General features: G+C 39.4%; 2 protein-coding genes across 2 annotated transcripts; both read right to left on the reverse strand.

The window, feature by feature from the left end:
- Nucleotides 1-4,044: 4,044 nt before the first annotated feature.
- Nucleotides 4,045-39,564, reverse strand: pex1 (peroxisomal biogenesis factor 1; the record flags this gene model as incomplete). The annotated part of the gene is made up of 28 exons (XM_080442503.1): nucleotides 4,045-4,133; nucleotides 5,171-5,287; nucleotides 13,224-13,547; nucleotides 14,882-14,908; nucleotides 16,163-16,233; nucleotides 19,617-19,762; nucleotides 20,723-20,902; nucleotides 22,235-22,411; nucleotides 23,742-23,845; nucleotides 24,241-24,383; nucleotides 24,517-24,581; nucleotides 25,175-25,309; nucleotides 26,726-26,895; nucleotides 28,819-29,017; nucleotides 30,362-30,516; nucleotides 30,611-30,781; nucleotides 30,918-31,014; nucleotides 31,138-31,270; nucleotides 31,626-31,714; nucleotides 33,686-34,020; nucleotides 34,347-34,467; nucleotides 35,051-35,170; nucleotides 35,873-36,717; nucleotides 36,982-37,096; nucleotides 37,186-37,269; nucleotides 38,389-38,538; nucleotides 38,982-39,070; nucleotides 39,495-39,564. 28 exons carry the CDS (start codon nucleotides 39,562-39,564, stop codon nucleotides 4,045-4,047), a joined length of 4,521 nt encoding a protein of 1,506 aa, XP_080298629.1.
- Nucleotides 39,565-41,946: 2,382 nt separating this feature from the next.
- On the reverse strand, nucleotides 41,947-50,380 carry LOC308096056 (uncharacterized protein). Its single transcript, XM_080443336.1, has 7 exons — nucleotides 50,352-50,380; nucleotides 48,243-48,920; nucleotides 48,074-48,139; nucleotides 47,921-47,995; nucleotides 47,741-47,800; nucleotides 46,358-46,435; nucleotides 41,947-43,255 (listed from the first exon to the last, which is right to left on the reverse strand). Exons 2-7 carry the CDS (start codon nucleotides 48,289-48,291, stop codon nucleotides 41,964-41,966), a joined length of 1,620 nt encoding a protein of 539 aa, XP_080299462.1. The 5' UTR covers nucleotides 48,292-48,920; nucleotides 50,352-50,380; the 3' UTR covers nucleotides 41,947-41,963.
- Nucleotides 50,381-67,500: the final 17,120 nt, after the last annotated feature.

The raw sequence follows: 67,500 nt of genomic DNA on the forward strand, positions 1-67,500 counted from the left end.
ACAGGCTGAGGTTGTCTGTTGAAGATAAAAGTGAACCAGTGAAAGCAGCCGATCTACAAGCTCAGAAACACGTTGCTATCTGAAAAGTTTTGAGATTGTAGATCGGCTATTTTCAGAATGAACTATGTCATACATTGAAAAGACATACTCTCAAATAAGCATTTCAGGTTATCTTTAACAATTGCACTTGCATTAATTGACACAATCATGTTGTGTGCAATGCAACTTAAATGAAGTCTGCATCAAGTGGGGCTTGAACTGGCAACCTTGAGGTTCTAAGGCACACACTTAAGCGAGAAGCCATTGGACCAACAGACCTGACCTGGTGAATGAGAGAGAGAGAGAGAGAGAGAGAGAGAGAGAGAGAGAGAGAGAGAGAGAGAGAGAGAGAGAGAGAGAGAGAGAGAGAGAGAGAGAGAGAGAGAGAGAGAGAGAGAGAGAGAGAGAGAGAGAGATGACATTTTACATCCTGCCAAGTGAAAAGCAACATGTGGTTTCACAGTGTCTGAATTAAATATTAGATTGTAATGTCTTAAAAAATTGCACATGCATTATTTGATGCAGTCATGTTTTGTGCGATGCAATTGAAAAGTGGAATGACCCACCTACAGACAGAGCCAGATAGACAGACAGAGTGAGAGAAACAGACAGCTCAACCTATTGCCATTGACAGGAATCAAACTCTCAACCTTCGGACTCACAGAATGAGACACTACAAGTAGTGCTATAGCTTCATCCAGGCTGAAGTTGTCTGTTGAAGATCATACACTTTTGCCTTCTGTCATGAACCAAGCCCCTGTTTCACTAACACTAAGATCACTCGTTCACAAACCATTTACCAATAGAGAAATTGTATGTCTCCTCGAAACCGAAACCAGTGAAAGCAGCCGATCTACAAGCTCACAAAACGTTGCTATCTGAAAAGTTGTGAGATTGTAGATCGGATATTTTCACAATGAAGTACGTCATACATTGAAAAAACATACTCTCAAATAAGCATTTCATGTTATCTTTACCGTTTGCATATGTATTCATTGATACAGTCATGTTTTTTGCAATTCAACTTAAATGAGTCTGCATCAAGTGAGGCTTGAACCGGCAACCTTGCGGTCGTGAGGCACTCGCTTAAGGGAGAAGCCATTGGACCAACAGACAAGAACCTGTGAAAAAGGAGATCACACAGATGATACAGTTTCACGCAAATAGCTGAAAAATCCTGGGTTTAAGTGTTTTTCAAACTGCTCAAAATTGCAGACAATCTAAGGGCGGAGCTTACTGGTTAACGTGATACATGTGTTCCTCATGAGTCAAGGCACATGTGTAAGCAGGTTTAATGGCTGTCGGCCAAACGAGGCATGACTTTTGCCTGTTTAAAGTTTGCATTTAAAAAAAATCGCTATAGCGCCCCCCTTTGACCAATTGGAGTAAGATTGGTTTCAGTGATATTTGGAATGACCCTCAACATTACCGCAAAGTTTCAAAGAAATGTGAGTCTGCATGTATGTGTTAGGGGCAGATGAATAATTGTCATAAAACTGCAATATTCATTGGCTCATTAAAGCTTCATTTTTTCACTTATGGAAAATCTTTTGCATCAGTTTTTCGGCATAGGTTCAAAGTTCATGTGTAAAACGTTTCGTGCAGATTACTAAAAAATCCCAGGAGGAGATAGGTTTTAACTGCTTTTCATATAATTCAAAATGGTGGGAGATCTAAAGGTCAGAGGTCAAAAGTCAGATCACGAAAGTTGTCAGTCATTAGGAGACGCATATGTGTATTTAAGTTTCATGGCTGTAGGTCAAACAGGGCATGAGTTGTACCTGCTCAAAGTTGGCATTTTCAATTGAGTGCTATAGCGCCACCTTTTGACGAAAGATTGTGAGAATTATTTCTTGATAGTTTTTCATGACCATCTACCATATGGCCAAGTTTCGTAAAAAGCGTATGCACGAAGGGGGAGAAGAAAAAAGAGGGGAACATTAAAACAGGTCCAGAGCTGAGAGCTCTGGCCCCGTAATGAAACACATTTTAACATCCTCAATCAATTGTATTTCGACTTCTATATATTTCACATGTATTCACTGTGATATTCCTGTCTTGATAGACATAGAAATCCTTTACAACTGCAGAGTTAAAATGTGCAGGCTCCACTTCACAAAACATAAAACAATGTTTGATGTTCTAATGTTTGTTTCCCAAAAGGCATGTTCACCAATAACATCTGACCACACTGGATGTTGTCCAATCAAAGTGAGACATTTTCACATCCCAGCAAGAGAGAACTGGCAGTTTAATACTAATCAATACCATTAAACAAGAGATCATTAAATTCACACAAAAAAAACAGATAAAGAGTAAAGAACGTGATCATAATTGTCCAATTGATTTAATAAATAATTAATATAAGTTATTTACAAGATTGTTTTTTTGTTTTGTTTTGTTTGTTCTGCTGTTTCTAAATCACTGGATAAAGAACATCATATAGATGTATAAAATATAAAAGTAATCAGTACTATCTCACCAAGACGATTTTTCTCAGTGGTGACATCATCCCTCTCCTTCTTCATCATCTCTACTTCCTGGGTCAGCTTGCGTTGCTCTGCTGCCATCTCTTTGGTCACGCACGCACGCACGCACGCACGCACGCACGCACGCGCACACACGCACACACGCACACACGCACACACGCACACACACACACACACACACACACACACACACACACACACACACACAAGTGCATGCAGTAAAATCCTCAGTGTTCATGTGTTCCAGTAATAGACGTGTGATGACTGTGATACGTAAGTGATTTTTAGACCTGTGTAGGCTATAGGTCTGCATAGGTCTGGTCTATTATATTGTTATAATATTAGAGTGGGCTTGAAATGTAGTGCATATTTAAAAGACAATGGTGTCCCCTCTGCATGTGGGAGAAGGTGTTTGGACGTGTGGAGCCCCGAGGGAAGACAGTGTCCAACGAAATCACAGGAAAAAGGTCAATTTGATCTAAAGTCTGCTTGTGTGGTAGGTCGACTTCATGCCGTCACGCGAGTGACAGATCAAAAGATTCAACCAAACGTGTGCAAAAGTCTAGTGGAATATTAATACAGGGTAAACAGAGAAGAAAGAAAAACTAAAATAAAGAGCAGAGAGAGATAAAGTAGTGCAAGAACCGAAAGCAGTTAAATAAAGCAGTTTTAAAAGAGATCAGGAGGAACATTTTTATGTTTTACCTTCTGGTCCAAAATAAATATAAATATCCAGGTTTGTTCCACTTTGAATGTACTTTTCGTCATTTTATATTAAGTTACAAAACTTTAGAATGCTGTCTTTTATATTATTTTATAAAGAAAAAAAAAGAATCTATATATATAGGTTATATTTGTGTCAAAACAGACCTCCAGGAGGCTATACATACGGGAGCGTTTCCATATACGTCATAGAATATCTATGGATAATTATTAGTTCGACATCAAACGGATAATGGTCCATGTCGTTATATCTGGAGTTAATAATGGATAAATGAACACTGAGGATTTTAGTGTGCAGCGTGCACAGAGGTACCGACAGACAGAGATATGAGGGCCGTCAGTCCATTTGGTCACAACTTAGCCAACACTTTAGGAATTAAAACATTTGTACATTTGTGACAAATGCACATTATATTTATTATATTTATCTGCTTGATCTATGGGTGTTATTATATACGAGTGATATGTAACATCTGATTTACTTATGCATGTAATTGTATCTGATCGATATGAAACATGTGGGAAACTATGAGTCATATGGACATTTCCAATTCACGTGAGGGTAATGGGTCAGTGGGTGATTGAATGAGCCACCCGACGTTTCAAGTAGAGGGTGCGGCACTGGGGGGAGGGGGGAACAAATACCGGTGTGAACTGGTGAATCGAGAGGAGATCTCCTGTGTGCCAGTGTTACTAGTTTAGGTTATAGTTTTTAACTAAACAGTAAGCTGCAGCCAAGAACAAAGAAATAGCGAGCCCAACGGAAGAGGAACGAGTCGTTGCTGCCGTGGGGTTACAATCGCACTGGATTTATGAACAAACCGCCGGTCACCGAGAGGATTCTGACGGAGCCGCGGGTGAGATAAGTCCATATTTCTGTTCCTGTGGATTACAAATAATGGGGTACCCCAAACTTTAAGTTATCTTCGGACCGCGTTGTGCGGAAGATCGTTATCGTTTCATTTGGATATAAGGACTAATAGACTTACTCGAGAGCGTGGGGAAAAGAGGCCGTTTGGACAGTAACGCGTGAACTGTTGTTATTGTTTGGAGCGTCGCTCTGCGGTGACGTTCACCCTTACGTCCGAGTAGTTGTTGTTGGTCATGTTTGAAAGAGATTGTGATGTGAAGGAGCTTGTGAAAGAAGTATTGTTTTGTTTATCTGTTTGGTTGTTTGTTTGTTATTTATTTAAGTTTGAAGTCTATTATTTATTTACCAGCTCTATATCATGTTAAGCTCTATATCAGTAGTTCACATGTTAAGCTCTATATCATGTTAAGCTCTATATCAGTAGTTCACATGTTGAGCTCTATATCATGTTAAGATCTATATCATTAGTTCACATGTTAAGCTCTATATCATGTTAAGCTCTATATCATGTTAATCTCTATATCAGTAGTTCACATGTTAAGCTCTATATCATTAGTTCACATTTTAAGCTCTACATCATGTTAAGCTATATATAATGTTAAGCTCTATATCATTAGTTCACATGTTAAGCTCTATATAATGTTAAGCTCTATATCATTAGTTCACATGTTAAGCTCTATATCATGTTAAGCTCTATATCAGTAGTTCACATGTTAAGCTCTATATAATGTTAAGCTCTATATCATTCGTTCACATGTTAAGCTCTATATCATGTTAAGCTCTAGATCATTAGTTCACATGTTAAGCTCTATATCATGTTAAGGTCTATACCATTAGTTCACATGTTGAGCTCTATATCATGTTAAGCTCTATATAATTAGTTCACATGTTAAGCTCTATATCATGTTAAGCTCTATATCAATAGTTCACATGTTAAGCTCTATATCATGTTTTGTGTCAGTAATGTATTACTTTTCTTCAGTTCTTTGTCTTCTTCTGTCAGTACTTCTATCCAATTCTTGGACTTTTTCTGTCAGTAATGTATTACCTTTCTTCAGTTCTTGGTATTTCTGGCAGGTCAGTAGGAACTGCTGATTGCGGGTCATATTCAGGAACAGTTGTCTCTGATCCTGGGTCATATCCTCGGCCAAATCCAGTTGTGCCGCTTTTGTAGAATATAAAGAACACACATAAGTTTAAAGGAACCACAGACATCTTAAGTGTGTGTGTGTGTGTGTGTGTGTGTGTGTGTGTGTGTGTGTGTGTGTTTGTATGCTTGTATAACTCAACTTGTGAGGGCCAAACGTCCCCACAAGTATAGTATAATTTGAGAAATAGACATTGTGAGGACCATTTTCTAGGAGAAATGGTTGTTTTATGGTTAGAAACTCTTTTTTAGAGTAGGCATACAATTAGGAAAAGATTATAGGTTTTGTTTAAGGTTAGGATTAGACATTTAGAGGTTAAGTTTAGGGGTTAAGATTTAAATGTAATCGCACGCCGGTGTCGTGCACTGAAAATAACCAATGTACAAGCTCACTAAGTGTCGCAGCACAACATGTCGTGAGCTTGTAGATTGGATATTTTCGGCTTTGCGGTTAAACATGTGTAAAATCACTGTCCTAAAACCTTTGTCCTCACAAGTATAGCAATACAAACGTGTATATGTGTGTGTGTGTGTGTGTGTGTGTGTGTGTGTGTGTGTGTGTGTGTGTGTGTGTGTGTGTGTGTGTGTGTGTGTGTGTGTGTGTGTGTGTGTGTGTGTGTAATTGTTTCATTGATAAATGTACAGTATAATAAAGTTGAATGTATAGTTTTCGTTAAGTCTATTGATATCCTACTTACCAAACACGTGAGCTGAATTCAGTCTTCTATTCTTCTGCTCTGCTCTCTCCTTGCTGAGATAAGTTTCAGCTTGCGCTTTAGCTTCAGCTTTATCTTCAGCTACATAAAGATAGTTAAACTGTGTTTTAATAACAACTCTTCATCATGTTATACTGACTGGATAATACATTTAACATTAAATTAACTTCAGTCTTGATTACATGTACATGAAGAAGAAAAGGCATGCAAGAATCTGAACACATCAGATAAAAACAGATTTTGTATACCTATTGTAAATATTATGATATTATAGTATTATATACAGTACATTATTATTATGTAAATATAAGCTGAATTACTGATTTGTGTGAATACTTAGGTCACTCTCCTCCCATGGGTCCTGGGCTGAGAGTTCAAGATAACTCAACTACATAAATAAATAAATACTGAAGTGCCACAATGTTAATTTACATCTAATTATAGGATGGGGAATGACTGATTTAAGCAGCCATACCTGCCTGAGTCAAACTAATTGGACTCAGAGCTATAGGTGTAACTAAGGATAAATCAGTCATCTCCACAAACATTCAGAGAGACACTGTCCAGACAGAAGTTATCATCTGCTCTCCCCTGTAACAGATGTTTAGTTTCCTTGTGGCTTTGTACCACAGTACAGTAAACACCAAAGACACAGCCAGCAGCATGTATCTCCGCGAAGGTATTCAACATATTGGAAGGGGTCCTTGGGGCCAAAAAGCACTGTTTATTCACACTGGGTGAGTGGGTGAGATAATTTTTTCTTGCAGAGACTTTCATTTTCTGTTAGATAACAACCGACTTAATAGAAGACTGTTGTGATATCTGATCACACCTGTGACCTTTGAACTCTCTCTTGCAGGACAATTTAACCAATCCAGATCCCATTGGCCTTGATTCTCAACGTTGTATCAGGTCAGATACATTTCTTCAAAACACTAATGTCACACCAGGTGTTTCAGCCTATGAGAGAAGTTTACATCTTCTATTAGAGGACAAATTATATCATACTATGGTTTCTGAAGCAATGCATGAAATGAACTGCTCTTATTACAAGGCTAGATAATGAATTCCCCCTCTCCAGATTTATATCTCTTAATTCTCAAGGTTATTTGATACACTGGCTGGTTGCATAACAATCAGAATCTATGTTATTAAAATGCAATCATACTCTATCTGAGTCAGTTATTCAGCTCATGCAAATAGTACAGTATGTTTCATCTAACTAACCTGACTATAACACCTACGTGGTTCCTTTCATCCAGATACAAATGTGTACTATTTCTGCAGAATAAAGACAGTTTTTAGAGAACCCAATTTCAGAAGCAGAACTTATGCAGAGCGGGTCAGATGGTCAATGGTGTGGCAAGTGGGGCGTGGCAACAGACTTTTTGAATTGTCAGGACCAGGGAAGGGTTCATATCTGGTGCAGTGGTGAGATGGGTTGGATTATGCTGAATATTGTCTATGGTTGTGTTGCAGGTGGATTCAATCATGGTCAATCAAATGATCACTTTTTATTACAGTGCATTGTGCATTTACACAGTGTCATGGAAGAAGAGGCCTAGACATTTCTCCCAAGAGCAAACTGATGTAACATAAAATTAGCTTGGGGTCAGTGATGTCTGGCGATGAGCCAAAGAGAGACTGTCATATGGTGTAATAATCTATCTAGTTGACCAATCAGTAAAACCTTTATGAAGGAGAAACCTATATGTATATATTTTGTATCAAAACTGCAAACATTAGTACAAGAGGTAATTTGGGAAGCTCATGACCTTAATAATAACTCTTGGGATTTGACAGAAAAGGTCATATTTGTATTCATATAAGCAAATGACCATCCTTGTAATAAAAAGTTAGGCTTGAAACATCAAGCAATGTAAAATACACAGTCATTCACTGTGAAGACTTATTAGATCCATTCAATTTGTGTTTTATGATTGTGAGAACGTGATATTAATCTGAAAACACATCAGAGAACATGAAGTAGAATATGTTTGATACTCACCACGACCTTCATATTCATAATGCATGAAAAGAAAAAGAAAAACATGTGTTTAGAAAACTGATATTTTATACATAAACAAGACCGAGTGTTTTCTTATAAATTGCTAAATAACCTGGAATCAGAATATTAGATATTTGGTATAGAGGGGAAAAGTGGTCCAAGTACAGAGTTAACTCAGGTCTGTTTCACTAAGTATAGAGGGTTTCATTGGTTAAGACTCCTTCAGTTTGTATTCTGCTATGGTGAAAACACATTGGAGGCCATGAAGTAGAATTGATTTAATACTCACTATATGTCCCTAGTTCACGTTCACATTCATCATTCATGTAAAGAGAAAACACACGGTTGGAATGGTTAGAAAACTGATACTTCACAAACAGAAAGATTACTAATAATTAGCAAATTGTTAAGAAACCTGAAATATGGAATGCAATAGAATGGGTTAAATTAATCGACTATCTCAATTATTTTACAAAGTAATAGCTTGCTTCATTAATCATAATGATTCAGCATTCCAATTACAACATTCTAATTTCATTTGTGAAGTGACTAAATGTCAGCTTAGAGATACAATTCTACACTATAGTATATATTAAGAGTGAAACATTTTCATCTGCTATGACAGATTGGTTTATAGTAAAATGATCAGTTTCATAGTAAAAAGAAAGTGTTCATTACTTGAATCAATCTATTATCTAATGTCAATATTATTTGCTATTCACGTCAACTGTTTCTGCAGTCCATGCCATTACTTATTAACCAGCCTTGTGGGCATCAACTTGTCATATTTTTAATGTTGCACAAAACGTTCACCTCCACACTACTCAGGAATCAAGTTTATCCTCCATAATAATCTTCTGATTCATTCATTTAATCTTCCTCAGTATGCCATCATTTATATCTGGTATTAACATGCATTCTGTATCTGTATATGTTAACCCTTTAAGACCGGGAACGCATCTCTGTCATTTTAAGATTGTTTTGCCTATTCAAAAATAGCAGATATACAAGCTCATAGTGCGGCACCGAGTGCCGCGCTATGAGCTTGTAGATCTGCTATTTTTGAAAAACGTTTGAACATTTGTGCAAATCTTTGAATATGTATTTTTTTTAAGCGAACATTTTTAACTCTGTTACAACTTCTGGGGGTCCCTGGAACAAAATATTTTGAGGTGGGGGTCCACGGCAAAATACATATCATTTTGGGTGGTCCTTGACATGAAAAGGTTGGGGAACCACTGATATTATAGCAAAATACGTTCAAAGACTTGAGATAAAAATGTTTGCTTTAAAAACATATATATTCAAAGATTTGCACACATTTTCCAAAAAAATGGCAGATCTACAAGCTCAAAGCGCAGCACTCGGTGCCGCGCTATGAACTTGTATATCTGCTATTTTTGAATAGCCAAAGAAATCTGAAAGTGACACGGATGCGTTCCCGGTCTTAATGGGTTACAGGAGAAAACATGTTAGTGCAATATGTAAACACATAGGATGGATCGTGATGGGTTAAACATGATTACATAATTATATATACATATCGTTGCTGTCGGGCAGAAACCTTGTATCTCCGTATTTTACCTTTTATGTTTGTTTGTTATTTCGCAACTGAATGCCTTACTGCATCATACTACAATGTCACACAACAATTGCAAAAATAGCCGATCTACAAGCTCACAACGAGTCGCACCGTGGCGCGTTGTGAGCTTGCAGATCGGCTATTCTTGCTAGTTTAAAAAATTGTGAAAGTGGTTACGTTTGGGGTTTTATAAATATTTGATGAAGAGTATTAACAATAGCTTGTGACTAAATAATAACTACATTAGATCCTTTAGAACACAGTCATGTTCTTTTTTTTTCCATTTCCTGAAAAGTAACAGTTTTGGACATACAAGGTTTCCACCTGACATCTACAATATCACCTTAATGATAATTAACGATGTGAGTTTGTACATCGTCTTTTTTTTATGAAAATATTTGGTATAGAGGGGAAAAGTGGTCCAAGTACAGAGTTAACTCAGGTCTGTTTCACTAAGTAGAGAGGGTTTCATTGGTTAAGACTCCTTCAGTTTGTATTCTGCTATGGTGAAAACTTGATGTTAATCTGAAAACATGTTGGAGGACATGAAGTAGAATTGATTTAATACTCACATCCAGCTAGTTCACGTTCACATTCATCATTCATGTAAAGAGAAAACACATGGTTGGAATGGTTAGAAAACTGATACTTCACAAACAGAAAGATTACTAATAATTAGCAAATTGTTAAGGAACCTGAAATATTCATTCATTTAATCTTCCTCAGTATGCCATCATTTATATCTGGTATTAACATGCATTCTGTATCTGTATATGTTAATCCTTTAAGACCGGGAACGCATCTCTGTCATTTTAAGATTGTTTTGGCTATTCAAAAATAGCAGATATACAAGCTCATAGTGCGGCACCGAGTGCCGCGCTATGAGCTTGTAGATCTGCTATTTTTGAAAAACGTTTGAACATTTGTGCAAATCTTTGAATATGTATCTTTTTTAAGCGAACATTTTTAACTCTGTTACAACTTCTGGGGGTCCCTGGAACAAAATATTTTGAGGTGGGGGTCCACGGCCAAATACATATCATTTTGGGTGGTCCTTGACATGAAAAAGTTGGGGAACCACTGATATTATAGCAAAATACGTTCAAAGATTTGAGATAAAAATGTTTGCTTTAAAAACATATATATTCAAAGATTTGCACACATTTAAAAAAAAAATGGCAGATCTACAAGCTCAAAGCGCAGCACTCGGTGCCGTGCTATGAACTTGTATATCTGCTATTTTTGAATAGCCAAAGAAATCTGAAAGTGACACGGATGCGTTCCCGGTCTTAATGGGTTACGGGAGAAAACATGTTAGTGCAATATGTAAACACATAGGATGGATCGTGATGGGTTAAACATGATTACATAATTATATATACATATCGTTGCTGTCGGGCAGAAACCTTGTATCTCCGTATTTTACCTTTTATGTTTGTTTGTTATTTCGCAACTGAATGCCTTACTGCATCATACTACAATGTCACACAACAATTGCAAAAATAGCCGATCTACAAGCTCACAACGTGTCGCACCGTGGCGCGTTGTGAGCTTGCAGATCGGCTATTCTTGCTATTTAAAAAATTGTGAAAGTGGTTAAGTTTGGGGTTTTATAAATATTTGATGAAGAGTATTAACAATAGCTTGTGACTAAATAATAACTAAATTAGATCCTTTAGAACACAGTCATGTTCTTTTTTTCCATTTCCTGAAAAGTAACAGTTTTGGACATACACGGTTTCCACCTGACATCTACAATATCACGGTTAATGATAATTAACGATGTGAGTTTGTACATCGGCTTTTTTTTATGAAGATATTTGGTAAAGAGGGGAAAAGTGGTCCAAGTACAGAGTTAACTCAGGTCTGTTTCACTAAGTATAGAGGGTTTCATTGCTTAAGACTCCTTCAGTTTGTATTCTGCTATGGTGAAAACTTGATGTCAATCTGAAAACACATTGGAGGCCATGAAGTAGAATTGATTTAATACTCACATCCCACTAGTTCACGTTCACATTCATCATTCATGTAAAGAGAAAACACATGGTTGGAATGGTTAGAAAACTGATACTTCACAAACAGAAAGATTACTAATAATTAGCAAATTGTTAAGGAACCTGAAATATGGAATGCAATAATAGAATGGGTTAAATTAATCGACTATCTCAATTATTTTACAAAGTAATATCTTGCTTCATTAATCATAATGATTCAGCATTCTAATTACAACATTCTAATTTCATTTGTGAAGTGACTAAATGTCAGAGATACAATTCTACACTATAGTATTGAATCAATCTATTGTCTGATGTCAAGATTATTTGCTATTCACGTCAACTGTTTCTGCAGTCCATGCCATTTATTATTAACCAGCCTTGTGGGCATCAACTTGTCATATTTTTAATGTTTGCACAAAACGTTCACCTCCACACTACTCAGGAATCAAGTTTATCCTCCATAATAATCTTCTGATTCATTCATTTAATCTTCCTCAGTATGCCATCATTTATATCTGGTATTAACATGCATTCTGTATCTGTATATGTTAACCCTTTAAGACCGGGAACGCATCTCTGTCATTTTAAGATTGTTTTGGCTATTCAAAAATAGCAGATATACAAGCTCATAGCGCGGCATTCAGTGCCACGCTATGAGCTTGTATATCTGCTATTTTTGAATAGCCAAAGAAATCTGAAAGTGACACGAATGCGTTCCCGGTCTTAATGGGTTAAGGGAGAGCACATGTTAGTGCAATATGTAAACACATAGAAACACATGAAAGTTACAGAGTGCAGCTTTAATGTATCCTTTAATATGATTGAATGACTTGTCATCATTTATGGGTCTATGTGCAATGACAATGGGTGATTTTTATTTTTATTCCCAGTGACACCTTTTAAATGCTTTTTTATGCTTATTTCATAATATATCTTTTATATTTGTCTTCTCTCAGTTTTTAACCAGTGCCCCCCCTCCCCCCCCCCTTTTTTGTGATGTGTTTTTAACTAACCTTGCCTCTATGAGCTATGGGATATCCGAATTTCCCCTCTGGGATTAATAAGGTATCTATTAATCTATCTATCAATGAAGTCATCAAATCAGAAAGACCAATAAGCTATCATAAAGTGACTATATGGAAAATAATGAAGACCTAGATTACAGTAAACACTTATAGCCATTATATGAAAGCACAGTGTAATTTATACATGGAGAGATAAACATGATTACATAATTATATATACATATCGTTGCTGTCGGGCAGAAACCTTGTATCTCCATATTTTAACTTTTATGTGTTTGTTATTTCGTAACTGAATGCCTTACTGCATCATACTACAATGTCACACAACAATTGGAAAAATAGCCGATCTACAAGCTCACAACGCGTCGCACAGTGATTGTGAGCTTGTAGATTGGCTATTCTTGCTAGTTTGAAACATTTGGAAAGTGGTTTGGGGTTTATAAATATTTGATGAAGTGTATTAACAATAGCTTGTGACTAAATAATAACTACATTAGATCCTTTAGAACACAGTCATGTTCTTTTTTTTTCATTTCCTGAAAAGTAACAGTTTTGGACATACAAGGTTTCCACCTGACAGCTAGAATATCACGGTTAATAATGCACAGTGACAGTAGGTCACTTACATGTTAATCCCACAGCAATCTCCTCCTCCTGTTCTCCATGTTTGACCTGACAGATGTAAACTCCATCATCTGTCCATCTGTAGCCTCTCAGTGTCAGAGACACATTGCCTTTCTGCAGATCCTGGATGTTCAGGGTCAATCTGCCCTTGTAGCCCCTCCCCTCTATCACCTGACCATTCTTATAAAGGTAAATACACTCTGACTCCTTAAACCACCTGATTGTCATGGAAGACGCGCTGGTCTCAGGAGAGAGCTGACAGGGGAGGGTGGGACTACCACCTATAGAACCCCAAACATAGCCTCTAGTGACGAGTTTAAAGTCACCTGGAGTGAAGAAAAGACACAGTTAGTGAAGAAAGAATTACTGTTCATTTAAACGTAACCATAATTAAGAAGACATGCAGTGATGTAACCAACACTTTACAATGACTCCTCCCCACACACACACACACACACACACACACACACACACACACACACACACACACACGCACACACACACATTAATCCACTAACCCAAAGCATATTTTTCATACAACAATATACAGTCATTGTGTTTATTTGTCTAATTGCCAAGCAGCATCTTAACCCATTAAGACCGGGAAGGGAACGCATCTGTGTCATTTTAAGATTTCTTTGGCTATTCAAAAATAGCAGATCTACAAGCTCATAGCGCGGCAACGGGTGCCACGCTATGAGCTTGTAGATCTGCTATTTTTGTTTAAAGAAATCTTGAAAATGTGTGCAAATCTTTGAATATACACATATATATTTTTTTTTACATATATAAACTCATAAAATGTTTTTAACTCATATCTTTGCTTCTGCGCGGTCCTTGGAACCAAATACATAATTTTGGGAGGTCCTTGACATGAAAAAAGTTTGAGAACCACCGATTTTAAAGCAACATACGTTTTTTTTTATTTTTTAAACTGTTAAGGTTTAGAAGACATTTTGTAGAATCCCCAGAAGCAAAGATTTGAATTACAAATGTTCACTTTAAAAATATAAATATTGAATGACCGACCACTTTTCAAAAAATTTGCAGATCTATAAGTTCATAGTCAGGGGTGCAATGCTCACAGGACGGCCTTGCACGCCTTGCATGAACCTATTTGACCAGGAGCACGTACAGGCACACGCATAGATTTAAAACGATTTTAAATTCACACCTCAACAAAGTTTTCAAAGGCTCCCCCGACTCACACCAGGTGAATTAACATAGGAATAAGTCTAGATGCATATCAATTGTCCATTGTGTGACCTGTAATGTAGGTGTTAAGCGACGTGCGCGTCACGTCATTAAAATACAGTGCAACCACGTTCCAATTCAGCATTGCATCACTGTTCTTAGTGAGCTGTGAGCTTGTATATCTGCTAGCGTTTTTTTTTTTTTTTAAATGACAGATTATTTCCCGGTCTTAAAGGGTTAATCCACTGACCAAAAACAGCGTGCTCACGTGAACCCCTTGCCCTGAATTTAAAAAAGTAAAGATTTAGTGATGTATATTTAAGCAAAGGTCTGGCTTGTCTGTCTGTGAATGATAATGTTTATGTATTATTGCTTGGCGTGTGAACCACATATCTCCCTACTCCTCATATCAGTATATGATGGTTCATCTATCAGGAAAAAAACAATAAACTGTGTTGTGACCTACCATGACCTCTGGCCGCTGCCATGTCTCCTGTATAGAAGAGAAATAACCAAATTACCACACCTAACATTCATCACATTTATCTGTAAATAGTTTGTGATTTGTGAGCTGCAATCTTCTTCATGAGAATGGATATTACTTTCTTTGCATTTGGTCAAAAGCAGTGGTGTAAAGTAACTAACTACATTTACTCAAGTACTGTACCTAAGTAAAATGTTGAGGTATTTTTTGAGTATTTCCAATTTCCAGTACTTTTACTTCTACTCCACAACATCTCAGGGGCAAATATTGTACTTTTACTCCACTACAATGACTTGAAAACTTTAGTTACTTTGCAGATTTAGATTATTATCACAAAACATACATTACTCACTTCAGCCCTATATATATATATTTTGGCCATTTGAAAATAGCCGATCTACAAGCTCACAATGCGACGCATTGTGAGCTTGTAGATCTGCCATTTTCAAAAGATTTTCGTACATTTTGAACTTAAAATGGGACATTATGCATAATGAGTACTTTTACTATTTTAAGTATATTTTCAAGCCAATACTATTGCACTTTTACTCAAGTAAATTTTGATAACCAGACTTTTTACTTGTAACAGAGTATTTCTACACTGCAATATTGACACTTTTACTTAAGTAAAAAATGTGAGTACTTTTTCCACCACTGGTCACAAGTAACCAACAGTTCATACCGACTGTTGTTTCCTGCTCACAAACCCTGAAACCTACAGTGGTTCTGCAGACAGATTTCTTCATCATTAAAGGTTGAAAAATGTAAAGAGAATCTCTTACCTTTCACTGCTTGGCATACGCTTTAGACTTGAAAAACTAATTCATACAAATCCTCACACATTACTGACTCCTATACAACTAACCAGCGTGAACACAAGTGAGAGTATTAATGTTAGATTCTCATCCCTAGTTAATCATTAACTTCCAAGTAGTCAAGTCATAAAGTGACTGAGGGTTTAAGTCCACTGCTCCATCGTTAGAGCAGTAAAAGGTGATAATTATGATTTATGTGGAGATTCCAGTTTCAACACAACAGACAAGAAATCATTCAATCATCCCCACACACAAGGAACATTCCTATTCGTGAATTAATCAACTGCAAATCAGCATAATGTGATTTACATGTTGTTATGTCCCTGTGGTCTAGCATACGTAGGACAAACTAAACGACCCCTCAAACAAACAATATCAGAGCATAAAACTACAGGAAATATGTATTATGCAATTGCAAAACATTATGCTGAAGCAAATCATGGTTCACCCTCTTCATTCAAATTCTGTTGGATTGAGAACATCTTGATGCCTATGAGAGGGGGGGATATTCTAAAGAAACTGTCCCAGAGAAAAATGCAGTGGATATACACACTCAACACTATATGACACCCGATTATAGCTTAAAAATGCTTCTTAAGAAAGACTATCTTTGATGTGTTACTTTATGTTACTCTATGATATGTGCCTCAAATTGCCTGTAATTGCCTTTGTTCTTGCATACAAGTGATTGGATCCTGGTGATTGACTTGAGATTTCAGCTGTAGGTGAACTCTGAGCTTGTGTATGAGGTGAGTTGAATCTATGTGATATGAATGCTCTGAGGAAGGCTCATAGCCAAAACTTGTACTTAACCTGAGTAGGCCTATGCCATTTTCTTTCTATACTAAATACTTGATCTCAGAGGCTAATATTGTACTTTTGGGTTTTGAACCAAGAGCCTTCAACTAATCTAGTTATACCTCTTGTGCCACAGAGGCATGAAAGACAAAAGTGAGAATGATAAACTTAACTTTATAGACTTTAGATGGAGATTGTAAATGGTCAAAGGGAGGTCTTGAACCAAGAATCCTCTGCCCCTGACATATCTCTTGTGTCACAGTGTCATGAAAGATATGAGTGAATACCACATTTTTACTGTAACTTCTTACATTTAAATGGAGAGTGAAGATGTTCCTAACAGTAGTGTTGAACTGCAGGCCGCCTGCATGTTCACGCCTGCAGCAGGCCTTGGCTTTATAAAGCCCTTGACACATCTCTTGTGCAACAGAATCATGCACGCCTGGTGCCAGTGAGCACCAGGCAAGACGTCTGGCGCTGATTAGCCTCAGACAGACACAGAGAAAACATTAACAATGTTTATAAAGCAGTGAATTTGTTTAATATTGACTCTTGGCACCAGGCTGGCAGAACAAGTGTGCCGTGCCAACACACCTCTGGATGAACATCCATCCATGCCTCCTGCAGAGCCCTGCGTAGAATAGATCGTCTCGCCAAATCATCAGAACATTCTGCTATCTTCGTTCTGAAAAACACCTTTCATATTTGACAACAAAAAAGATACCAATTTATTCATTATGATCTCATGACAAATTCTGTTGATTACCGTCAGTGATCAGTAGTTCTACAGTTTCAGTCTTGGCAACCCAGCCAGTTGCCAGGTTTCTATTGTACAGTCATGATGCTGTATTTGCATCCACCTGGTGCTCCAAGATTAAAATCCATCCATTCCAAAAAGTTTTGGGGAAAATGACAACTTAATTAACTGTAGAACGTTTAAGTTGCCTTTTTCTATATGGTCCCCTTTTCTGCAACCAGTATGTCTGCCACTGTAAATCTGAAGGGAAAACAAATCCTTTTACACTACTATGTTAAATAAACAGAGTAAAAAGCATACTTACTGTCATTGTCTCCGTCTCCATCAGTGTGTCCTTCTGTCTATGAGCAGCTAATCTCCGTCACCGTTGGCCCGGTCACTGCGAAACTGTGCACACACACTCCCTGGATGCCAATTCAGAACCTCTGCCCCAATTTTTCAGATTGGCCTGTTATAGCGCCACCAGGACGCCGATTTGTTCAAAACACATTTTTTTAAACTACTCCTAAAGATTTTGTCCAAACATCACACAAATCGGTACACAGAATCTCTATAGTCATGTGATCAACACAGATTTGTCCGATTTCCCATATTCCATCCTGATTGCCTAAGATTGGCTTCCAAAGTTTGCAGGACAGATCCGTTTTGAACAAAATGCCTCAAATCATGAACGCAGCGTGCAATTTCCGTGAAATTTTGCACGCACATTCCCACTAGGCCGAGGAAGAAATGCCACCATTTTCACATTGGCCTGATATAGCACCACCAGCAGGTCTAATTTAGCAAAACACATTTTTGGAACAAAATGCCTCAAATCATGAATGCAGTGTCCGATTGCCGTGAACGGCCTAAGAAGAAATGGCACCCTTTTCGAATTAGCCTTTTATAGTGCCACCAGGAGGCCACAATAACCTACCTGACCTGGCAGAGACCTGTGCTCTATGCAATATGTTTCTTTATCAGCTCCTGATTTCATAGATTAATACATTCAAGCTTATTTTGTCTGCATCCCATAGTAGTAGTTGCATTATAAAGAGAACAAATAATAAAACGGTTGTTGAATCTTCACCAAAAAGCATTCTAGAATTATACCAACAATTAGATTAGATTTTATTTTACATATATGTACATTTATTACATGATACATTCAAGTGTATTCTATTCATAATCATTTAAAAGACCAATAAGAAACATTAAAATATTAAACTCTTTGATTTACATTGTCCACAAATTAGCACATTAGATTCAAAGGTAACCGTTAAAGGGGCATGCTGTAGTTTTTTTGACCCAATGTTGAAAACAAACTACATCATCAGTCTAGGGCAGGGGTTCTCAACCTTTTCAGGCCGTGACCCCCCAAAATGATCATATTTGAACTGGGACCCCCCCCCCCACACACACACACACACACACATACACCCTGATAAGCATTTGGAATGTATGAGTTGAGGCATTACATTTTGTTTGACTCGGTTCAATATGTGATCTACAAGCTCACATATTTTTTTCTTCCCCTCTTTCTCATATTATTTGACAATTTGTTTAAGGTTTGACCATTTTCTATTGTATAGTTTGTTGATTACTTTTGAGACAGTAATGGCCTTTTTTCTTAGTTATTTTTTTGAGGTATTAAAAAGGTCTTAAAAGTCCTTACATTGTCATTTCACTGTCATCTGGGGACCCCCCCCCCCCCCCCCCCTCAAAATCATGCAGGGACCCCCCTGGGTGGGGGTCCCGACCCACAGGTTGAGAACCACTGTCCTAAGGAGTCATGCTCCTATAATGTGACAAGGCTAAGGTGTCATTAGGCTAGAGTGACACGCTGTCCGGGTTGAAAAGGGACTGAAGTCTGCACTTTGCTTTCTCCTGTAGCACCGAACGCTTCATACCTAGAGAAACATATAAAATAACATTAAACTAACTTTTACATCCTCCAATGCAGGACTTTGGGTCTATTTTTTATTTTTTTATTTTACTTTTCAATACACAGAAGTTTTTGGGGAAAATATATCATTTTATTTAAATCAATATTTTTTAATAATCAATTAGATTAACCTTTGCACCCGTGAACTGCAGTGTGTGTGTGTGTGTGTGTGTGTGTGTGTGTGTGTGTGTGTGTGTGTGTGTGTGTTGTGAGGACTTGTGAGGACCAAACCAAGCTAACAAGAGAAATTGTTGTTTTATGGTTGAAAAACGATTAGAATGTGTGTGTGTGTGATTCCTGTTTGTACACACAGTGGTATTGTTATTGTAGAATGTGTACATTCTCAGAGTTATGGGGGTTCTTGAAATACATGATAAATAAAGTTATAGAACCACAGTGTGTAGAACAGTGTATTGTACTCACAGGCTGTTGTATGAGCTCCAGTCAGCCTTGCTGAGAGAGGCTCTGGTGGTCAGTAGAGCTGAGGTCAGATGAGACTGACTGAGAAGCAGGCCTGATCCACTGGACACTGGAGTCACCTGCTCACTGGATCCACCTGCTTTCTGTCCCTAAAAACAAAAACAAACGTGGGGATTGGGGAAGCAGCATTTAGTTTATATGAACCACATATACTGGAACAAACTCTCAGAAAACTGCAGGTTCTGCTGCCACTCTTATTTCTGATAAAACACAACTAAAGACCTTTCTGTTTGCCTTTACCTTTCTTTCCGCCAGTGTTGATTTTAACAGCAAATTTTGATTTAGTTTCAGTCATAATCTTTTGAATAAAATTCCATTTAGTTTTAGTCATATTTTAGTCATCTTAAATGTTTTACTTTTTGTCTAGTTTTAGTCGACTAAATATCATATAATTATAGTCGACTAAATCTACCAGTTTATTGTCAACTGGGGGCATAGCTGAATGGTTAGAGAGCCCGTCTGGGGCCAGGTTCGCGATTCCAGGCCTGGGCCAGCAATGTGTCGAATATGACTGGTCGAAGTGTCCATTTCACGGGGAACATTCAATCGTAAATGTCAGTAACAGTTTCCCCTTTCTTTTCTTTTTTTTAAATGATGATGTTTCACTTGCTTTTGCCATTGTTTATATGATGACATCTGCATCTTCCAACCTGTAGAATAGTGACACGCCCACTTTGGTTACGAGTTCAGGGCAAGAAAAAACAAGACATTTTTGGTTCCAGCTCCAAACCAACATTTAGGGTTCTGAACAAATTGATTTTCAGTGGAAACACTCTGAACTGGTTCAAAATTAGGCGGGGGGAAAAAAACGGAACCGGTTCAACCCCGGTGGAAAAGTCCTCACTCCTGTATTGACAAACACTGCCTCCTCTGGGCTTTTTTCATGAGTATCCTCATGGCATCATTAAAAGCAACTTGCAAACTGTGCAGTAGAAGTATAAAGTACAAAAAAAACTGAAAATACTCAAGTAAAGCTCAGTACTTAAGCAAATAAACTTAGTTAATTTCCACCACAGCTCTCGGGCGGTGTTGTGCACGGTGTAACTCACATTGTCTCTCCTGTGGCTGCTCTTGATGGTTCTGATCTCCTGTAGGAGGCGCTCCATCTGCTCCTGGTTCAGCTCCTCAAAGCCCCTCTGGATGGAAGGCATGTAGGCCGGGGGGAGTCGTACCGACAACCCTGTGAGGTCCTGGCTCATGGAGTTTGGACCAGAGACGCACTGAGAGTTCTGGGGTTTTACAACAAAAGAAGTTGTCTTACAGTGCCATCTAGTGGCTTTCTGGTATACGTGTGGTGCCTCCATGTATTTTAAAGGAGATGACATTGATGATCAGTAATAGGCGCAGTGGTGGAAGAAATACTCAGTAGATTTTACTTGAGTAAAAGTATCAGTACCAATATAGATACGCTGTTAAAAGTAATACGCCTGCATTCAAAATCTTACTTGAGTAAAAGCGTAAAGGCATGGTCTGCTAAATGGCTAAATTGTGGTATTGGTATCAAAATATGCTTACAGCGCCAAAGAAAAAAAGTATTTATAAAACTTCATCGACAATAGTCAACTTAAATTTAGTTTGTGTTCACAAATGTCCTCTCACCTGTCCAGACGGCGAGGCGTTGTTGATCCCCATAAAAAAAAATCTGTGATTTTTAAAAAAAATTATATTTAATTATATGATATACTATATTTAATAAATACCCTTTGTTTTCCCGTTTTCAAAAACGTTTTTTCACAGAATCAAACGTTTTATGGTCATGATTCACCAGGACCCTGGATGGCTTGATTCTAGGCTTAAAATAATTGATATCAATATTTTTGGAAATCTCAATGGGATAAATGCATTGTCTATTTTGGAGTGGAAACAGAAAATGTCCGCCACTGCTATGCCCTCGCCTGTCACAATTATTCCATTATCACCTAATCGCAATTATTTGAGATAATCGCAATGAATTTGCATGATCGTCGTTAATCGTTTCCATGTTGAGAAAGGTTCATACATTTTGAAACATTTTCAAAAATAGTGTAAATATTATTTATTTACACTATTTTGTTACAAATCTTTAGTATAAAATATTAAACATGCTGTGTTTTCGCCACAATACAATATTCATTTTGACTATTGGTATCGTTCATCGTCAGTAATTTCTTTGTGCATTTGAGTTTTTTGTCATATCTGCCCCATGCAACTTGTGTTTAAAAGCCACACAATTAAATTGTTAATTGCAACTATTTGTATGACAATTAATCGTCAAGTACAATTCATAATGGTGACAGGCCTAAGCAGAGGTACTCAAAATATTTTTTTTATCCCAGCCATGATGATAAAATGATCATGAAAGCGACATCAGAAAGAGTTGGACATGGGATAGAAGACATAATGGTACAGTTTGTTTTTTCACAATAGACTTGTTAGTGGAGGTGGGAACACAAAATAAAATAAAGATATCTGGTGGTTCTCAAACTTTTTAATTTCAAGGACCACCATAACTCTGTGAGGGAATCGTTAAGGAACCGGAATGGTTAAAATCCATAAGGAACCCAACCCCCAGTAGTACTGACATGTGTGGTGCTGGCCGCCAGGCTGCCGTGTGCCGCCTCCAGCTGTCCGTTGTACAGCAGGGCTCTCAGGTCGGCTCCGGTGAAACGCTCCGTGGCGGCGGCCAGCTGCCCCAGGTCCACGTCATCGGCCAGGGGCAGGCCCGCGCTCAGAGCCCTGAGGATCTCCACACGATCCTCCTGAACCCGTCGCCAGAGGAAGAGACACACAGAGAGAGAGAGAAGGTTTTAAGGTGGTTATTTCGTCGACTAAATCTATGACGAAAAATGTTCGTCGACTACCTTTTTTGACTGACGAAAACTAGATAAAAACTAAATAAAAACTAAGCTACAATGACTAAAACTAAGACTAAATATATTGACAATTTCGTCAACAAATAAAAACGAGACTAAAATGTTAGTGAGGGACTAGTAGTGGAGAAGAGATCCAGTAGAACTAAAAGACAAGTAAATGTATGTTTGGTTGCGCTCGGGTGTTGTGCTCTGACAATAGCAGATCTACAAGCTGACAACGCGTCGCGCTGCGACATGTTGTGAGCTTGTAGTTCGGCTATTTTCAGCATGCAAACAAGTGTAAGATCAGCCATTACAACACCATCAAGGCACCGCCAACATACATTTTAGCCGACTAAATCAACTATGGATTTAGTCGACAATAATCTTATGATATTTAGTCGACTAAAACTAGACAAAAACTAAAACATTTCAGATGTCTAAAATATGACTAAAACTAAATCAAAATTTGCTGTCAAAATTAACACTGTTAGATCCACATCGAAGGCAGTTCATTACATTAACCACTGACTTGAACCCTAGCGTCCCTATTCTGTGGGCGAACAGTTGCCGATCTATAAGCTCACAATCTATAAACTTACAATCTACTATCTATAAGATCTATAGGCTCGCAACGCGTGTTAAGCGTCGCAAAGCGTCTTGTTGTGAACTTATTAGGCATGTAACGATTCACTCAACTCACGATATGATTCTAATCACGATACTAGGTTCACAATAAAAAATGTCATGATTTTTTCAACACAAAATACATTTCCAGACAAAATCTTTTTACATTTTTTTTTCTCTTACGCAAATCCAGTATTTTCTTCTCTTTAATTTTTTTTTACAATACTGTGTTTTCTCATATCCTATTTTAAATACAGTAGCAAATGACTTAAACTATTTTTTTATCAATTCTCATACAAAGATCCTGTATTTTCTTCTCTTTTTTTTACACGCCCTCTGCTGTTTTGCATCGCAAATCCGCAAGCTCAAAACCCGTCGCTTCGCGTCGCGTATCAAACTTCAAACAGATCTGCTACTTTAGTAGTATGATCAAGTAGGGTGTTATTTTACGAAAAAACACAGAAATTATCTGATCTGATGTCAGACAGACCAGGTCTGGGGGAGGGCAGTACTAAAGCAGTGATCAGTGAGTGTATAATGTTAAACAGACCAGGTCTGGGGGAGGGCAGTACTAAAGCAGTGATCAGTGAGTGTATAATGTTAAACAGACCAGGTCTGGGGGAGGGCAGTACAGGGACTTGTCCAGTCTACCAGGTCTCAGCAGGGCCGGGTCTATCAGGTCTGGTCGACTGCTGGCTGCGAGCACATACACACCTGATAGCAAACACACACAAAAATATTATCACACAAATTGGGTACTAACCACACCGGATAGATACTGTATGTAGATAATTATTTGGTTTGTTTTGTCTTCTTCCCTTTCTCTTATGGAAATCTTTTTTTTTTGTTATTTCTCTTATGGAAATAATGCATTAAAAAAGATGTACCCACCATTTTACACTTGTAAACCTGTGCTGTGACAATACAGTTGGTTGTGTACAGTTAGTACACTGTTTCCCAAATTGGGTCACAGACACAGTTTTATGGGTCGCAAGTAAATGTCCATTCTTTATACTTTCAGAGTTAAATGAACACTCAGGATGTTGCTAGCAGACCATGGTAAACAGTATGTGTTGCTACAGTGTGAAGTGAAGTGAAGTGTACAGTACCTTGCAGACCCTCCACCCCGTCCAGCTGTGTGAGGAGCTGGTTGACCACGCGGTCCGTCACCCCCGTGTTGTCATGACCCCTCCTGGGGGCCAGCGAGTCAAACTCATCAAAGAACAGGATGCAGGGCCTGGCTGCCTGGGCCCTGAGGGGGGGGGGGGGGACAACACCGTCACCACCACGTCACTGCTACCAGTTTACAGTTACAGGCACTAAATTAAAGCCTAGATTTAGAATAGAATGTAAAACATGTTAACTGAGCGGATTAGAGAACCGACCTTTGAAAGACGTCCCGGACTGCCTGTTCACTGGCTCCGATGTACTTGCTGAGAAGCTCAGGTCCCTGGAGGGGTAGAAAAAAAATCTGCTATTTTCTATAATACTAGCTTTTAGATCTGCTATTTTCTACTACTACTACTTTCTACTACCAAGTAGTCTGTGAGATTTTAAACAAAAGTTGTAAAAGTTGCTGTATAAAAGGCATTAAAACTATTATTTTGCATTGTACAGAGGTCTCCCTCCTCATTTGTTTTTTGCATTGGATTTCTGCCTCCTTGGGAACCCTAGTAATTTTTTGTGTGGCAAAAGAAATTTGTTAAAATTAATAAACTCTCACAGGTTTATCTACCAACATTAAACCAACTCATCGACTGGGGCAGCAGTGGCCCAAAGGTTAGAGGAGTGGTAAAATCTGGGTGGGGAAGTGAATGGCCACCACTCACCCCTCCCCCAACACTGCTGGTTTTAATGTGCGTGCGTGCGTGCGTGCGTGCGTGCGCGCGCGCGTGCATGCGTGCGCATGTGCGTGTGTGTGTGTGTGGGGAGTTGCTGAAAATGAGCGCTTTATTTACCCAGCTACTACCCTGGGTAAATAAAGAACAAAAAGAAATAAAATAAACTGTCACCAGAAGGTCCTGGTCAAGCCATATACTGTACCTTGATTGAGATGAAGTTCATGCCACTGTCTTTGGCCACGGCCCCTGCCAGCAGGGTCTTGCCCGTGCCAGGGGCTCCGTAGAGGAGCAGCCCTGAGCAATGGCGGATAGGCAGCTTGGAGAACAGGATGGGATACTGCAACGTACAGGAGACACATGCCATTTAAAGTGCACATAACCCAACATACAAAAATTATATCTTAAGGCACTATGTAACTTTCCATTGAACCCGGTGCTGAAATATGTGCTGAAATATTTACCATTGAGATAATTGAGCCTGCTTGCTCAAAATTCGTGTCAGATCCTGTGTCTAGGTGAGGCATGACCTTTGACACGATTTAAATGTATCAATAGAAGAGCAGGGAGATCAAATACAACCACCCCAATTGTATGTTATATTGTATTAACATACTCTACCATACAGATTGGATAATATTACATTTTATTCATTAAAATAGTGTTTCATAGTGCCGCTTTATTGTCATTTTAACTTACTTCAGCTACTGTAGATATATTTATTTTAGCCTTGTCAGGTGTTACATAATAGATCAAATAGATAGACAGACAGACGGATACTTTTCTTTCTTACAATAATCTATTTTAACCCATTAATACCTGGAACGCATCTGTGTCACTTTAGATTTCTTCGGCTATTCAAAAATAGCAGATATACAAGCTCATAGCGCGGCACCGAGTGCCGTGCTACGAGCTTGTAGATCTGCTATTTTTGAAAAATCATGAAAAAAAATATTTCGATTTTTTTTTCAAAAAACTGTTAGGATTTAGATTTTTTTTTAAATCGCCTCAGGTCTTAATGGGTTAACTCCTAGGAAGCCGCGAAATGAGCTTTCTAAAGTTTCACACAAAAAGAAGAAAAATCTGTTCCCAAAAAGTTTTTGTAAAGAAATATAAAACCTGGCCAAGAGGGCAGTGTGTTCTCATAAGCGTTTACTGAAATCAGACGTACGATTAAAGAAAATAGTTGATTTTTGCGAGTCATTTTCCCCTTTACATTGTACATTAAGGACACTTTTGATATCTTTGTATTTAACATTTTTATCCAACCCATTTAGACATTTTCAAGCTGGGAACACCTCTGTGTCATTTTATTTGTTGCTATATATCGTATAGCAACATTTTCTTGTTTTTATTTTCTTTTTTTTAAAGTTTGAATAAAAAACAGTTTTTCAGAACATTTGTCAGAATTTAGAGGCCGTTTTTAGAAACAGCCTCAGGTCTAAAATGGATTAAAGCAGTGATTCTCAATCCCTTTCATTTCTTTCAAAGACTCCCAGCGTGATATTAAATAATTATGGCATGGACCCCCATTTCTAATATGATTTTGAGTCTGGCCCCAATCTATACAGTAAAACCCTCAGTATCAATTTAACTCTGAGAGCTTACATAAGCTCTCAGAGTTACAGACACGTAAAAGGTACATTTGGTGCTATCAATCATTTAGCTGGGGACGCCCCTGGAACCTCTTCAAGGACCCCTGGTGGTTCCCCCACACACTCTATATCCCACATGGTTTGACCGTTGTGCAGCTGACCTTGGCAGGGAGCAGGATGGCGTCCATCAGCTGCCGTCGCACGTCTTTCAGCCCCCCCACCCTGTCCAGCCCCGCCCCGCTGGGGGGGGTGTGGAGGTCCATGGCCAACAGCGAGGGGGGCGTGAAGCCCTCCAGAGCCTGCTGGAAGTCCTCCTGAGACAGACACACACCTGAGGACGGACAGACACTGTATTAGTAGTCTCGCGTAGCCAGACAACTATTCCACAACCTCCGAACGCTATATAGAGTCTGGAACTACACCTCCTGAACGCTATATAGAGTCTGGAACTACACCTCCTGAACGCTATATAGAGTCTGGAACTACACCTCCTGAATGCTATATAGAGTCTGGAACTACACCTCCTGAACGCTATATAGAGTCTGGAACTACACCTCCTGAACGTTATATAGAGTCTGGAACTACACCTCCTGAACGCTATATAGAGTCTGGAACTACACCTCCTGAACGCTATATAGAGTCTGGAACTACACCTCCTGAACGCTATATAGAGTCTGGAACTACACCTCCTGAATGCTATATAGAGTCTGGAACTACACCTCCTGAACGCTATATAGAGTCTGGAACTACACCTCCTGAACGCTATATAGAGTCTGGAACTACACCTCCTGAATGCCGAAACTGGCACTTCAGTTCACAAAAATATATTTTAAAATATCTTTACATTTTATTTTTTAATTTCCAGTTCTGCTAAGCATCAAGCTGTATATACTTAGATGATTTTGATTTATATTAGGATAAATTGGCGCGACTGTAAAGACGAAACGGAAGTGGGGAGGAGGCTTAACATCCGCTTTATATTTTAATCATGATCAGAGGCAACAGTGTGGACTACTGTATTAGTGACGCTAGTGATATATACTGTAGATGATATGGCCCTTTAATAATAATAATAATAATAATAATAAACTTTATTTGTATAGCACCTTTCATGACATGAAATGCAGCTCAAAGTGCTTTACAGAGCAAGAATACAATTACAGTTAGAACCAATTTAACAATAAAGCAAACAAAAATAAAATAAAATAAAATAAAAGCAAAGGCTCGTTCTCAGTGTACAATTGCAGATAATAAAATTTTTTAACCACTTAAACCCTACAGTATTCAGTTTAGCCCCCCGGGGGGCCTTAACTGTACTACCAGAAGTAGTATGTGGATGTGACGTCCTCGCAAAACACGTCACATCCGTTCATCCTAGGGCATTCACAGAATAGTCGAATATTCGAATATTCGAATATCAAACCGACTATTCGACTATCAAACCACTATTCGACTATTCGAAAAAAAAAAGAAAAGAAAAAAAAAAGCATTTTTTTTTTTTTTTTTTTAGATTTTTTTTTTTTAGCTGTGAGCTCTGGTGTGACGTCAACTCGCATTCCTTGAGTCGAGTCATCAATGTAATTGAAAAAAAAAAAAAAAAAAAAAAAAAAAAATTTTTAATTTTTTATAATCAAACCGAATAATCGACTATTCGAATACTTTTGGGTCGAATAATTCGAATACCATAAATCACTATTCGTTAATGCCCTAGTTCATCCCAACGATGGGATTTTCAGAAAAACAGCTGTAACTCATTTTTTTTTTTTTGCATTGAAAACCACCCGTTTTCAACGGGGCGTAGCCCCAAAATGGCGGATCGCGGTTGGAATGTTGTCGTTCCTATGGATACACAGATATCTCCGCCAACCCACGGGGGGTTTTTTTTTTTTGGGACACAAATGTCACGTCCACAGCGTTTCAAATATGATCGGATTGAGGTAATTACGCTGGCAAGGGGATAGAAAACTATGTTTAATATCTTGGCAATCAATGTGTTAAAACCAAATCTCTCCCCCAAATAGCCGTGAAACCATGAAACGTCTGTCTTCTTGAACAGACCATATAGAAACGTTACCATGTTTGAATTACATCTCCTTACCAGAAGCTCAATCCTGGACAGCCTTAATTATTCAAGCCATATTTAATACTTTATTGTACGACAGTGTAATGCAAAAGTGATGATAGATACTGGATGTAATAATGCTCAAAATAGGGCCACCAGGCTGAAAGTGAACATTAAAATGTGTTAATGTACAGTAGTACGGTGGTTGGTTACCGTGTCCAGTGCGTACAACACTGGCGTGCACGCTCCTCTCTAGCAGCAGAGCCAGGTCACGGGGCACGTAACCCTCCGTCTCCTTGGAGACCATCCCCAGGTCCAGAGTGCGTAGGGTCTCCTCTGATAGGCCGGTCCTCCTGAGGATCAGACAGCGCAGGATCTCTGCTCTCTGCGTCTGAGGGAAGACGTACAGTATAACGCTGTTGTCGGGCAGAAACCTCTTATCTCCATATTTTAACTTTTTGTGTTTTTTCTAATTAACTAACTAGTTAGTTAGTTAATTAGTATTATATTTACAGTATATATCAACTGGTGTCTTTATTCATGCAATTCTCTTTAAATTGTGTGTAGGGCTGCTACTATCAATTATTCTCTCTCTCAATTATTGTATTGATCACTTTTCATAAAATGATCGAAAATCATATTTTGGTTTATTTTGTAGATATCAATGATTGACACGTACACATGTGTATGTTTTATAATAGAATACATTGACTAGTCTGACTAACAACTTAAGGCCAATTTTGTTCTTTGTTGCACAACAGTGTCGCATAGAAATTGCAGAAATCGTCAATATTATGGCCAGATTTGTTCCCTTTAGAATAAATCACTTTTATTACAAAAACATTTTAATAAATTACATCAGTTCAATAAACTGTAGTACCCCTAATTGTGTGTGTGTGTGTGTGTGTGTGTGTGTGTGTGTGTGTGTGTGTGTGTGTGTGTGTGTGTGTGTGTGTACATGTGTCACATGGAAATTGGCATTCCAGGGAAATTGAAAGAGGAGCGCTCGCTTTTAGGCGCGGGGCTTAGGCGCGAGAAGGGGCTTTTAGAGACAGGGTTTTTTACGCGAGGCTTGCAAGGAGGAGGAGGAGGCGCGAGGCGGGGCTTTGATACGAGGCGGCGCGAGGAGGAGGAGGAGGGGGAGGAGACGCGAAGCGGGGATTTGATAAGAGGCGGCGCGAGTAGGAGGAGGAGGAGGAGGCGCGAGGCGGGGCTTTGATGCGAGGCCGACCTGGCTTTTGTTGTTCCCCCCCTCATAGCAACCAGGAAGCTACGCTAGGGGAACGCTGAACACGCGTTCACACGCACACGTGATAATAGTTATTGTCCATGACGGAGGCGCGCCGACTCAGCAGAGCTTGAGGCCGAGGAGGCGCGCGGCGCGAGTGCCCGCGCCGACCGGCCGAAGGTCTGCTAGTCGAATCAGCGCCGTCCGAGTTGTGAACCGATAGGGGGAGAATAGATCTTTTCATGGGTTACAGTCTATGGTTACTATCCAGTGTCCACGACGACACACATGTGTGTGTGCGTGTGTGCGTGTGCATGTGTGCGCATGCACACACGCACACGCGTGCGCACACATGCACACGCACACACGCATGTGCATGCGTGTGCCTTGCATTCATTGCCCGCTAGTGTTGGTTATACAGAATTGCCTGGGTGGGTGGTAAAAACAAGCGCTCCTTTTTCAATTTCCCTGGAATGCCAATTTCCCTGTAACATATATACTGTGTACCTGGTCAGGGGGTTGTATGTGGAGGAAGCCCTGGATGAAGTGGGAGCCCTGCACCTGGGTCAGGGAGCGGTGCAGAGAGTGTTCACTGTGGCTGGAGAGGAGCAGACACACCAGGCTGGAGCGCTGCACCAACTCATCCACTATGTCCATGAGACCTGGACACACACACACGTTTGTATTACCGTAATACATTTGTGAGGACATCAACATTTTATTACGCTTGTAAAATGTATAAAAGTGTTGTTTTACTCTGTGCGATGTGTTTCCGTAGGAGCGCCTCGGGGCCGTGCTCGTGCTCCGGCGAGGTGGGCGCCCCCGTCACGTGATCCAGGTCGTCCAGTAGGACCACCGAGGGCTGCCTCCACACCGCCTGCTCAAAAACCTCCTCCAGAGTCTGCCTCACCGTCTCCGCCCTTTTCCCTGGAAAATAAATACCGTTTGATTGACATGAAAAATGAAAAACAATGTTCGCAATTATTTGTGCGACAATTAATCATCAACTTAAATGTTGTAATTGTGACAGCCATAGCGAGCGTGTGCGTGTGTATCCTCCTACCTTTGAGCTTTTTGCAGTCCACCACCTCCACATGTGCGTCCAGGTCTTCCCCAGCCCTCCTGCACAAGGCTTTAGCCAGAGCGCTCTTCCCACTGCCCTGTAGAAGAAGACAACCAACATAACACCATGTGTACCGTATGTTAGCCCAGTGCTAACCATGCCAGCTAAAGGACAATCTCTTGTCAATCTCTCGGGATGGGGGGGGGGGTTTAAAGGTTACCTTGGCTCCGGTGACGAGCAGCGCCCCGCCCCGGAGACCCCGCCCCGTGGACACCAGCTCTCGGGAGAGAGGACCGGCCTGGAGGCTGTAGTAGATGAACTCAAACCCAGTGGTGATCAGGTCCTTCATCCCACTGGGGTCGGAGACAATTTACAATTTAGCAGATGCTCCTATGCAAAGTGACTTACATTTTTGTATGGGGTAGGGTTGAATGTGTTTACAGAAATAAATATATAGATATATTATACCACATATATATAAGTATACCACATGGGAACTCATTTTTACAAATCAGATTTGAACCACATTCCTAGGTGGTTTTAAATGCAATTAAAGTCCAAATTAAATTTCCAAAGTCTCAGACTGTACACCTGACACTGATTTACACTTCCATATCATGTATTTCACAAACAAATGGGGCTGGCCTGCTGTCTGAAACAAAGCCACAGAGCTCGTACTGTAAAAGCAATAAATAGCACCAGACGTACCCGAGAGCACTCTGACAGGGAAGATCTGAATGGAATGCGTCGCCCGGGGATTTCACTGCTGGTGGTGTGTTGACCGGCTGTCTGTCTACCTGGATGTGACCAATAACACAACTGTGTTATTTCAGAACAGACTTAAACAAAATTCACTTTCACCTATTGCCTTTAAAATGTCTATCCAGAGGTTCTCAAACTATGGGTCGGGACCCCAAGTGGGTTTGAGGGAAGGTGACGGTGGGGTCGCACATTGACAACTGAAAAAAGACAAAATGTATCCTTCCTATCAAGTCTGTTTTTATTGATTTGAATACACTCTTTTATTTAAATGAAGGTTCTGGCAGAAACACTTGTATGTAGCTTTTAAACTATGTTGATGAGACACAAAGCATGAATCACAACATAGTGAATGTATTTTCTAATAAATATTCAATGTATCGGTTTACCAGTGTTTATTTTGTTGACTAAAAGACTAAAATACAAAGATTTTGATATTTAGTCGACTGAGACTAAACCATTTCAGATGACTAAAACAGGACTAAATGGTGTGTTATTCAAAAGACTAAATCAGAATTTGCTGTCAAAATGAACATTGCGGTATACTTTATTTAAAGGAGCTACACCATGAATTAAAAAAAAATATTTGATATTTAATATCATATGGTGTATGTCCCTCAAACCTTTTTCAAAAGGTTTGAGCCTAAATCATCACTCAGATATACTCATCCCAAGTCAATTGTCTCTGGCTTATACAGCGCTTTCAGCTGCAATACCAAAACGTCCTCTTGGGCAGGGGGGGGCTACTGAGCAATTCTGTCTGTTAATACAAAAAAAAAATTAAAATAAATATTAAAAAAAATTAAGAAAAATTTTTATGCAGAAGAATTCTGCATAAAAAGAAGCATCTAAGAAAAATACAAAATCGAAAAAAAAACACTTTGAACATTTTTGAACAATTCCACCAAGTGTTTGAGGTGCCTGTTTCACCCACTTCCGGGGGGCGGAGCCAAAATCCGAGCCAGAAGTATTTGTTTGTAGACCCCCACTTAGGGGGGGTAGAAAAAGTTTCGGAGCGATTCGGGCACTTTTCATTTAACATTGGGTTTGCCATCAATAATGTTTGTGACATCATAAACATTTCCATTCTGAGATCGCCTGTTCAGACACGCCCATTCTGGAAATCCATGAAATGAGAAGGAATGACTGAATTAAAAAAAAAAACATTTTTTTGGGTACAAGAGACACTGGGGACCCCAAAAAATACAAAAAAACAAGAAAAAAGTGATTTTCATGGTGTAGACCCTTTAAGCTTTATTTCAACTTTCAAAAAAGCAAGGTGTAATGCACACCGGATCAGCTCAGAGACGGGTGCGTAGGCAGGGATCAGACGTATAGAATACAATAAAATGACCTGCACACCGTCTACACACTAAGCACAATAAGGACAACTTTATTTAGGCAAGCTAGACCTTCTTCAGGCATCTGGTGTCTTTGAGATGCCTGAAGAAGGTCTATTGACCGAAACGTTGCCTAAATAAAGTTGTCCTTATCGTGCAAGTGTACAGTAGACGGTGTGCGGATCATTTTATTGTATTCTAACTTTGAAACTGAAAAATGTACCCCCATAAAATGGGATCCTCCTGGTATAAAAAAAAGGTTTTGAGAACCCCTGGACTATACTGTACGTACAGCAGTGTTGACAGCAAATTTAGATTTAGTTTCAGTCACAGTCTTTTGAATAAAATTCCATTTAGTTTTAGTTATATTTTAGTCATCTGAAATGTTTTAATTTTTGTCTAGTTTAATAGCCGATCTACTGTACAAGCTCGCAGCGCGGCGCGTTGTGAGCTTGTAGATCTGCTATTTTCAGAGCGCAACATATATTTAGTCAATATATTAAGTATTTAGTTTTTATTTAGTTTTCGTCAATGAAAAAAAGGAAGTCGACGAACATTTTTCGTCATAGTTTTAGTCAACAAAATCAACACTGAAGTACAGTAATGTGAATGCTGAAGAAACGGTGACAAAGATTATAAATGTGACTAATCTGACAGCATGAACAGTACCTGTATGGCTGCCTTGCGTAGGACAGTAGGAGGTAATAGAAACAGTATGAACAGTACCTGTATGGCTGCCTTGCGTAGGACAGTAGGAGCTAATAGAAACAGTATGAACAGTACCTGTATGGCTGCCTTGCGTAGCACAGTAGGAGCTAACAGAAACAGTATGAACAGTACCTGTATGGCTGCCTTGCGTAGGACAGTAGGAGCTAATAGAAACAGTATGAACAGTACCTGTATGGCTGCCTTGCGTAGGACAGTAGGAGCGAGCAGAAACAGCTGGTCGGGTGGATCGCTCTCTGGCTCTGGCTTAAGCACAGTCAACGCAAGCTCCAGCTTAGCTAAAAAATAGTCACAAGAATTTTTTTAAGATATATTTGTGGGGCTTTTCTGCCTTTATTGATAGTACAAAGTAGAGAGTGACAGGAAACCGAGAGAGAGAAACACGCAGAAAAGGACGTTGGGCTCAGGACGTCAAACCTGCGACTTGCTGTCAGGCTGCATTAGAGCCAATATGTGGTATGCGCCCTAACCACTAGGCCAGCGGCGCCCCTGTTCACGATTTACTGTATGTACCACTATGTGGTATGTACAGTAAATGTCATGGTTGTTGATTTTCCAAACTCCAGGAGTAGTAACTTATCAGTATGATGAATTATCCACTCACCTTCATTTCCGTGTAGAGGGATGACGCTGCAGCGTGTGGTCAGACAGGCCAGCGGTTGGTGGCTCTGTGTGTGCAGCCAATCCAAGAAGGCGGTCTGGATGTCCTCGTCACTCTCGTCTGGCTGTGACTACAACAACAAGACATGGTGACAAAAGCTCTCAAAGCATCCGATGGCAATGAGCTTTTATCTGCTGCTGCCCAGCTTGGCAAACAATTTTACACTATACACACCAAGTAGATGAAATGACTGAGTGAGCCATCATTGGAACTGCACACTCACGACTGAAAATGTTTGACCTAACGTGCCACACACTAGCCCTATTTCCTAAATAATATGTAAAATTATGTTTTAGTAATATTGCTCCTTGCTGTCAACCCGGTGAATAAATCACAGATTGAGGCTTTAACATTTGCTTTAATATGAAATATCAGACACTATTATTAAGATTTTATGGAAGATGCTTCTCAACATACAGCTAGTTTGACTACTTCAAATGCTCCAATCTTAATGATAACCGAAAATAGCCTATCTACAAGCTCTCAATGCGTCGCAGACGCATTGAGAGCTTGCAGATCGGCTATTTTTGCTGCGCAACATCCATAGAAGACATGCTGCTGGCTTCTAAGGAATCCAAATGACTGAAATCAGTCGTGGCGACTGAGAACTTTAATCCATGTTTGTCATGAGAGGATCTGGAACTCACCGCTGGCTTTAAGGGCTGTAGGCGAATACTCAAGGCCACTTTACAGGTGGTCTCAACGGGCTTGATCCTCACCGTGGAGTGGGAGCTGATGTTCAGTTGTGTCGTCAAGTGCTCCGGCATCTAAAAAAACATGTTTCTTGTAAGATTGAACTACTGGGAAAGAGCCACGTTACCCCACTTTCAATATGCCGGACGCTATTTTGGTCATGTTATTATTATTGTAGGCGATGACTTTCCAAAAATGACTTTCAAAAATAGCAAAAAATAGCAGATCTACAAGCTCTCAACACGCCACACCACGACACACACGTTGTGTCCTTGTAAATTGGATATTTTCACTATTTATCACATGACAAATTATATATGGCTTAAGTGGTTACAGTCAGCATATTCATAGTTCACATGCAAGTATGCCTTCCGTCACCTGCATAGGCCTGTCACAATTATTACATACTCACAATTATTTTTTGAATAATCCTCATAATCATTTTCATGTTAAAATAATGTTCATATATTTTCCAAAACATCAAAGAAATAGTGGAAATAGCAGAGCTTGTAGATCGGCTATTTCCACTATTAATGTTTATTTTTAAGTATAAAGTAATTAAATATGTGTTATTTGTCATATCTGCCATGTGAAACTTTTGTTTATGAAGGCTAAAAGCCAAACAGAAATGTTTATTTGTATTCATAATGTTCCAATAATGTTCAACAACAGAAACACAATTAAATGGTTAATCGTAATTATTTGAGTGACAATTAATCATCAAGTAAAATGTCAGTCGGGACAGCCCTACTACACCTGCGGTTTGCCACACTCACCCACACTCTTCCACAGTGGATCTCCCCCATGTCAGGGTATCTCTGCAGGCCTCCTCCTAGCTGCTCCATGTGGTGACACACCACCCGGACCACCACGGTCTCCTCCTCATCCTCCTCCTTCTCCTCCTCCTCTCCCACCCTACCTGCACCTGCGGGATCCTTGGAGGAGGCACTCGCAACAACCTTCTTTTTCTCCGTGATCCGCTTAACCCTCTCCCTCCCTTCTTTGGGAGAGAGGACCCTGGAGAGCAGGCCGTAGGTCACCACCGCGGAGGAGCGGCGGCCTCCTCCTCCGGGCGTCCCGTCCTCCGTGCCCCGCCACCAGGGGAACAGATGAACCACCCCGGCCGCCGCCGCGCCGCCGCCGTGGGGGCTTATGGTGCAGACGTAGCCGGGAGGGGCGCGGCACACCCTGTACATGGAGTCACTGACGAGGGCCGGGATGGCAGGGACGGGGGGAGGAAGGTCCCTGACGGGGTAGCTGCCCGTTAGCATGTAACGCATCAGGCTCTGTAGGTCAGCTATGCCGCCCACTGCCCACTGGTGGTTAGGAGGGGTAGAGGACGAGGCACTAATGGAAGAGTTAGAACTGTGTCCCTGATGATGATCGCTGGTTTGGAATGACGTCGCCGTCGACGGGCCGGAGGGGAAGTCGAGGTTGGACCGGCGTCCGTGAGGAGGAGGAGGAGGAGGAGGAGGAGGAGGAGGAGGAGGAGGCTGCTGGCCCCCCTGAGCGGCTGGGAGAGGAGGGGGGCCACTCCCCCCTCCCGCGCGGATCTTTGGAGAGACCATGAGCTCTGTGAACTGCTCCAGGTGGCCGTAGGGTACGGATGGCGAGAGAGATGCTACAGGGGGTGTTAGGAGAGAAAAAGAGTATATTTATGTGCCATGCATGAATGTCGTTCCGACTGTATCGTCACTGACGGGCAGAAACCTCTTATATCCATATTTTAACTTTGTGTTTTTTCGTAAATGATCGCCCTACTTGATCATACTGCAGCATCATGCAAAAGCTTCGAAAGTAGCAGATCTACAGTACAAACTCGAAACGCGGCGCGAAGCAACGTGTTTTGAACTGTATGCTGGTCCACCCACAAAGTAATACTGACCTATCCTGATGTAGATGACAGTGCGATGGTCCACCCATACGGGGAACACAGCGTCCTGGAACACCACTCTGATCTGGTCCAACAGCTGCTGCTCCAGAGCTGCACTGTGGAGCTCCTGGGTTACAAATGTACATTAGGGCTGGGCATTTGGGCAATATATCAATATTATATCAATATTATATTTTCATGGATTAAACTGCTTACCAAGATCTCCCAGTCATCAGAAGACACAGGCTCCACGAACACCTGATGCACCGATGAGACTTGATGACATGGCCTCAGGAAGCCCTGGAGGTAATCATCAGAATTATCACCAAATTCAATACAGACAACCGTCTCCTCCTGGTCAAATTATTATAATAAATTTGTGTTTCTCAACGGGGAGGGCCGGTACTGCCCCCTAGAACAGTGGTTCTCAAACTTTGTCATGTCAAGGACCCCCAAATTGACATTTATTAGCCCGCGGCCCCCCATTTGAAAAGATAAGCCAGGGACCCCCATAAGAGAAGATTCTTACGGCTCTAGCTGTAAATGTTTTTATTTCAAGGACCCCCAGTTTGACATGCATTAGGCTACGGACCCCTATTTAATGGCATTTCTATCCCTGGGACCCCATTTTATATTGTACAATCAATGTTAATTTAACTCTGAGAGTGTACAAATGGTTCCATTTGTACACTCTCAGAGTTACAGACCCATAAGGGTCCACTTGGTTCCTATCCATCATTTAGCTGGGGACCCCCTGGAACCCCCTCAAGTACCCCTGGGGGTCCCCGGACCCCACTTTGAGAAACAATGCCCTAGAACACCGGGAGGTGCTGGAAGCTATATTCCTGAAAGGCGGGCACTGAGGTGCTGTTGGGGGGGCTTAAGGGACCTTGATATTGGGGGGTGCTGGCCCAAATAGTTTGAGAACCACTGAACTAAACTAATGTTTAGAACATGTCCTACGTAAAGTGTGACCTGCCTGTACATATACTGTACATGATTACAGCTGTGCTTCACGCATTAAAACCACTTTAGCCCTATTTTCAGATTTTCACGCCACTTCAGAATGACTCAGACATAACCACAAACAAACCTGATACGCCCATATATAGGCAGGACCACGACCACGTCAGTATGACTCAGAGACATAACCATAAACCTTTATCTTCCTCCTGGGAAGTCATTTAATCACATTCGAACAGTCCTGTTTAATGTCAAATCTGTTATTTGGCATTCAGCGAGATGTTGTCTGAATCATATAAGCAATACAATAATAAACAAACATACATTTCCAGAGCAGGAGCTTACATTTTAACTGTGTGTGTGTGGGGGGGGGCAGTAAGGGACCCGCTGGCCTGAAAGAAGGTTAAGTGAGAAGAACCACTGAATTAAATGAATTTAAATACTTGACCACCCAACCTGCTCTCCATCTTTCAGCCCCAGCTTCTGTCCCAGGTGGCGACACAGTGCCACCTTGTGGTCCTCACCACAGGAGGAGGAGTTTCCACTTCGAGTCCAACCGAGGAAGACAGGAGAGCCATGGTCCCAGGACAACTCCACAGCCTGCTTCTGTTCATTTCAATGAGCTCTTTAGTTTAGATCATTGTACTTTAAAATAACTTCATATACGTTGTATAGGTAGATATGTATGGTGGCCATGTCTTGAGTACTGTACAAAAACAACAGTATAAGAAGTATTGTCACACACTGTCATTTATATGAATGTATTTTCCAAACGGTGGCGACCACCACCACACCAAATGAAACTTTTCACAAATTAATCACCATACGTACGTAGCCCTGGTCCAGAGCGTTAGAGAGAACTCACTAACGCTCTGGACCAGGGCTACGATCGCCCCCCCCTGATCGTCCCCCTGATGATCGCACCGAGTGCCGCGCTATGAGCTTGTAGATCTGCTATTTAACAAATTTGAGACAGCGGCCCATAAAAAAGAAAAAACATCATTTTGGGGGTCCTTGACATGAAAGAGTTTGAGAACCACTGGTGTTACAGTACCTTGCAGACCCTCCACCCCGTCCAGCTGTGTGAGGAGCTGGTTGACCACGCGGTCCGTCACCCGGCCCCGTGTTGTGGGGGGCACTAAAATAAAGCCTTGTTTGATTGAATACTTTATTATTCAGAAATGTAAACAGCACGTGGTACAGTCAGACATTAAAGCTAAAAGGATATGTCCTGGGGACTTGCTTCCATTGTGGTCCTATGTATTCAATTCATCAACATAGCCTAGCATCCAAAATTAGCACAATAATACATGTCATCAACAAATACAAAAGAGATGGAAAATGTCATTTACCTCCCCTTATGGTCTCCTGATAGATGTTTTTTCCAGGCCAGTTTATGAAAGAAACCAGTGTTACACATCCTTTAATGGATGGTGTTTCAGGACATTCCACATGTTGGTGGCAGAGCAGTGGAATGAGAACTTTGCCATGTTTGTTCTAAGTGTGGGTGCTACCAGATCATGGTGGTTCCCTCTAGTGGTGTGGCTGTGGGAGTCACTAACTTTGGAGAAGTGTAACTTCAACAGGTATGAGGGTATTGATGGAAATGTCTCTTTGTCTATCTGAACCCATTAAGACCGGGAACACATCTGTGTAACCATTTAAACCATTATTTTATACTTTGGCTATTAAAAAGATTTTTCAAAAATAGCAGATCTACAAGCTCATAGCGCGGCACCGAGTGCCGCGCTATGAGCTTGTAGATCTGCTATTTTTGAAAAATCTTGAACATTTGTGCAAATCTTTGAATATATATATTTCTAAAACGATTTTTAAAAACTGAAATCTTTGCTTCTGGAGATCCCTGGCACAAAACATTTTCATATGGGGGTCTGCGGACAAATACATATAATTTTGGGGGTCTTTCACGAGAAAAAGTTTGAGCACCACTGATATAGCAACATATGTTTTTCAGAAAACTGTTAAGCTCCTTACACACCGGGGCGATTTTTTCATGCAAATAATACTTATTTTTTTGTACTTTACCTTGTAAGGACCTGAACGGGGGTGAAACCTTTCAAAAATATTCCAAGGGCTCTGAGCTCATATGAGCGTCATGCCATACATACATGGTTTATACAGTAGCTTAAATTCTTAATACATATTGGCTATTACAGTGTAAAGTATGCCGTTTGTTAACATAAATAATGATTATTAATATATTAAAGCTTGTAACTTTCCTCTTCTACCCCGGATTTGAACCCGGTTTCCTGCGCAAGTGCTCATATTTTTTACCATTGAGCTAATAGAGCCTGCCTGTTTGACACAATCTAAATGCCTCAATAGAAGAGCAGGGAGATCAATTGTATAAGTTATATTGTATTAACATACTCTACCATACAGATTGGACAAAATTACATTTTATTCATTAAAATAAGTTTAATTTCATTTAGTCCCCACTCCTTTGGGGTATCAAGTGAGACAGCCTCTCTACCCACTCAGCTATGGCCACGTCATACATTTATACATTAATACATTGGTTCCCAAACTGGGGGGTCGCCAGATGATTTGGGGGGGTCCCCAGATGATTAGCTTAATGTGCAACGTTGTCTTCTCACTCAGCAGTAAACAATGCTTGCAAAATGTGTAATCTCCGCACATTTCTACAAGCAACGCCTCCCATTGCAAGGTGTTGTGAGCTTGTACTTCGGCTATTTTCACAATATTTATCTGTGGAACCGAGTCAAAATGGTATATGCCTCAACTCCTATAATTCCAAGTGCTTGTCAGGGTGGGGGGTACCCAGTTCAAGTATGATTATTTTGGGGGGTCACGGCCTGAAAAGTTTGGGAAACCCTTGCATTAATATATACATTCAGTTGTGAGTTTTATAGATGGCTTTCCAAGATTCTCAAGTGGGCCTCTCTGTTACAGGAGGTACAGTAAGCAGCCACAGGCATTAATCACATCCAACATTTAACCACGGTTGTTGTAATTACTTAGATAAAATGTAATGTCATCATTACCAATACATCCATACATCACCAATTAATATATTCATTAATATACTGTACATCGATCACCAATTAATATACCAATGAATATACAGACTATCAACAGTGATTATGAAAATGAATATTATGTACAGTATCAACAGGCCTTCTGGGTAATATATGTACAGTCTATTAAAAAAGCAATGAATATATGACTGAACATAAAGTAACTAGTTAGGAAAGAGGGTTTAATATGAAAGATAAAGTTTAATCATCATCACCATAACATGAATTAGAAGAAAAAGCAAAAACTATTTACAAGCAATATTTACAGACCGTTTGTTTAAACTGAATGAATAGACGTTCTTCCTTAATTAGACATTTAGCAACGAAAGATAAAGCAGGTGAGGTGAGCTTTCATAAGAGAGAGAACCCTAAAATTAACTACCGGGATTAACGGCACTATATTAAAAGGTGTGATGTGATCAAATATTACAGGTATTTAAGATTCAGAAACGTTGCACATAAGTTATATAAACTCAAGTAACAAGTAGATATCGTATCTACTCATACCACCAGTTAATTTCCAAACATATTGGTAAGCTAACAATGGCTCTCAATGTCTGTTACCATGACAGTAGGTGGACCATAATGTTTTAGTTAAAAGACAATACAGTTTCACATTAAACAAATATTTTTTGCTCTTCCAAACTGACATAGGCTGAACATAGGCTGAACGCTTCAGAGCCTTCGGCTCTGAAGCGTTCGTATCTCGGGCGCGCTTCCTTGTTCCGCAGGGCTAGCCTATCACTTCCTTCCGCTTCAGCAGGGGGCGTTCGGTAGGCCAATCAGAGGCAGGTGGGGCGGGTCTTCTCTCGCGCAGCAACTAGTCAGTTAAACGCGATGTGATTGGTCAGTAGTGAAACAGCCCTGCGGAAGAGCCTTGTATTGAGATACCAGTCGCTCCAATGAACTGCAGAGGCCAATGAGGTATCTAGGTTTCTATATCTATGGGCTGAACCTTCATTCTACTCTCCTTTATTCCCCCTCAAGGTACTCCCTTTCACTTCCTGATGGCAGTTTTCCCAGTACCTTCAAACGTTTGTCCAGAGAGTCTTGATACAACTCCTCCAGCACTGAATTACGGCTGTGGCTCTCCTTCAATGTTTGTCTCAGTGTTGTCATCTCTCTGTTCTTCTCCCCCAGCTGTCTGTTAAACTCTCTCTGCATCTTTGTGTTTGAGATCATGATGTTCCTCTGGATCTCAGGCAGGAGAACCTTCATCAGGTTTCTCTCTGCTTCCACTCTGGCCTCTGCTTCGTAGGTCTCTCTCATCTCCTCTATGTCCTGTGTGTGTCTCTCTTCCCTCTCTCTCCTCTCATTCTCTCTCTTTGCTCTAAACCTATCGAGCTTTCTCTCCATCTCCTCTCTTTTCTCAGACTCCCTTCTCAGCTCTCCTTCCAGCTCTCTTTTCTTCTCTTCATCCCTCTCCTCCCTCATTTGTCTCTCTAGTTCACTCGTTCGATGGTCGATCTTCCTGATGTCTCCCTCGTGCTCTTGGATGGATCCCTCTATCTTCCTCAGAGAGTCCTTCAGCTCATTCTCAAATCTCTCCCTCATCTCCTGCTCCTCCATGTGTCTCCTCTCCTCCAAGTCCCTCTGAATCTTTCTCTCCATCTCTCTGACCTGGGCCTCTGCCTCCTGGTAGGTCTGAGTGCTGTAGAAGCTCTCTGTGTTTTGTGCCACCATGCTCTCTATCTTCTCCAGCAGCTGTGAAACCTGACCAGCATTGCTGCTGTCTGTAATGTTGAGGACGTGGCATCTGTTCCCACATTTCTCTACAAGCTGCTGATGTTCCTGACTGCCTGCTTGGAGAAACTCCTCAACACTCTGCTTTTTCATACTGTCAGTGTGGATAATGATGACACTGCTGTGTTCCCAGCAGCTCTCTCCAAATGCCTCCTGCATCTTCTCCATCATCCCTCTCACCTCTCCTTCAGAGGGCTCTGCTGGTATGACCAGGAGGAAGGCATGGGGACCCGGGGCAGACAGACGTACACACTGTCCCACATCCTGCCTTGTGTCCTCCAGTGAGCGTCCAGAGAAGTCTGGAGCGTCCACCAGCACCAACCGTCTCCCACAGACGTCACCCTCTCTCCTCCTACTCCTCTGGCTCAGTTCAGAGGAGCTGACCTCAGCACCAAACGCCTCCCTGCCCAGGATGGTGTTTCCTACTGCGTTCCTCACAGCTACAGTCCTCCCCAGTAGCACCAGTCTCAGCTCAGATGCAGTGGGAGACACTGGTGAGTCCAAAATGCTGTCTAATGCCACTGAAAGACAACACAATGGAAACAATTATAAAACTTCATCAGATAGTACACAGTATTCAGTAACTATATGCTATGACTATATGATATCACAGACGATTGTTGTTACGCTCAACCATTAAAACCCCTTCCGGCAAAAGGGCCTCTCTGTGTGGAGTTTGCATGTTCTCCCTGTGTCTCCTAGGGTGATACCCTCACAAAAAACATGCAGTAATCCTGGTCACTATACTGCCTCCCCCTGGCCAGCCGGTGCGCCTGATGGAGGGGAAAGGAACTGGTTGGAATAACATGTTCCTTCCACGCGCTACGTCCAACCAGGGAAACTCTCCCCTGTCAGGTGATAAGAAGGTCAGTTGGCTCTCATGCATTGAAGGAGGCATGAGCTCGGCCCTGGCCTCCCTAGGTTGGCAGAGGGAAGGTAATGCCCAGGATTACATAGACAATTGGCACTGGGTGTGAAAATGGGGTTACAAAATCGTGGGATAAAAAGAATTAAAAACCTTCCTGTGTGGTGTAAAGACATGACTGGTGACCATGTGTATCGGTCGGAGGAGACACCATGGTAGTTTATTCTACACCCCTAGACCAATAGAGCGGGATTTACCAGCAATATGGAAAACAATGTGACTTGGCAATGACAAAATTTGAAGAGATAAGGAAGACAATTCAATAAGACACCTAAATATGGTTGTGAACACATTGGCCCCGATTCATAAAGGGATTTACGACCATATTTTGTACGTACTGGCATTTAGGACAAAGCCTACACCTGCAGTCGGATTCATAAAAGTTTTTTGGTCTGTGTTTTGTGCGTCAGGTGCGCACGTTCTCAGGTCAGCCCCGAGGCTGTCTTACCAGGGCTGAAATGTGCGTATGTCTTTAGAATGCTTTATTCTTCATGCCAAAATCAATTACAACAGTGGCAAACCTCAAATAAAATATATATGTGCCCAACATTTGTCAACACATAATATATATAAAACTAAAAATAAATGTCAAACGATGTATTGCTTGTAGCCTATGCATAATATAGACATGATGTAGATTCCACCGCTTTTTATTTATTTTCTAGGCTATGAGTCGCATTTAGAGCTGAATTATAGGTCCCTCAGTGTGTTTGCCAGCGGGCCATCTCAGCCAAAGTGTCACGTAATAATGAAAATAGGCTATATGATGCCTTAATGAAACTGCGGAGGGACTGACTTGCATCAGTGTCCGTGCCGCGGTATTAATTTGTAAAGCCTACTGTAGGCTACTGTATATTGATCACATGAACGCCACACACAACAGCCTAATAAATATTACCATCTGATGAGGAAACTAAAGTGGATGAAAGCTGTGTCCAGAAGATCCATTCCCCATTCCGACGTAGGACAGTGATATCCAAAATTAACTAATTTAATCAATAAGCTCTGGTCCATAATCGGATAGAAGCGTTCCACTTGCATGCCCTGGATTTATTTTCAACATCATCTTTTTACCTCGGTAAAGGTGCGCTATGTTCATTAGAAAAGGCTCGCTTATATAATATCCTTTCCACGTTTTATTAGCCTTTTATTTGGTAATGGGGTTAAACCTTGTAAACTTCTTTATTCTCATTACACATGAAAGCATTTATTACGTGATCCGCTTCCAGACAGAACAGTACGTTGTCAAGGCGATGCGACACCGCATCTGTTATCTTTGGACGAGGCGGAGTTGAACTTCAAACTTTCATCAGCGTTGCCAGATGTTGTGAGAGAAATAAGCAACCAGGTCTAGGAAAACAAGCCCAAAAGAAGCAACTGGCACTTAGGCCATTATAAGCACTTTAATTAAACCGTTGTGAGCTTGTAGATCTGCTATATTAAAAAGACATCTTGTAATAAAATGTGCAATATTTGGAAGATTTTTTAAACATTCTAACAACACAAATCTGCCTCCAGCTGGCACAAAACATTTTCAGATGGGGCTTATCGGGATAAATTAGCCTACATATTAACTTGGGGGTCCATGTCATAAAAATATTTGAGAACCACCGTGTTACGAACATTCAGGGCATACTCACCCATACTCGCCTATCCCCATAAATGGAGACAAAGTCTGACAGTATAGAATAGCTAGAAAAGGAGATTCCTAAAGCATACCTAGCTCTGACATCAGAACACTCCTTCTAGAAACCCCATATACGGAGATAACCGGAACCATCCAGGACTGACATCGTAGTCCCCGGTTTGGGCATGACAGACATAGCCAGCTCCATATGTGGGAATGCCTGACACCACCTGACATCACCGCCGTGATGTCAGGAGCCACCCTCAGTGGTATAAAACAAGCCGTATGTCAGAGTTGAACTAATCTCATCATCGGCATTAGACCCAGTCTTAACCCTTCCAGAGTGAACAACATAGACCCAATCAGGAATAGCTCATCAGACAATCCAGTGTCCTCGGCGACGCTCGAAGATCATCTTAACTCTCTCCAGAGTAGCAGGAGATTAGCTGGCCTTACAACCCAGTTAATCACGGATGGCATATTCAGGACGACTAGCTGGCCTTACAACCCAGCTAGGCCTTCACAGTGGCTCTTGAGTCCGGTTCTAAACAATCAGCCGATTATAAGTGTTTCACACGGTTAAAATAATTGAACAATTGTGAAGCAAGCCCAAATAACCAACTACACTTTAGAAACAAGCCCAAAAAACCGCAGTCCCCACAGCTACCAATATTTACAAGCAACTTTACAGAAAAATAAGCCCAAATTCGCTTATAATGAGCGGACATGGCAACGCTGTTTAGCACGGTTCAGCACGGTGACGTTGAAGTTGGATGCTGTTGGATGCAGCCTTCCAGAGTAATCATCACACCTGGTCATACGCACTGGTCGTACGCACGTCTCTGTGATATACGAACCCCTTTGGGAATTGCACGTCCGTTTGTGACTACCATAATACGACCTCCTTTACGAACTTTATTTACCCCATATTTACGACCCTCGTTATGAATCGGGGCCATTGTTATTCAGAATCACATTAAAAAGATGTGATTGTACCATTTAACAATGTTCACAGCAATGCACACACATGTTCCCCTGCCGGAAAGTCTATGAAAAACATCATAGACTCACTATTTGGAGGGAGCACTTCCTTGCTTTCTCTCTTCCTCATTGGTAGAGTAGAGTCTTCAGCTGTGGTCTCTCCACCCACTGCAAAGCAACACACACATCAATCAAACTGTCCAGTTAGACTGGAAACTGAGGAGAGGGAAAGAGAGTTAACTACAGTATACAATGTAGCCAATATATCTACAGTATACAATGTAGCCAATTATAAAGACAAAGAAAATGTTATTTACTGAATAATGTGCTGCATACAGTATACAGTGCCAAAGTGCTCACGTCAATCCCATCCCCCCTGGGTTACAGTAGTGTTTTTTCCATTCAAAATCCCATAGACGTTTTTTTAAATCACGTCATATAGGAACTGTCCCCCCCCCTCAGTGAATTGTCTCTGTGTCATTTATTATAGTTACTCATATTTGAAACAGGCTTTCCTTTGAGAAAATGTAATTAATTCTCCGCTGGTACCTGGAAGTAGCATTAAAAACCACATTAGGATATCACATGAGTCAATGTCCTCACTGAAGCAGGTCACGCTCCGCTCTGACATTCCTGAGATTCCTTAGATTTCGTGTCATTTGTTTGTGTGTTTTATTTAGTTTGTTTGATTTAACAACTGAGACCTGACAACGTTATTCTCCTACAGAAACACGACATGATGCTGATTATGTGCGCTTCTGTCGACTGCATGTTCAGAATCAAATTTACTGTCTGTGGTTTGTAAAGGAGTGGGGGACATTTGTTTTGGCATAAGCTCCATCATTTTGTTGTTTTACGAAAAGGAATGATAAGAAAAAGGAGGGGTCAGGGGCGGGGGGAGCAGGAATATAATGGGAGATGTAGTCGTTCATGTTTAAAGGAGAATACCGGACAAATTAAGTGTTGCCTTTGATGTCTCGTTACTTACCGACCGACGTGAAAAGTGGCGTTCTTTTTTTCCATAGATTCCCGTGTCGTCATTTTTTAAACCCCCTCCGTTGTCAGAATGGGAGCGATGCTTGTTTCTTTCCAGAACCTGGCAACTCGTGTTGCCAGATTCTGGAAACAAGCAACCAGTGTTAACTCGTTCGCCATTAACGGTGGCCTCGCAGGACATTTCAACGCACGTTTGACTATCATGAGACTCCACAAAGACGAGCAGAAGAGAGAAAAACAACTTTGCCTCGGTTACAATAGACGAATCTCCCTGACCCACGCGCTCCCATTCTGACAACGGAGGGGGTTTAAAAAATTACGACACGGGAATCTATGGAACAAAAGAACGCCACTTTTCACGTCGGTCGGTAAGTAACGAGACATCAAAGGCAACACTTAATTTGTCCGGTATTCTCCTTTAAGCTTTAATTGTAGGCAACATCATGATCACAAATTGAAAGAGTAACATGGACTCACTGTTTGGAGGAAAACTCATGCTCTTTGTCCTCCTCAGTGGAAGAGTGTTCTCTCCATCCTCTGCAACACAACATAAACAGTGATTTTATTGACAATAGAAAAAAGAAAGGTGTTACTGGGCCATTAAATGCCTCGGAAAGAACTGTACTTTACAGTACTTTTGGACTTTTGATTACTAACTTTTTGGAGGAATGTTGATGCTCCATCTCCTGATTATTGGTAGCTTGTGGCCTGCTGTAGAGGTAAACCCACTCTCTATAAGACAAGACAACTATTTATCAATTTACTAATGTCTCCAACACACATTAAGGAAATATAAATCAGATTACTGACCAGTCTTTTGGTCTGATTCAGTCCTCAGTTTCTCTAATTCAGTCTTCAGATCACATATCTGCTGAGCTGTAATGACAGGTTGAAGATATACAGTATTTATTATGTTTTGATGAACCACTGAAAAAATATTCTAGAGAGATGATTTTTTTTTTTATAATCCCATTCTGACCGAGCTGTTTGTTTTCAGCGATGACATCATCCCATTCCTTTTTCTTCATCTTCAGCTCTTCATGTTTCTGATTCAGTTGTTGGTCTTTTTCTGTCAGTAGTTTATTGCTTTCGTTAAGTTCTTCGTCTTTTTCTGTCAGTAGTTTAATGCTTTTCTCCAGTTCTTGGTCTTTTTCTGTCAGTAGTTTATTACTTTCCTCTAGTTGGTCGTATTTTTCTGTCAATAGTTTATTACTCTCCTCTAGTTGGTCGTATCTTTCTGTCAGTCGTTTATTTCTTTCCTCCAGTTGTTTGTCTTTTTCTGTCAGTAGTTTATTACTTTTATCTAATTCTTGTTCTTTTTCTGTCAGCAGTTGTTTACAGTCCTCCAGTTGTTTGTCTTTATCCGCTAGTAGTTTACTACTTTTCTTCAGTTGACTGTCCTTTTCTGTCAGTAGTTTATCCCTTTTATCTAATTCTTGGTCTTTTTCTGTGAGTAGTTTATTACTTCTATCCAATTCTTGGACTTTTTGTGTCAGTAATGTATTATTTTTCTTCAGCTCTTGGTCTTCTTCTGTCAGTAGTTTATTACTTCTATCCAATTCTTGGACTTTTTGTGTCAGTAATGTATTACTTTTCTTCAGCTCTTGGTCTTCTTCTGTCAGTAGTTTATTACTTCTATCCAATTCTTGGACTTTTTCTGTCAGTACTTTATTACTTTCCTTCAGTACTGTGTCTTCTTTTGTCAGTAGTTTATTACTTCTATCCAATTCTTGGACGTTTTGTGTCAGTAATGTATTACTCCCCTTCAGTTTTTTGTCTTCTTCTGTCAGTAGTTTATTACTTCTATCCAATTCTTGGACTTCTTCTGTCAGTAGTTTATTACTTCTATCCAATTCTTGGACTTTTTGTGTCAGTAATGTATTACTTTCCTTCAGTTTTTTGTCTTCTTCTGTCAGTAGTTTATTACTTCTATCCAATTCTTGGACTTCTTCTGTCAGTAGTTTATTACTTCTATCCAATTCTTGGACATTTTGTGTCAGTAATGCATTATTTTTCTTCAGCTCTTGGTCTTCTTCTGTCAGTACTTTATTACTTCTATCCAATTCTTGGACATTTTGTGTCAGTAATGCATTATTTTTCTTCAGCTCTTGGTCTTCTTCTGTCAGTACTTTATTACTTCTATCCAATTCTTGGACATTTTGTGTCAGTAATGTATTACTTTTCTTCAGCTCTTGGTCTTCTTTTGTCAGTAGTTTATTACTTCTATCCAATTCTTGGACTTCTTCTGTCAGTAATGTATTACTTTTCTTCAGTTCTTGGTATTTCTGGCAGGTCAGTAGGACCCGCTGCTCGTGGGTCATATTCAGGAACAGTTGTCTCTGATCCTGGGTCATATCCTCGGCCAAATCCAGTTGTGTCGCTTTTGTAGAACATAAAGAACACACATAAGTTTAAAGGAACCACAGACATCTTCAATGTGTGTGTGTGTGTGTGTGTGTGTGTGTGTGTGTGTGTGTGTGTGTGTGTGTGTGTGTGTGTGTGTGTGTGTGTGTGTGTGTGTGTGTGTGTGTGTATTACTCGACTTGTGAGGGCCAGACATCCCCACAAGTATAGTATAATTTGAGAAATAGACATTGTGAGGACCGTTTTCCAGGAGAAATGGTTGTTTTATGGTTACAAAATATTTTTTAGAGTAGGCATACAATTAGGAAAAGATTATAGGTTTTGTTTAAGGTTAGGATTAGACATTTAGAGGTTAAGTTTAGGGGTTAGGATTTAAATGTAATCGCACGCCGGTGTCGTGCACTGAAAATAACCAATGTACAAGCTCACTAAGTGTCGCAGCACAACGCGTAGATTGGATATTTTCGGCTTTGTGGTTAAACATGTGTAAAATCACTGTCCTAAAACCTTTATTGTCCTCACAAGTATAGCAATACAAACGTGTGTGTGTGTGTGTGTGTCTCTGTGTGCGTGTCTCTGTGTGTGTCGCTGTGTCTGTGTGTCTGTGTCTGTGTGTGTGTGTGTGTGTGTGTGTGTGTGTGTATATAATTGTTTCATTGATAAATGTACAGTATAATAAAGTTGAATGTATAGTTTTCGTTAAGTCTATTGTTATCCTACTTACCAAACACATGAGCTGAATTCAGTCTTCTATTCTTCTGCTCTGCTGTCTCCTTGCTGAGATAAGCTCCAGCTTCAGCTTTAACTTTAGCTACAGCTTTAACTACACAAAGAGAGTTCAACTGTGTTTTAATAACAACTCTTCATCATGTTATACTGACTGGATAATAAATAAATTTAACATTAAATCAACTTCAGTCTTGAATACATGTACATGAAGGAGAAAAGGCATGCAAGAATCTGAACACATCAGATAAAAACAGACTTTGTATACCTATTGTAAATATTATTATATTATGGTATTATATACATTATTATTATGTAAATATAAGCTGAATTACTGATTTGTGTGAACAATTATGTCACTCTCCTCCCATGGGTCCTAGGCTGAGAGTTCAACATAACTCAACTAAATAAATAAATACAGAAGTGCCACAATGTTAATTTACATCTAATTGTAGGATGGGGAATGACTGATTTAAGCAGTCATACCTGCCTGAGTCAAACTAATTGGACTCAGAGCTATAGGTGTCACTAAGGATAAATCAGTCATCTCCACCAACAGAGAGAGACACTGTCCAGACAGAAGTTACCATCTGCTCTCCCCTGTAACAGATGTTTAGTTTCCTTGTGGTTTTGTACTACAGTACAGTAAACACCAAAGGCACAGCCAGCAGCATGTATCTCTGCGAAGGTATTCAAAATATTGGAAGGGGTCCTTGGGGCCTAAAAGCACAGTTTATTCACACTGGGTGAGTGGGAGTGATTCTTTTTGCCAGACCCAAGGGGTCGGGCTTACATGAGTCTTTGTACCTGTTTCGTCCATACATGGGCAGGGGCCATTTGTCCTCCGGCCCCAGCCAAAAAAAAGTCTGTTTCGTCACAAACTATTCATGACATCATTATTATTTCAGTTATAAAGTGGTTTGTAGGTGTGTTACATACTAGGACTTCATTCTGGGTCTGGCAGAACCAGGTCTCCTGGTCTTGTTTTCTTGCACAGACTTTTATTTTCTGTTAGATAACAACTAACTTCATAGAAGACTGTTGTGATATCTGATCACGCCTGTGACCTTTGAACTCTCTCTTGCAGGACAATTTAACCAATCCAGATCCCATTGGCCTTTTGATTCACTCCTACTCTCAGACGATGACTTTGTCAACGTTGTATCAGGTCAGATACATTTCTTCATAACACTAATGTCACACCAGGTGTTTCAGCCTATGAGAGATGTTTACATCTTCTATTAGAGGACAAATTATATCATACTATGGTTTCTGAAGCAATGCATTAAATGAACTGCTCTTATTACAAGGCTAGATAATGAATTCCTCCTCTCCAGATGTATATCTCTTCATTCTCAAGCTTATTTGATACACTGGTTGGTTGCATAACAATCAGAATCTATGTTATTAAAATTCAATCATACTCTGAGTCTGAGTCAGTTATTCAGCTCATGCAAATAGTACATTATGTCTCATCTAACCTGCCTATAACACCTACCTGATTCCTTTCATCCAGATACAAATGTCTACTATTTCTGCAGACTAAAGACAATTTTTAGAGAACCCAATTTCAGAAGCAGTTCAAGCAGAACTTACTATAGACATTAGTACAATGCAGAGCGGGTCAGATGGTCAATGGCTTGGCTAGTGGGGCGTGGCAACAGACTTTTTGAATGGTCAGGACCAGGGAAGGGTGCATATCTGGTACAGTGGTGAGATGGGTTGGATTACGCTGAATATTGTCTATGGGTGTGTTGCAGGTGGATTCAATCATGGTCAATCAAATGATCACTTTTTATTACAGTGCATTGTGCATTTACACAGTGTTATGGAAGAAGAGGCCCAGCCATTTCTCCCAAGAGCAAACTGATGTAACATAAAATTAGTTTGGGGTTAGTGATGTCTGGCGATGAGCCAAAGCGAAACTGTCAGTTTGTGTAATAATCTATCTAGTTGACCAATCAGTAAGACTTTTATGAAGGAGAAACCTATATGGATATATGCCTTCAATATTCTGTGTGAGTCATGATGATGTAGTTTCACTGGGCAAATCTTTTACCTTATTGACACCAAAATTGCTGGATGCTGCTGATTTGCAAACCACACCCCCTACTGCACCTCTCCTCCCACACCAGTGTACAGTGAATCCCCAAAACATCAAATACAGGCAGTGGGTAAGAACTCTGAGCCACTGCAAAATGAGAAATGGTCTATCTATTCATCCGAAGTCAGTGCAACTGTTGACAGTGCTCCTGCTCCAAAATAAAGCCCTTAAACCCACCCTTACTCTATTGGAGTCATTTTTTTCTGCACCAGCTTCTCTTACTTTGAATTCTTGCCTACCTATTTCTTCAAAATCCACACTCTCTGTGGTTCCTGTTGTTCAGGCCACCTTTAGAATTTATACACAACTTAGTAGACATTTCTGTATCAGACAATTCCACTGTAAATCACCCTTCATAATAAATCCTTTGTTTCCTCTCTTACAACATGATGGGGTGTTTGATGTCAGTCAATCTGATATTGAGAACCTGTTTCCACTGAGTAGCCACATTATTTATTGCCTCACTCATGCCACTATTCTCTGCCGGCCTCCTCCCCTCTTGGACCAGGCACCATGCAGACTGCCCCCTCAGAACTCTGACCCACGCTCCCCCTTTGACTATGTCTCTGCCTGGTCCCTTTGCCCCCGGTTGCTTCTCCCCCCAGCCTTTGTTCAATAAAACCCGTAAACCTGTTTAAATAAATAATAATGTGAAAAGGTCTTGTAGGTTTTGTATTCAAACTAAAAACATTAGTAGGCTACAAGAGGTGATTTGGGAATCTTATGACCTTAAATGTTTTAGACCTGAAACAATATAAGATACAATGGCTGTTTAGAAACAAATATATTTTGTACATAGAGATGACAGATTATTATTATTAATTTAATTGTTAACTACTTAAACTCTATGGTTGGTTAAAACTGCAAACATTAGTACAAGAGGTGATTTGGGAAGCTCATGACCTTAATAATAACTTATATTTGTATTCATAAGAACATTACACCATCCTTGTAATAAAATGTTAGACTTGAAACGTCAAGCAATGTAAAATACAATGGTCATTCACTGTGAAGACTTATTAGATCCATTTAATTTGTATTCTGTTATCGTGAGAACGTGATATTAATATGAAAACACATCAGAGAACATGAAGTAGAATATGTTTGATACTCACCCCAATCTTCATATTCATAATGCATAAAAAGAAAAAGAAAAACATATTTGTTTAGAAAACTGATATTTTATACATACAGATGACCAAGTGTTTTCTAATAAGTTGTTAAATAACCTGGAATAAGAAATGTAATTATTAAATAAATGAGTCTGTGAGGTTGTACATCAGCTATTTGTAATTAAGTTATTTGTTAAAGAGGGGAAAAGTGATCCAAGTACAGAGTTAACTCAGGTCTGTTTCACTAAGTATAGAGGGTTTCATTGGTTAAGACTCCTTCAGTTGGTATTCTGCTGATGATAAGATGACAGATTATTATTATTATTTCCATTGTTTAACTATTTCAACCCTATATGGTTGACCAGGGTCTCTCAGGGCTCTATACTAGTGTCTTTTCTGTTTTCTGTGGGGAAAGCTTTCGCTGAAAATAGCTGATCGACAAGCTCACAACGCGTCGCAGTAGGTAGGACACTTTGTGAGCTTGTCTATCAGCTATTTTCTGTGAAAGCCTTCCCCACAATAAGGATTCTGGGGTTGAAGTGGTTAAATAACCTAGACACAACATAGAGTTATTAAATAAATGAATCTGCTATCTCATAATTGTGTATGATAATCTGTCAATAATATGAATCAGTTTGGCTGTTAATTAAATGACACTATTTTATACAGCAGTGGTTCTCAACCTGTGGGTCAGGACCCCCAGGGGGGTCCCCATATTATGTTTGGGGATCCCCAGATGATTAGCATAATATGCAACATTGTTTTCTCACTCAACAGTAAACAAACCAACATACAGTATATGAGTATACAGGGTATCTGCACATTTCTAAAGTGACAATTTAAGGACTTTTAAGACCTTTTTATTACCTCTAAAATGAAAAGGGAAAAGAGACCATTAGCTACTGCGTGAAAAGTAATCAACAAACTATTCTATTCAACATAAAGGCCAAATTGTCAAATATTACCAAAGAAAGAGGACATTGTGGAAATAGCCGATCTACATGCTCACAACGCAAGGAATTGTGAGCTTGTAGATCAGCTATTTTCACAATATTTATCTGTGGAACCGAGTCAATTAAAATTGAATGCCTCAACTCCTACAATTCCAAGAGCTTGTCAGGGTAGGGGGTCCCCAGTTCAAATATGATAATTTTGGGGGTCCCCAGTTCAAATATGATTATTTTGGGGGGTCCCCTGTTCAAATATGATTATTTTGGGGGGTCCCCAGTTCAAATATGATTAGTTTGGGGGGTCGCGGCCTGAAAAGGTTGAGAACCACTGTTGTACAGTATATGGTATGCAGTAAGGTCTGCTACTGTTTCTGTTCATTTTTAGATAGTGTTTATCTGTAACATTTACAAACAGGTCAACTCTTCAACACATTAACACATAGACACAACATGTAGATCAAATATGTGAAGTGATTAAATGTCAGCTTAACCACTTGAACCCCAGCATCCCTATTCTGAGGGGAAAGTTTGTGAAAAATACATTGTGATGCGTTGTCAGCTTGTAGATCAGCTATTTTTGCCAAAGAGATGAGTGTAGACTGGGAAAAAAGGCGTACCTAGTACAGTTTACCAAGTATAGAGGGTTTAAAAAAATATAAATAAAGTAATTGTTTTCTACGGTATAGTTAAACCTTCCTCTGTTAAGATGATAAAAAGTCTTCTGATTGTGAGTCAGATCAGTATTGTTAACGTTTTGATTTTGTCTCACTCAAAACATGTTTAATATTAAAAATAAGTGAAATATAAAGCGTGGACAGTGAGAGTGGTTACACTTCAACCTGTTTCTCAGTTTACCAGCAACATGACTGCAGCTGCTCATTGATATGAGACTGACTGTCAGTCACTGTTATAGAGTAGTAGTACTATGATACAGACCAATAATGCAATAGTTGTTGAAGTCATTTATATTTTACATAAATAATGTGAAAATGTATTTATTTTGTATTAAAACATGTATACAAGAGGTGATTTGGGAAGCTCATGACCTTAATAATAACTCTCGGGATTTGACAGAAAAGGTCATATTTGTATTCACATAAGCAAATGACCATCCTTGTAATAAAATGTTAGGCTTGAAACATCAAGCGATATAAAATACAATGTCATTCACTGTGAAGACTTATTAGATCCATTCAATTTGTGTTTTATGATTGTGAGAATGTGACATTAATCTGAAAACACATCAGAGAACATGAAGTAGAATATGTTTGATACTCACCATCAGCTTCATATTCATAATGCATAAAAAGAAAAAGAAAAACACATGTGTTTAGAAAACTGATATTTTATACATAGAGAAAACAGTGTTTTCTTTTAAATTGCTAAATAACCTGTAATAGGAATATTAGATATTTGTAGTAAAGAACTTGTGAGATAAATGGAATCAATAACATGTAATGTAATGTAATGTACGAACATGCAATAAAGTATTTAAAAAAAAGAATATTAGATATTTGGTATAGAGGGGACAAGTGGTCCAAGTACAGAGTTAACTCAGGTCTGTTTCACTAAGTATAGAGGGTTTCATTGGTTAAGACTCCTTCAGTTTGTATTCTGCTATGGTGAAAACTTGATGTCAATCTGAAAACTGATACTTCACTAACAGAAAGATTACTAATAATTAGCCAATTATTAAGGAACCTGAAATATGGAATGCAATAATAGAATGGGTTAAATTAATCGACTATCTCAATTATTTTACAAAGTAATATCTTGCTTCATTAATCATAATGATTCAGCATTCTAATTACAACATTCTAATGTCATTTGTGAAGTGACTAAATGTCAGCTTAGAGATACAATTCTACACTATAGTATATATTAATAGTGAAACATTTTCATCTGCTATGACAGATTAATTTATAGTAAAATGATCAGTTGGGAAAAAAAGTGTTCAGTACTTGAATCAATCTATTGTCTGATGTCAAGATTATTTGCTATTCATTGTCAACTGTTTCTGCAGTCCATGTCATGTATTATTAACCAACTTGTCATATTTTTAATGTTTGCACAAAGCGTTCACCTCCACACTACTCAGGAATCAACTTTATCCTCCATAATAATCTTCTGATTCATTCATTTAATCTTCCTCAGTATGCCATCATTTATATCTGGTATTAACATGCATTCTGTATCTGTATACGTTAACCCTTTAAGACCAGGAACGCATCTGTGTCATTTTAAGATTTCTTCGGCTATTAAAAGATAGCAGATATACAAGCTCATAGCGCGGCACCGAGTGCTGCGGTATGAGCGCATGCAGCACTTGTGCAGGTGACCTGGGTTCAAATCTCAGGTAAGACACGAAAGTTACAGAGTGCAGCTTTAATGTATCCTTTAATATGATTGGATGACTTGTCATCAATGAAGTCATCATCAGGTGCAAACATGCTTGTATCATAAGCATATGTGCGCACGCGTGTGCATGCGCACACATGCACACGAGCACACGCACACATGTGTGTCGTCGTGGACACTGGATAGTAACCATAGACTGTAACCCATGAAAAGATCTATTCTCCCCCTATCGGTTCACAACTCGGACGGCGCTGATTCGACTAGCAGACCTTCGGCCGGTCGGCGCGGGTACTCGCGCCTGGAGGCCCGAGGGCGCGCCTCCTCGGCCTCAAGCTCTGCTGAGTCGGCACGCCTCCGTCATGGACAATAACTATTATCACGTGTGCGTGTGAACGCGTGTTCAGCGTTCCCCTAGCGTAGCTTCCTGCCTGGTTGCTATGTGGGGGGGAATAACAAAAGCCAGGTCGGCCTCGCATCAAAGCCCCGCCTCCTCCTCCTCCTCCTGGCGCCGCCTTGTATCAAAGCCCCGCCTCGCGCCTCCTCCTCCTCCTCCTCCTCCTCGCGAGCCTCGCGTAAAAAACCCTGTCTCGAAAAGCCCCGCCTCGCGCCGAAGCCCCGCGCCGACAAGAGAGCGCTCCTCTTTCAATTTCCCTGGAATGCCAATTTCCCTGTGACATATATACATATCGTTGCTGTCAGGCAGAAACCTTGTATCTCCGTATTTGAACTCTTCTATTTGTTTGTTATTTCGTAACTGAATGGCTTACTGCATCATGCTTCAATGTCACACAACAATTGCAAATATTAGCCGATCTACAAGCTCACAACGTGTCGCACCGTGACACGTTGTGAGCTTGCAGATCAGCTATTCTTGCAAATTTAATTTTTTTTTAAAGTGGTTAAGTTTGGGGTTACATAAATATTTGATGAAGAGTATTAACAATAGATTGTGACTAAATAATAACTACATTAGATCCTATAGAACACAGTCATGTTCTTTTTTTTCCATTTCCTGAAAAGTAACAGTTTTTGACATACAAGGTTTCCACCTGACAGCTACAATATCACGGTTAATGATAATTAACGATGTGAGTTTGTACATCGGCTATTTTTAATGAAGATATTTGGTATAGAGGAGAAAAGTGGTCCAAGTACAGAAATGACTCAGGTCTGTTTCATTAAGTATAGAGGGTTTCATTGGTTAAGACTCCTTCAGTTTGTATTCTGCTATGGTGAAAACTTGATGTCAATCTGAAAACACATTGGAGGCCATGAAGTAGAATTGATTTAATACTCACGCCCTAGTTCACGTTCACATTCATCATTCATGTAAAGAGAAAACACATGGTTGGAATGGTTAGAAAACTGATACTTCACAAACAGAAAGATTACTAATAATTAGCAAATTGTTAAGGAACCTGAAATATGGAATGCAATAATAGAATGGGTTAATCTCAATTATTTTACAAAGTAATATCTTGCTTCATTAATCATAATGATTCAGCATTCTAATTACAACATTCTAATTTCATTTGTGAAGTGACTAAATGTCAGCTTAGAGATACAATTCAACACTATAGTATATATTAAGAATGAAACATTTGCATCTGCTATGACAGATTGGTTTATAGTAAAATGATCAGTTTCATAGTAAAAAGAAAGTGTTCAGTACTTGAATCAATCTATTGTCTGATGTCAAGATTATTTGCTATTCACGTCAACTGTTTCTGCAGTCCATGCCATTTATTATTAACCAGCCTTGTGGGCATCAACTTGTCATATTTTTAATGTTGCACAAAACGTTCACCTCCACACTACTCAGGAATCAAGTTTATCCTCCATAATAATCTTCTGATTCATTCATTTAATCTTCCTCAGTATGCCATCATTTATATCTGGTGTGTGCATGCATTCTGTATCTGTATATGTTAACCCTTTAAGACCGGGAACGCATCTCTGTCATTTTAAGATTGTTTTGGCTATTCAAAAATAGCAGATATACAAGCTCATAGTGCGGCACCGAGTGCCGCGCTATGAGCTTGTAGATCTGCTATTTTTGAAAAACGTTTGAACATTTGTGCAAATCTTTGAATATGTATCTTTTTTAAGCGAACATTTTTAACTCTGTTACAACTTCTGGGGGTCCCTGGAACAAAATATTTTGAGGTGGGGGTCCATGGCCAAATACATATCATTTTGGGTGGTCCTTGACATGAAAAAGTTGGGGAACCACTGATATTATAGCAAAATACGTTCAAAGATTTGAGATAAAAATGTTTGCTTTAAAAAACATATATATTCAAAGATTTGCACACATTTTCCAAAAAAAATGCAGATCTACAAGCTCAAAGCGCAGCACTCGGTGCCGTGCTATGAACTTGTATATCTGCTATTTTTGAATAGCCAAAGAAATCTGAAAGTGACACGGATGCGTTCCCGGTCTTAATGGGTTACGGGAGAAAACATGTTAGTGCAATATGTAAACACATAGGATGGATCGTGATGGGTTAAACATGATTACATAATTATATATACATATCGTTGCTGTCGGGCAGAAACCTTGTATCTCCGTATTTTACCTTTTATGTTTGTTTGTTATTTCGCAACTGAATGCCTTACTACATCATACTACAATGTCACACAACAATTGCAAAAATAGCCGATCTACAAGCTCACAACGAGTCGCACCGTGGCGCGTTGTGAGCTTGCAGATCGGCTATACTTGCTAGTTTAAAAAATTGTGAAAGTGGTTAAGTTTGGGGTTTTATAAATATTTGATGAAGAGTATTAACAATAGCTTGTGACTAAATAATAACTACATTAGATCCTTTAGAACACAGTCATGTGCTTTTTTTTCCATTTCCTGAAAAGTAACAGTTTTGGACATACGAGGTTTCCACCTGACATCTACAATATCACGGTTAATGATAATTAACGATGTGAGTTTGTACATCGTTTTTTTTTCTGAAGATATTTGGTATAGAGGGGAAAAGTGGTCCAAGTACAGAGTTAACTCAGGTCTGTTTCACTAAGAATAGAGGTTTTCATTGGTTAAGACTCCTTCAGTTTGTATTCTGCTATGTTGAAAACTTGATGTCAATCTGAAAACATATTGGAGGCCATAAAGTAGAATTGATTTAATACTCACGTTGGTCTAGTTCACGTTCACATTCATCATTCATGAAAAGAGAAAACACATGGTTGGAATGGTTAGAAAACTGATACTTCACAAACAGAAAGATTACTAATAATTAGCAAATTGAACCTGAAATATGGAATGCAATAATAGAATGGGTTAAATTAATCGACGATTTCAATTATTTTACAAAGTAATATCTTGCTTCATTAATCATAATGATTCAGCATTCTAATTACAACATTCTAATTTCATTTGTGAAGTGACTAAATGTCAACTTAGAGATACAATTCTACACTATAGTATAATAAGAGTGAAACATTTTCATCTGCTATGACAGATTGGTTTTTAGTAAAATGATCAGTTTCATAGTAAAAAAAGAAGTGTTCAGTACTTGAATCAATCTATTGTCTGATTTCAAGATTATTTGCTATTCATGTCAACTGTTTCTGCAGTCCATGCCATTTATTATTAACCAGCCTTGTGGGCATCAACTTGTCATATTTTTTTATGTTTGCACAAAACGTTCACCTCCACACTACTCAGGAATCAAGTTTATCCTCCATAATAATCTTCTGATTCATTAATTTAATCTTCCTCAGTATGCCATCATTTATATCTGGTATTAACATGCATTCTGTATCTGTATCTGTTAACCCTTTAAGACCGGGAACGCATCTCTGTCATTTTAAGATTGTTTTGGCTATTCAAAAATAGCAGATATACAAGCTCATAGTGCGGCACCGAGTGCCGCGCTATGAGCTTGTAGATCTGCTATTTTTGAAAAACGTTTGAACATTTGTGCAAATCTTTGAATATGTATTTTTTTTAAGCTAACATTTTTAACTCTGTTACAACTTCTGGGGGTCCTGGAACAAAATATTTTGAGGTGGGGGTCCACGGCCAAATACATATCATTTTGGGTGGTCCTTGACATGAAAAAGTTGGGGAACCACTGATATTATAGCAAAATACGTTCAAAGATTTGAGATTAAAAAAATTTGCTTTAAAAACATATATATTCAAAGATTTGCACACATTTTCCAAAAAAATGGCAGATCTACAAGCTCAAAGCGCAGCACTCGGTGCCGTGCTATGAACTTGTATATCTGCTATTTTTGAATAGCCAAAGAAATCTGAAAGTCACACGGATGCGTTCCCGGTCTTATTGGGTTACGGGAGAAAACATGTTAGTGCAATATGTAAACACATAGGATGGATCGTGATGGGTTAAACATGATTACATCATTATATATACATATCGTTGCTGTCGGGCAGAATTCTTGTATCTCCGTATTTTAACTTTTATGTTTGTTTGTTATTTCGCAACTGAATGTCTTACTGCATCATACTACAATGTCACACAACAATTGCAAAAATAGCCGATCTACAAGCTCACAACGAGTCGCACCGTGGCGCGTTGTGAGCTTGCAGATCGGCTATTCTTGCTAGTTTAAAGAATTGTGAAAGTGGTTAAGTTTGGGGTTTTGTAAATATTTGATGAAGAGTATTAACAATAGTTTGTGACTAAATAATAACTACATTAGATCCTTTAGAACACAGTCATGTTCTTTTTTTTCCATTTCCTGAAAAGTTTTGGACATACACGGTTTCCACCTGACATCTACAATATCACGGTTAATAATAATTAACGATGTGAGTTTGTACATCGCCTATTTTTAAAGAAGATATTTGGTATAGAGGGGAAAAGTGGTCCAAGTACAGAGTTAACTCAGGTCTGTTTCACTAAGTATAGAGGGTTTCATTGCTTAAGACTCCTTCAGTTTGTATTCTGCTATGGTGAAAACTTGATGTCAATCTGAAAACACATTGGAGGCCATGAAGTAGAATTGATTTAATACTCACAGTCCCCTAGTTCACGTTCACATTCATCATTCATGGAAAGAGAAAACACATGGTTGGAATGGTTAGAAAAGTGATACTTCACAAACAGAAAGATTACTAATAATTAGCAAATTGTTAAGGAACCTGAAATATGGAATGCAATAATAGAAAGGGTTAAATTAATCCACTATCACAATTATTTTACAAAGTAATATCTTGCTTCATTAATCATAATGATTCAGCATTCTAATTACAACATTCTAATTTCATTTGTAAAGTGACAAAATGTCAGCTTAGAGATACAATTCTACACTATAGTATATATTAAGAGTGAAACATTTTCATCTGCTATGACAGATTGGTTTATAGTAAAATGATCAGTTTTATAGTAAAAAAAAGTGTTCAGGACTTGAATCAATCTATTGTCTGATGTCAAGATTATTTGCTATTCATGTCAACTGTTTCTGCAGTCCATGCCATTTATTATTAACCAGCCTTGTGGACACCAACTTGTCATATTTTTAATGTTTGCACAAAACGTTCACCTCCACACTACTCAGGAATCAACTTTATCCTCCATAATAATCTTCTGATTCATTCATTTAATCTTGTATGCCATCATTTATATCTGGTATTAACATGCATTCTGTATCTGTATATGTTAACCCTTTAAGACCGGGAACGCATCTGTGTCATTTTAAGATTTCTTTGGCTATTCAAAAATAGCAGATATACAAGCTCATAGCGCGGCAATCGGTGACTATATGGAAAATAATGAAGACTTAGATCACATTAAACACTTATAGCCATTATATGAAAGCACAGTGTAATTTATACATGGAGAGATAAACATGATTACATAATTATATACATATCGTTGCTGTTGGGCAGAAACCTTGTATCTCCGTATTTTAACTTTTATGTTTGTTTCTTATTTCGTAACTGAATGCCTTACTGCATCATACTACAATGTCACACAACAATTGCAAAACTAGCCGATCTACAAGCTCACAACGCGTCGCACCGCGACACGTTGTGAGCTTGTAGATCGGCTAGTTTTGCTAGTTTTAAGTTTTTATTTTAAAAGTGGTTAAGTCTGGGGTTTTATAAATATTTGATGAAGAGTATTAACAATAGCTTGTGACTAAATAATAACTACATTAGATCCTTTAGCACACAGTCACGTTCTTTTCATTTCCTGAAAAGTAACAGTTTTGGACAAGATTTCCACCTGACATCTACAATATAACGGTTAATGATGATGCACAGTGACAGTAGGTCACTTACATGTTAATATTCCCACAGCAACCTCCTCCTCCTGTTCTCCATGTTTGACCTGACAGATGTAAACTCCATCATCTGTCTCTCTGCAGTCTCTCAGTGTCAGAGACACATTGCCTTTCTGCAGCTCCTGGATGTTCAGGGTCAATCTGCCCTCGTAGCCCCTCCCCTCTATCACCTGACCATTCTTATAAAGGTAAATACACTCTGACTCCTTAAACCACCTGATTGTCATGGAAGACGCGCTGGTCTCAGGAGAGAGGTGACAGAGGAGGGTGATATTATCACCTTTATAACCCCCAGCATAGCCTGCACTGACGAGTTTAAAGTCACCTGGAGTGAAGAAAAGACACAGTTAGTGAAGAAATAATTACTGTTCATTTATACGTAACCATAATTAATTATTATTATTATTAACCATAATTAATTCACCAACATTTTACAGTGACACCCCTCAAAACACAGAGGCACGCACGCACGCACGCACACACACACACACACACACACACACACACACACACACACACACACACACACACACACACACACACACACACACACACACACACACACACACACACACACACGTTATAAAGTCAAAGCAACTCTTTGCTACAAGTAGTTATTATTCAGTCACAAGCTTTTGTTAAAGTTATTTTTTCAAAAATAGCAAACAGATCTACAAGTTCACGATGTGAGCTTGTAGATCAGCAATGTTTTGCTACCTTTGTGTGACACTGTAGTATGATGAAGTAGGGCATTGATTTATGAAAAAACATAAAAAGTTTAAGTATAGAGATACGAGGTTTGTGACTCAACAGGGAGGATATATTAGTGGACGTTAGGGTGTTCATTTAATCCATTTGCCTAATGAAGACCTACATGGTCAAAACGTTGCCCTTATACTACACTTGTTATGGGAGCTTTAACCCATTAAGACCGGGAAAGCATCTGTCATTTTAGATTTGAACCACTTTAACCATTATCTATACTTTGGCTATTCAAAAATAGCAGATCTACAAGCTTTTGAGCTATGAGCTTGTAGATCTGCTACTTTTTTAGAAAAATCAGGCACATTTTGTGCAAATCTTTGAATATATATATTTTAAAGTGAACATTTGTAACTCAAATCTTTGCTTCTGATGATTCTACAAATGTTTTCTAAATAAAAAATGTTGTAAAAAATGACATGTATTTGGCCGCAGACCCCCATCTCAAAATATGTTCTTCCAGGGACCCCCCATGGAAGCAAAGATTTGAGTTAAAAATGTTCGCTTTAAAAAACAATATATATTCAAAGATTTGCACCAATTTTCACGATGTTTCAAAAATAGCAGATCTACAAGCTCATAGCGCGGCACTCGGTGCCGTGCTATGAGCTTGTATATTTGCTAATTTGTTAATAGCCAAAGTATAAAATATGGATAAAGTGGTTACACAGATGCGTTCCCAGTCTTAATGGGTTAACTCAGTGTTTTCTTATTTATTATATTTGACCTCTCTTTGATTTCTGCCTTTTTATCTGACACCTGGCCTAAATACAGACACAAGCCTCAAAGCTGGCACAAGCAGACTGAAGAACACTTTGCTCCCCCAGGCTATAAGACTGATAAATAAGAAACAACAATGAACATCTTCTGTGGTATTATGCCTTGTATGCTGTTTGTTTTTAACTGTTTTATGAATATGAATGACATCCTGTCACATACAGGGAATGTTTTGGAAAAGTGGATATATTTGACACATTTCCTGCCAAAACTTTCAAAGGGATTTGATACTATATGACATGACCTCCAATTACAGCAATTACTTATTGGCTTAGAGTACACATAGAGGATGAAAATGCGCGCGCGCGCACACACACACACACACACACACACACACACACACACACACACACACACACACACACACACACACACACACACACACACACACACACACACACACACACACACACACACACACACACACACACACACACACACACACACACACACACACACACACACACACACACACACACACACACACAGCATATTTTTCATACAACAATATACAGTCATTGTGTTTTTTTTGTCTAATTGCCAAGCAGCATCTTAACCCATTAAGACCAGGAAGGGAAAGCATCTGTGTCATTTTAATATTTATTTGGCTATTCAAAAATATCAGATCTACAAGCTCATAGCGTGGCACATGTGCCGCGCTATGAGCTTGTAGATCTGCTATTTTCTTTTTAAAGATCTTGAAAATGTGTGCAAATCTTTGAATATATACATATATATACATTTTTAACTCATATCTTTGCTTCTGGGTGGTCCCTGAAATATATTCAGATGGGGGTCAGAGGCCAAATACATATAATTTTGGGAAGTCCTTGAAATGAAAAAAGTTTGAGAACCACTGATATTATAGCAACATACGTTTTTGTTTATTTTTAAACTGTTAAGATTTAGAAGACATTTTGTAAAATACCCAAAAGCAAATATTTGAGTTACAAGTGTTAGCTTTAAAAAATACATATTCAAAGACCCACGATTTTCCACAATTTTTCAAAAATTAAATGACACAGATTTTGTCCCGGTCATGTTAATCCACTGACCAATAACAGCGTGCTCACGTGAAGCCCCACCCCTTGTCCTGAATCTCACTTTATCACCCAAGAGGAAGTAACACTTTTTTAGTAGTTTAGTAGTAACAAAGATTGTTAATATAGAAAGATACACATTCTCCATTGGAGCCACTAGAGGCGAAGTTGTACACAAATCCTACAAATGGTCTCCAAAGTAGGCGTGGTTGTCTTCTCCTTTAACATTTTAGTACTTTTACTTTTGGTACTTTAAGTACATTTTGATACCAATACTTTTGAACTTTTACTCAAGTAAATTCTGAATTCCGGACTTCTACAGTTTGATACTTTTACTTAAGTAAAACATTAGAGTACTTTTCCATCACTGGTAGTAAGTAGCTAGTTTTGTTACCATTAGACACTACACTACAGAAAGTATTAATACTCAGCACTAAAGTCTCACTTGTATATGAAATAGAGGAGAAAAAGAGGATTACGTCAACAACCTAGATGACGTCTTGTGGAAAAAAGACAGACACATTCTTGTATAAATATATATTTTCACTGTTTTGAGGTGTGTTTTTTTGTTGTTGTTGTTTATTCTTCTTTACTGTCAGTGTTGAAAGCAGTAAAGATTTAGTGAAGTACATTTAAGCAAAGCTCTGGCTGCATGGTCTGTCTGTGAATGATAATGTTTATATATATTACTGCTTGAAATGTGAACCACATATCTCCCTCCTCATATCAGGTGATCATGGTTCATCAATCAGGAAATAAAAAAACTGTGTTGTGACCTACCATGACCTCTGGCCCCTGCCATGTCTCCTGTGTAGAAGAAAAATAGCCAAATTACCACTTCATCACATTTATCTGTAAATAGTTTGTGAGCTGCAGTCTTCTTCATGGGAATTGAGATTACTTTTGTTGCAATTGGTCACAAGTAACCAACAGTTTGTACCGTCTCGTCTGTTGTTTCCTGCTCACAAACCCTGAAACCTACAGTGGTTCTGCGGCCAGATATCTTCATTATTAAAGGTTGAAAAATGTTAAGAGAATCTCTTACCTTTCACTGCTTGGCATACGCTTTAGACTTGAAAAACTAATTCATACAAATCCTCACACATTACTGACTCCTATACAACTAACCAGCGTGAACACAAGTGAAAGTATTAATGTCAGTTCCTCACTGACACTGGCCGCCGGGAGGGGCGGGACAATTCCCGGTGGCCTGCCGTCTGATTGGCCTGCCTGGCCTGTCTGTCAGGCCAGGCAGGCAGGCTCCAGGCAGCGCTTAACCTCACGTCACCAGACGTGTGACTAATTTACGGTTATACATTCAAAACAATCCCGGATTGGGCCCTTGGGACCATTTCTGCTCTCGAACTGAGAAAAAGGAACTGAAATCTCAGCCATATGTATTTGTGTACGATACAAGGAAGTGGATAGAGCACTCTCATCATTATTCTACTGTAAGGATTTGTCTCATTGGCAAGAACTGCACGTGATGGTGAAGAAAGAGAACTTACGGACAAACCACATATCATTTGACTAGACATTTCCAGCAGACAGAGAACTGAGAAAAATAAATAAACTAAGGATCAATTTCAACCATTAGCCCAAAACCATGCTAAAACTATCAAGTCAAGTGCAATCATCAGTATGTTAATCATAAATAATGTTTTTATTATTGTTTGATGTGCGTTACACTTTTTTCATAATTATACATATTAAACTATTAACTTATTCTCTTTGCATTATTTGAATTAGGGGTCTATAAAAAGATGAAAAGACA

This window comes from Gymnoscopelus braueri (genome assembly GCF_963280865.1).
Source record: "Gymnoscopelus braueri genome assembly, chromosome: 11".
In the NCBI taxonomy this organism is placed as follows: domain Eukaryota; kingdom Metazoa; phylum Chordata; class Actinopteri; order Myctophiformes; family Myctophidae; genus Gymnoscopelus; species Gymnoscopelus braueri.

Coding starts and splice junctions, on each gene's coding strand:
- LOC308096056 (XM_080443336.1), bottom strand. CDS start 48,291: ATGAAGAAAAAGGAATGGGATGATGTCATCGCTGAAAACAAACAGCTC. Junction 48,140..48,242: donor CGCTGAAAACAAACAGCTCG/GTCAGAATGGGA, acceptor CTGTCATTACAG/CTCAGCAGATATGTGATCTG. Junction 46,436..47,740: donor CATGAGTTTTCCTCCAAACA/GTGAGTCCATGT, acceptor GTTGCTTTGCAG/TGGGTGGAGAGACCACAGCT.